Below are 60948 nucleotides of genomic sequence, written 5' to 3'. Positions count from 1 at the left end.
CCACGGCCCACGCCCTCATTGCCCCGGCTTCTCAGTCCCTCCGGAGCCGGATGTGACGCGATGGGCTCCTCCGGAGTCTAGCAGTGATAAGCTGGCCTTGACGTCAGTCACTATCGTCCAGCCAATAGACACCCCCGCCTCCCGCCTCTCTGGGCAGCCACAGGACGTACCCTAGTAGGCGGGGCCCACAGCCCAATTCGGGCAGCGATAGGCTCTCGAAGACGCCAGTCTCCGCCAGCCCCTGCCATCCCGTCCCTGGACGCGGAATCTGCGGAGTCGGAATTCGGGGCCGCTGTTGGTGCCAGCGGGGCTCCGCAGAGGCAGGGGCGGCTCTGGAGGACACCAGGACTGCGGGTGTCGCCGGGTAAGCCCCCTTTCCTCACTCCCGGTATTGGGATTCTGGCCATTGCTCGGACGGGGAACGGTGAGGCTGGGCGAGGCTCGTGGCGGAGGAGTGAGCTTAGCCAGGACTAATCCATTTTGCTTTGTTGGAGAAACCGAGTCTGGATGCACAATCATATTCATCCATCCGTTCCTCCCACCCTGAACCTGATCCTTTCCTGCTCACCCTTCCGTTCAGCCCCTCCACTCCCTGGATCACCCACGTTCACCTACCCACTACTTAGTTAAACCAGCATTTTCCGAGGCCGCCGGTTTGCCCGGCCCCGCGCCGGGCGACGGGGGTAACCGGGATAACTCAGGCCTGGGCCCTGCCCTCAAGCAGCCCCGGGTCAGATGTACAGTCACACCCGGACCTTGAAGGGCAGGGGTGTGCAGGGGCGGGGAGCCCGGGGGAGAGTCTTTTTGGGGTTTAGTGTGGTCAGGGTTTCCAGGGGAGGAGGCTTGAGAGCCAGATTTTGAAGCAGGAAGTGCCAACCAAAGGCGAGGAGAGGGTGTGGGGAGGGTGTTCCAGCAAGAGGGAAGGCAAAGAGGCGTGAAGGACTACTGTGTGTGTGTGTGTGTAGGTGCTCCAGCCAAAGGCCAGGCGCATCCATGATGCCAGCGGGAGGAAATATAAGACTGGAGGAGGATGGATGGGTGGGTGGCATTGGCTAGGGGTGGCAGGAGCCATTGGAGAGTTTAGAGCAAGGGAGGGCAGGGTCTGAGCTGGGGCCAGCTCTGGAAGAATGAGACTGGAAACTGGGTCCCAGGAGGTGGCTGGGGCAGGGACCCAGGCAGGAGAGGATGGTGCCTGGATCAGGGCAGAAACTGCGATGATGATGAGGCGATTCACGAAGAACAGAACATGGGGGCTGATGGGCTATGGGGCAGGGGCCACCTAGGACAAGGCCCAGAGCTCTGGCCTGGGGGACAGGAAGATTGAGGGGTGGTGACTGTTGCGGCAGAGATAAACAAGGTCCCTGTGGGCTGGATAGGGGACCTGTAACTCAGGCTTGTGGGGCTGGGCCTTTGGAGTTTTGGCCCCTTCCCCATCACTGACCCTGACTCCAAATGAGTAAATGAGGGCCTCTGAGGCGAAGATCCCTTTTTCCCATCCCCTCAGGAAACTGCCTCTTTGTGCTTCTGCAGTCTTTGATCTCTCCCTTCCCTTCCTGGCAGCATTGAAATAAGTTCCATCATATCTCAGTCTCTCTCTCACATACACTGAGTCAAGCTCCCTTGAATTCTTTTTCCCTTTACAAAGACTCATGGTACTCACTGGCTCCATTCTTCCCCTCCCACTCCATCCTCAACCCATCAGGGTCTAGCTGTCCCCCCTCCCCCCATGGTCCTCCAAAGGCTCTGGCCACGGTCACTGAGGATGCACTTGCTCATTGCAATCCTCATCCAACAGTGGCTTGAACCCCCTGCCCCTTATGCATTCTTTTTTGGTTAGTTTTCTCCTCTGGCTGCTCCTCAGAACGCTCCAGAACTCCTTTTCACTGCCCACTGCTTTACTGGGGGCCGTGGTCTCCAGGGCTCTCTCTGCTCTGGCCCTGTATCTCCTACCTGTTCGCTCTTCCCAGGAGGGTTCCAGCCCCTCAGCTCCAGCAAGGGCATACCCAGACCATGCTTGTGCTTTTGGGTGCCCCCCTGGGTTGTCTCTTAAAGATCTTTCCCTCTCACCATATCCCAGACATCAGCACCTTGCCACCCCCACTTGGGCCTCTTCTCTGTGAAGACAGCCCACTGTCCACCTTGATTCCTTGGCTAGACGTAGGTGTCATCTTCGTCCCCTTGCTCTCCTGTAACTCCTTCCTCATCCTTAGTAAGTTCCATTTTCAACCCCATACATGGCTCTGGGATCTGCCTCATTCCCACTCCGTGTGCCATGGTAGCAAGGTCTTCTCTTGCTCCAGCCGCCTCCTTTGCCTCCAGGGCTCGTCTTGACCCACCAGGCTTTTTTCATGCCCTGGATGGACCCTGTCCCTCCCCTGCTTAAAGGCCTTCTGTGGCTCCCTGCTGCCTGCCCTCTAGATCACAGTCCAGATTGTGCTTCAGCAGCTTTCCGGGTCTGCTCTGACCCTCCAGGGCCCTCAGCTGTTTCCCACTTTATACCTGACCTTCTGGCCAGGCAGAGGCCTTGATCCCAGCCTGTGGCTCTCATACCTTTACATGTTTCCTCTGTCTAGCCAGCTTGTGCTCATCTCAAGGTCAAACCCACATCAGCTCCTCTAGGAAGCCCTCCTTGACTACCACGTGTAGCCCCTGTGACAGCTTGTGCCTGGGTCTGTCTCTCCGCTTGTCCCCAACCCCAAGCCCAGGATGGGAAGTCCCTTTGAGGGCAGGCCATGGGCATAAGTCACCTTTACACAGGCAGGGCCTGCACAGGGCAAAGCCTTTGAGTGTTGGGTGAGGGGCTGAGGGACTGTCAGAGCTAGGCAGAGCTTGTACTTGTAGTACTTTGGTTTTTTTAAGATTTATTTATTTATACCCCCCCTTCCTCTCCTCCCGCCCTGCTGTTTTTGCTGTGTTGTCTTCTCTTCTAATTTCCTCTCCTCTAGGATTCACCAGGATTCAATCCTGGAGACTACTGATGTGGAGAGAGGTTCCCTGTCAATTGTGCCACTTCAGTTCCTGGTTTCTGCTGCATTTCACCTTGACTCTCCCCTTGTCTCTCTTGCATTATCTTGCTGCGTGACTCACTTGCCCGGGCACTCGCGCTCACCAGCTTGCTGCACGGGCAGGCTTTCTCTTCTTATTTATCAGGAGGCTCCAGGATTCGAACCAGGTCCTCCCATATGGGAGGCGGATGCTTTTATCACTTGAGACACATCCGCTTCCCTGTACTTATAGTACTTTGGGCAACCGGTTTGTTTCTGGTTTTCTGCTACCTTTGGTCCAGTTCTGAGGAGAGCCTTTGGGACCCCCAAGAGATGGGTTTTCTTTTCCTGGTGGGTGCTGGGGCTGGGTTATAAAAGGGAGGGGCCTCCCACCAGGACTAGGAAGATACAGTCTTCCTGAGGGGAGCTAGGATGCCAGTCCTCTGGCTCTCTAGCTGGCTTAAGCCAGAGGCCGAGGTGTGTCTGCATTTGTAGGGGAGCCCCCTCCTTCTGCACCCAGGAATCCAGGCCCACAGACCCTTCCTCCCTTGGGCCGCAGAAGTTGGGGCGCCCAGCCTTTTACTCAAGCTTTCTCAGTTCCCAGCAGCTTGAGTGCAATGCTGCCCCCTAGTGGGTGAGCACTCTGTCCTACTTGAGAGTGGTTTAAACTAGTTAAATATTTTTTATTTACAACAAATAAACAGACCAACCTGTAGTCTGCCAGCAGGGCCAGGCCATCCCCGCGGAGCTCCCAGCAGCACAGCAGAAGGCAGTGGAGTGCAGATCTAGCAGTCTAGGTGACTGGTGCCAGCCCCCTCCCCTCAGCCCGGGGCCCAGCCTCCAGCCCCTCCACCAGTTCCAGTTCCCTGACTTAAGGCACAGCCTACCCCCTGCCCCTGGGCCCGAGGGAGGGGCTGGATGGGCTAGGAGCCCCTAGAGGGTTCCTGCGATCCCCTGGAGCACATTCACCACGGAGGCTGGCACAGATGGGAAAAGAGGTCTTTAGTGTCTCCCTCCCGGCCCCTCTCCGGAGCTGCGCGGCTCAGATGGGCGGCATGGCGGGCGCGGACAGGCACTCCAGGCCGCCGCAGAGCCCAGACTTGGTGGACATGGAGGAGCTGGGCGGGTTGAGCACCAGACGGATGCGCTCCACGCACAGCGCTGCCGCCTGCCGCGTCTCCCGACACAGCGGGGCCAGGCTGAGGAAGCCATGCGGCAGGTCCTCCACCACGCGCAGTGTCACCATCTGGTCCAGGGAGCGCAGCCGCCGCGCGAACATGACTGAGTCGTCCAGCATGGGGTCCAGTGCACATGCCTGTGGGGGGGGGGGATGGGGAGAGGATGGGGGAGACGGGGGAGGCACACGCCACATGGGGGTGGGCAGAGGCGGGAGACACAGGAAAGGAGGGGAGTTGGGGAGAGAGCACAGGGAAGCGAGGTGTGTGGAGAAGAAGAACGGGCCCCTGGCCTTTGCCTTCCCCTTCCCGCCTGGCCAAGCCTAGTGGCTGCCCCATAAAACCTGCTGCTTGGCCCTCAACGAGTGAAAAAAAAAAAAAGGCAGCCCAGACTCCCATCCTCCCTTCTGGCCCCTCTCACCTCACAAGCACCGTCCCTCCCGGTGGCACACCTCTCCCTTGGGGGCCAGGCTAGCTGCCAGATGCACTGTGGTCCTGGCCCCCTCGGCTCACCACAATGTGCACTTGCGGCAGGCTCTGCAGCATGCTGTCTGGTGCCAGCAAGGGCGACATGAAGGGGTTCTTGACGATGGGTGCTGAGTAGAGGGGTATCCGTGTTGCGCCCTGGTTCGAGAGCCGTGGGTGGAAGTCCTCGGGGAAGGCACTGCTGGCGCAGTGGCCGAGGCCTAGTCTGCCCGCCTGGGCTCTGGCCTCATCTTCCACAGCATCCTCAGGCCGCAGGAGGAAGTTGACATCTGAGGGCTTGGAAGGGCCTAGCGTCTCAGCTGACAAGGACAGCGTGGGGGGTTCGGATGTCTCGGAACTGCCCGTTGGGCTCAGCACTTGCAGTGGCATGCTCTTGAACAAGTTTGTGCCCACTGTGTCGTCGGGCTGGGCCAGCGCTGCCTCCGATACACTGCGCCGCATCGGCTCTGAGAGAGGGACAGGGTCAGGGTGCTGCAGGCAGCCAGACTTCAGCCTGGGGCCTCCTTAGCTGGGTATGTGGGTGGCTGGCATGGAAGGTCATAGGAAGGAAGGGCTGCTGGAGGGGCTGTGTCCTAGGGCTGCCAAGTCCCAGGGCAGAGCCCCTTCACTCTCCTGGGGGGTGAGCTAGGGGGTTCTAGGTGCCCTGGCTACAACCTGAGGGGTGAGACTCAAAGGTGGTCTCCCCAGCCTCTTGGAGGCAGAGCTATGTCCTAGAGGGTCTTTTTGCACCATAGGTGGTGGCCCTGTATGTGTGGAGGTGATATTCGTCATGTTGGCCACTTCAAGAACTGACCCAGGCCTTGTGGGGCAGCTTGGCCTGGACAGGGCACGGCCCCTTTGGCACACCCCTCCAGAGGGCACAGTGCTCCTGCCTGGATGACAAGGGCTCCCCCTCCAGGCTCCCAGTTGCCTGAGGGGCATGCACCCCTCCAAGGCTTGGAGCCTCCACTGCCCGTGGCCTGTCAGCGTCTGCTGGTCTGCCTACCAGGCTAGTGCCTGGTGGGATATTAACCCGTGCTTGCTTCTCTGTTAAAAGTCTGTGGAAAGACTCGAGGAGGACTGGATCCCTGCCCAAGAGCCCAAGGAACTCTGGTCATTTCTCAGAACTGAAAATCAAGACTTGCATCGGGCCTTTTGGGATATGCTGTTTGGAAAGCTAAATCCTACGATTCCTGTGACTCTGAGATGACCCTGGAATTTCCAGGATGTGGACTGTGGAGGAAAATAAAGGCTTTGTGGCATGTTAGTGTGCCAAGCTGTCCCTCCAGACCACCTTGGGAAAGTGTATCGGGGGAAGACACTACTCACCGGCCCCGGGCACTGGGGTCTTGCGGGACTTTTGCCCACTCAGCTCCAGAAAGGAGTTGAGCCACGAGGAGGCGCCCAGGCAGAGGTCTCGGAAGAGCACGGCTGTGTCCCTCTGCACCAGCCCCATCATGCCCAGCGCCTTCTGGTCTGGGTTGGAGGGGTTCTCTGTCTCTTCACCTGAGGAGTGTGTGTATGCGGCCGAGTTGGTTTCCTCTTTCTCGGCCCAGTCTCAACATTCAGAATTCAGGCATCTATGCCTCCAGGGACCCAATGAGAAATGTGATTGCTTCCACAGGAACAAGGAGCCTCTGAATCTTTTCTCTAGTGCCTCCTCCCGCACCTCAGACCCAGGATTCCCGGCCTGGAGTCCCTTCCTTCCTCAGACCCGGGAGTATGGGCCCCCAGCCCCTCTCTCTGCAAAATCCAGATATCCAAGCAGCTCTGGTCCCTGCCCTGGGTGTGGGCCTTACCAGCATAGGCGCTGACGCACTTGGAGAGCACACTGAGGGGCAGCAGGGGGTCCATGAGGCTCATGAGGCGGGAGGGCGAGGCAGTGGGCTGCAGCATGGTGGCTGGGTAGGCTGCCATGATGCCATCTGGCACCCGCACGCCATAGGCTGCTGCCCGGAAGGACACGGTAAAGCAGAGGTTCCCGCCTGCACTGTCCCCCGCAAGGCATATCCGCTCCCCTGTTGAGCCTGGTGGGTGGGGCGACTTGTCACTGCCTGGCAGGGGCAGGGAGGAACCCAAGCCCCGGCTAGGGGAACTGGGCTCTCAGAGAGGAGGTGTAGAGTTCCCAAGCCCCAAGAGTGGATAAACCCAGGCAAAGATTTGAACCATTTGTTACACAGTAGTCAGAGGATGAGAGATGAGAAAGCTTGGGAGGCTGGAGTTCAGGATCAAGAAGGGATGAAAGTGTGAAAGGGAAGGCAGGGAAGGGAGATGAAAGGTCAGGACTCAGGCTGCCAGCACAGAAGGGCTGGGCCAGTTTCCTCTCCAGGACCTTGTCTGTGAAGCATAGGTCAGAGGAGCTCGAAGAGTGGGCTGGAGAATTGACCAGGAGGCTGGCAGTGCAGGAGGAGAAAGAAAGGTCAGAAGAGATGAGAGGGTGGGCAGGGAATGGACTGAGAAGAGGAGGGGGAGATGAGATGGCGTGGTGGGGCAGCACTGGGGAGAGCAGGAGGCAGGAGGATGACGTAGGTGAGATGGCAGGTCCTGTGAGGAGTAGGGAGCTGCAGGCAGAGCAGATTGGGGCAGAGCAGGTGTCAGAGGGCTGGGGTGGCAGAAGATGGAAGGTGGGGTGCGGGAAGGGGAAGGTGCAGGAAGGGGACGGCAGAAGGTGCATGTCTGAGTGAGGTTTGAGGATGAGTTTCCGCCCCTGCAGGGGGTGGTGGAGAAGCAGGCTGGGGCAGGAATGGGGAAGAGGCAGCAGTGGGGGCTGGGGCTCACCCAGGAGGGCGCAGTGCTTGACGGCCCAGCAGTAGGCGTAGAAGCACTCCTCCAGGGCACGGGGGAAGGGGGCCTCGGGCGCCAGGGAGTAGTCGATGGAGAGGATGGGTGCGCCCAGCTCCTGGGCCCAGCTCTTGAGGTAGGGCTCGTGGGATTTGGAGGTCTGGGCCACGAAGCCACCGCCGTGGATGTGCACGACCAGGCTCCGTGAGCGGGGCACCTGGTGGCGTGGCCACAGCTCCAGGCCCCGGGGGCCCTCGGACTTCACCAGCTTGATGAGCTCCTCACTGTCCTGGGGGTGAGGAGGACTGAGGTTGGTGAGCTGGGGTAGGCCTGGGCCTCGCCCCTCCAAGGGGGATGCTCAGAGAGGATGGGGCGGGGCACTGGGGGCGGGTGTGGGCTGTGGTGAGGGTGTCGGGGGGGGCTGCCTGTGCCCCGTTGGGTCTGTACCTGTTTCTGGCTGAGGCCAGGGCCCTACCTGTCCTTCACGCAGGTCGTAGGAGATAAGCCTGGCAAGGATGGGTCCAGGGCCCGTGTGGGCCACAGGGGGTGAGATGGTGACCTTGAGCTTGGGGTCAGCAGTCAGCGGCATCTCCAGGGGCTCAGGAGGCAGGCTGAGCAGGCGGCTTACCCTCACAGTGGTCGACGCCATGTTGGCCAGAGACTGGTGGGCAGGAACAGTGAGGGTGCTGGGTGAGGGGTGCCCCTCACACCCCTCTGGCCCCCCTCTTTTTCCTAAGTGCTCTTAGGGTCTGGAGCCCTGTAGCGCCCTGCTGCGGCTTTGGGATGTGCCAGGGCCTTGGTCTCCCCATCTGTAACCTGCTTGGACCTGCGCTGGGCCTCATACTCACCGACAGCACCTCAATCTCGGTGATGTTCCAGAAGGCTTTCCAGAAGTGCACGTCTAGGTTCTGCGTGATCCGTTCAAACTCGGCCCCGCGCAGCTCTGGGTCAATGGCGAAGCGGCCACTGGTGAAAAGGGAGCTGGCGGTCACACCTGGGGGTTGGGAAAAGGTGTCAGGGAGCCTTTGGCAGGGGCAGGGCTGGGGCTGGAAGGGGAGGTGAGGCTGTGGCAAGGCCTCGGTGGGACTTACTGAGGCCTGTCTCATTGCGTCTGTAGTGCTCCCCAAAGGATACCAGCCCAACGGAGATGGTCTGCAGGAACGGCCGGATGGCAGGTGTGAACTGTCGATAGAGGTGGCTGTGTCACCTCCAGCCCAGGAGAGGGACAGGGGCAAGGGTGAGGGGCAGAGGCTGGAGGAGGCACATTCAATCAGCAGACATTTAGTGAGCTCCTACTGTGTGCCAGGCATTGTTCTAGGTGCCTTCCTGGAGCTGATGGTCTCAAAGGGGAGAAAGATGATGGGCAAATAAAGACATGGAATATGATGTCAAATGCAGTTCGGGGTGGAGGGATGCGTGAGGGTCAGGCTGCTTGGATGGGTCTTCTCTGCAGGGGGCAGAGAGAGCCCAGAGGCTATCAGGTGGGCCTGTGCTTGGCCTAAGAACAGCAAAGGGCCAGCCTGGCTGGAGCAGAGTGAGCCAGGGAGGGACATGGTAGAGGAGGCCAGAGAAACAAAGGGGGCTCAGCCCAAATAGTGCCTTGGCCCCATTCCATGTGGGATGGAGCCATTGGAGGGGAGTGAGCTGACAGCAGAAAGCTGCTGGGAGTCAGGACACAGCTGGGGTCAGGCAGGCAGTGGGGGCAGGAAAGACAGAAACTGGGAGATGGTTGGAGACAGACAAGGAGACTGAGGCCCAGGGAAGGGGCCAAACAGTCACTGAGAGCCCACGACATGGGGCAACAGGAAAGGGCAGATGCAGAGACGGAGAGGGGAGGGGAAGTTGGGGGAAGATAACTGGGAGGTAAAATCAGAGATAAAAAGCCACAGGAAGCTGGGGAGGGGAACAGGGAACAGAGTTAAGGAAGTAGCCCCAAGTAAGGGGCCAGCAGGGTTCTTGCATGCATTCATCAAACTCTGGGCAAGGTCCTCCTGTGTGCTGAAGTGGCTCTGGCAGGAGATGGGACAGCAGGAATGGAGAAATTGGAGGCCTCTGTCCTCCTAGGGCCTGGCATTTAGAGGGGGTGGAGGACTACATAAAAGTGGGGGGGTTGGCACTGTCCTGCAACACAGCAGGGCTGGGTCCTTAGGGAGCAGCTGCCAGGCACGGCTGGGAGCCTAGTGGGCCACAGAGCAGCAGGGGTGTCTGGCTAGCAGGGCTAGGATGTTGGCCCCAGATCTCTTTCCCGTGTGTCCAAGGTTGCTGCCAGGAAGCAGGGAGGGGCTGGCTGGCTCCAGTGGGCCAGAGAGCACAGCTGGCCCCAAAGGGAAGCGTTGGGGTGGCGTGGGAGGCTAAGAGATTGTCAAAAGCTCAGCTCTCCTTGGGGGGTGGGGGGAAGGGAAGAGGCTGAGGCTCAGAGGGTGGGCTGGGAGGAGCTCCTCCTGGTCACCCAGTTCCAGGTGCTCCTGCTGGGGTTCCCTGCTGCAGCTGTGGGCTGGGAAGGGGTGGGGGCTGGCACTGACCCCTGCCAGAGGCAAGCTGGTCCTCTGCTCTGAGCCTGAAGCCCCAAGGGCCCACCAATTCTCTGACTCCCTGAATCCCTATTCATAAGAGGGCCTGAAGGTCTTCGAGCTGTTTCACTTGCCCTGCCAAAATGAGCTGTGTCTCTGAGGGAGAAGGCCTGCCTGCTCCTGCATGACCTACCGCTGGGGTCAGGACATTCTGTTCAGGGAAGACAAAGGCTGCGACCAGGTCTTCCTCACTGTCACCAATTCCAATGGGCTCCAAATAAGTTCCTCCTCCCCAGCCTGAAAACCACTGGATTCTGCCGCTCCTCAGTGGACTAGAAGGCCCGAGCAGGCTGGGTCGCAGCCCCCACTGTGGGCCCCGCTAAATGAGGTGCGTCTTAGAACCTTGAACTATCCTCTGAGGGGTCGCAAACTCAGCTGGGTTCAGGGGCCGGGCAGGTAACGTAAAAGAGTGAATTTCCTGAGTAGAGGACAACAGAAAGTAGTGGGGATGCTGGAGAAAAAAACTGTGCAAGGTAAAAATTTCTTCCCACAAGGTAGATCTGGCTAGGGTCTCCAGCTCTTTCTGTTCTTTGAATCCAATAATCCTGACCCCTGGGTCATTCTACTGTCTACGTGGCCCTCCTCAGCCAGGTTAGGGGCCACCAGGTACCTTCCCTTGGGTCCACAGGGGCTGGGGGCTCACCTGGAAGCCCAGGCAGCGGCCATAGAAGCAGCCCTTGTGCAGTGTGACGTACTCGCTCAGGAATTCGGCAGTGATTCTCTCGTCGCCCTCGAAGAACAGCCCTCCAGGCTGGTTGGTGGTCAGCAGGCGCTGGGCATAGTAGGCCAGAGCCCGGAGCTGGGTGAGGGCAGCCAGGTAGGCCTCGAGTTCAGCCAGGTTGTGGCTGGTGCGGAAGAAGATGCTGCGCCGGTTGGCGGCCACGTAGCGGCATTTGTGCAGTAAGTGCGCCAAGCAGCAGCGGGCCGTGTGTACCAGGCTCCGGTACCCATTGGCCGGTGTCTCTGCATCCAAGTCGAAGAGGTGTGCCACGCCCAGCAGGCGGCCGAGGGCTGGCTCCAGCCCCAGTGCCTGTTCCTGCACACCCGCAAAGACTCTGACCAGCTTCCGAGCTGTCTCCCCAGGGCCCTGGCTTGAGAAGAAGGCCATGTTGTCCTCTGCCAGAGCCACCAGCAAATGTGTGACTGTGTGCAGGTCCATGCCCTGTATGAGCTGCGAGGCTGTGGGCAGGGGAAGCCTGTTAGGCAGGCCGGGACACGGTGAGGGCCCTGGGCCCAGGAACCATGTCCCTGTGCGCCCACTACCCTCAGCCCTGGGACTCCAGGCCCCAGGAGTTGCCGTCCCTGGCTTTCTCCCCTCTTCTGGACCTGTGAGTCTAGGTACTCTCCTCAGCCCACAAGAACCTGGTTTCCTGGCTCCAGCATCTTTCCTGTGTCTGGGGACTCGGAAGAGGTCACCATCTGTCCCATTCATGGTCCTGGAGACAGGAATCCGGACTCCTGTCTCTAGGCTGAGAACTCTGGCTCCCCAGCCGATCCCCCTCTCAGGACCTAGGAGGCCAAGCCCCCCAAACCATTTCTCCCTCTCAAGTCCCAGGTGTCATCCACAGGCCCTTTCCCTCCACAGTGTTTCGCAGAGGTCAGCCCCCAGTCCACCCATTCCCATTCTCCTGCTGGAGGCCCAGGACCCTGTTCCCCAAGCCCGATGATTCCCTTCCTGCACCTGAGTGCATAATTTTAGCCCTTGCCTCTCATTTAAAACTCGAGTAATTTCAAAGAAGATTCGTCCCTCGAGTCTGGCTGTTGAACCCCCTCCAAACTCTGGTCCTTCCCTGTTTACCTACAGGTCTCAGAAACTCCTCCCCCAGCTGGGTCCCTGGCCCTCAGAGCTGTCTATCTGTCTTAGATTGCACAGAGTCTGGAACAGCAGCACTCCTGGCTGCCACTGACCTTGAACTTACTCTGGACCAGAGCCTGTGCTAAGAGTGGTCTGAGCATTTGCTCAGTTAGTCCTCATTAGCCCTATGGGACCCAGACTGCTTAGGTTCAATCCCAGTTGTTGCTAGCATCTCACTTTACAGGGGAGGAAACAGGCGTGGAGGTGTTAGAGAAGGGCCGAAGGCTGCACCAAAAGTGGCAAAGCCAAATTCAAACTCCCAACTCTGGGTCCAGAGCTGTTACTTAGGCCAGTCTCCCTCTGGGACTCTGGAGGCTGGGCCTCTAGCTCTGGCCCTGAAGAGCTCACCCTGGACGATGCCTGACACCCCACACTCCAAGGGTCCCCAGTGAACTCCCCGCTGAGAGCCCATTCTTCCCAGGTACTCAGGCCACCCTGTTTCTTAGATGGCCTGGGTCCTTGACCCTCTACCCTTGCCCCCCTTGAAGCCTGGTGCCTTGCCCACCTCCTGGGTTTAGGGTCCCTGTTCCCCCAGAAATTGATGTCTCTTCTCCCTCCAGGCCCCGGGAGTCTGGGGTTGCCAGTGGCCATTCCTGTCTCTCAGCCGGCTATGCACTCACCACTCCCAGGTCTCTGCTGAGCTTCCAGGGGCTGGGAGCTTCCAGGCGCTGGGGCAGCTGGATTTTGCCTAGTGTCAGTGGCAGCCAGGGGCAATAAACCAACTGCGAGGGCCCCGCCTGCCAGGGTGTGGCCACCCACACCACCTCCCCCCCCCCCAGAAAGGACAGCGGCACCATGTGGTGTAAACAGCACAGAGCCCAGCTTCCTGCCCCCTCTGTTGGCTCCCAGCCCCACCTTAACTAGGAGTCCATGTCCCAGGCTCTCCTGCCTTAGAATTTCGGAGTCCAGTCCCCAGCCCCCTCCTCCCTCAGCCCCAGGAATCCCAGCCCCCAGCCCTGCACAGACTGTCCCCTCTCACCCAGCCAGGCTGCCCTCCCTCTCCCAGAGTGGATTCAGGGAGCCAAAGGCCCAGTGATCTCAGCTCCCGCCCCCAAGGCTGGCCCTGGCACAGCCGGCCCCAGCTGTTGGGAGGAGAGTGGGTACCCAGCCCTGCTTGTCCCTCCAGGGAAGACAAAAGCTGATTACAGGCAGTGCCAAGCTCCCACCAGGTACCCTGTCCCTGCCACTTACGCTTCATTCACAGCCTGCCCTGCTGGGACTATCACCCCCACCTCACAAGTAGGGAAACTGAGGGTGGTTGTGACATTTCCACATGCTCCTTGCCTGGAGGCTCTTTCTTACCCTTTAGGCCTCAGCTTGTTGGTACCTGCTCAAAGAGGCATTGCCAAACGCCTCCTCTCCAGCTAAGATACACCGGCCCACCACCAGTATTTTCTGCCATAATCTTAGTTCTTCTTCTTCCTAGCATTTTGCCATTATACACTTATTTGTTTGCTTACATGTTTGGTATCTGCCTCCCTCTAGGTTTTATGGAGTCCTGATGCTTATATAGTATGGGAGTGGGGCTCTTTTAAGAAAAAGAAATATAAAATTATAAATAAAAAATAGGTACATGGCCTGGAAGGGACCTGTGCCAATGAGAGGCCCTGAAGCCTCAGCGTATTTGCTTGGCTGTAGGCAGCTCCCCCTCCGTCTCCTTGAATGTCATCCCATGAAGGCAGGAGGTAGCCGAGGGCCCACTGTAGGTCTAGCACATAGTAGGTGTTCAGCAAAGACTTGATGAAGGAAGGGAAGCATGAAGAGTTAGAATGGGGGCAGACAGGGTGGGTGGGGAGCCTGGGAGAGGACTACCCCTCCCCAGGGCAGACCAACAGATACAAAGATAGACAGACAGAGCCCTGGGAGGCAGTTCCAAGCTTAGCAGTTATGACAGTCGGGCACCTGGCCTGAGCCACTTGCCAGGAGATCCTGGGAAGGTCTGGTTTCCCAGGTCTCATCTGGAAACTTTGACTGGCAGTCATGCTGCATGGTGCTCACTTGGCCTCCTTGACTAACATACTATATAACTGACCATTTATGCTGCTTGCTCTCTGTCTCCCTTACTCAACTCTAGGCTCCCTGAGGGCAGGGACTTTTGTCTGTTCTATTCACTGCCGTACTTCCAGTCCCATGCAGCACCTGGTACATAGCTGGTGCCTGGCAAGTATTTACTGCACTTTATAAACCCATCTGTGTGGTAGGAATTGTCATTAAAGATGAAGAGAGAGGAGCCAGCTCAGACAGAGCAAGAGATTTGCCCAAAACATGACCCCCCTTTGCCCTAATCCAGGAGGCTCCCTGGGGTGCTGGGCTGGGTAGAGCTGGGAGGAAGGGATGCTGAGGTTGCCAGAAACTTGCCAGAAATCTCAGGCAGAGGGCACTGGGGTAGGGGCAGGCCTACGAGTGCCATGGTTGAGAACTGGGGCAGAGGTAGGGCTGAGGGCTGAGCAGAGGGCACTAGGCTGGGGGACGCCCTGCAGAGCCACTGGACAGTGGGGCCCAACCTGGACTCTGGCCCCCGGGGACTGGGCAGCGGTGAGATGACTGGTAGATAAGGAAGTGGGGGAGCATGGAGGAAGGGCCCGGTCTGGGGCCTGAGAAGGGGGCAAGGGCTCCTGAAGGGGAAGTCTGGAGATAGATGCAGGTGGGGAGGGGCGGCCATGAAACCCTCGTGTGTCTGCACGAAAGCAAAGACAATGGTGCCTGGCACGCAGCAGGAGAGGGCTTCATGGGAACTCGTTTCGTTCTCCCTGCAGCCCATGTGGCTGGGGCCATTGGTATCCCCTTTTGGCAGATGAGGAAACATGCAGAGAGGTGACATGACTGCCCAGGGTCACAGCGCCAGCAAGGGGCAGGGCCAGGAGGGCCCTGCTTGCCTCAGCTTGTGTTTGAGTGTATCGGTGCATTCCTCCTTCTCTCTGGATGGCTTAATTGTGTGCTTTTTGAGTGGTCACACGTGCGTGTGTCCCTGGGATGTGTGGCTGGATGCAGGTTTGCGCCTTGGCCAGTGTGCACCTGGCCTGGGTCTGTGGGTGGGTGTGCTGACAGTTTTTCCTCTATGGGTTTATTTCTCTATCTGTCTGTATGCAAGTATCATGACTGATGTGTGTCTCAGCTTGTGTTTGTGTGTGTCGATGTGTTTTCTCAGTATCTGTGTGTCTGCCTGTGAGTTTATGTGGACACGTGCCTGTATGTATGCTTGTATATACACATTTGTGCAAGTCCTGGCACCTGTGTGTGTGTATGTGCATGCAGCATGCACCTCTCCCCAGCTGCTCAAGCCAGAACCCAGGGCAGCATCCGAGCCACCATACCCCAGCCCCCACATCCAATCCTGTCCACTCTGCCTAGAAACCTCTGGACTCTGGCCCTTCTCACCTCCACTGCCCCCTCCCTAGTCAGGCCCATGTCCTCATCTGGATGACTGCAACAGCTCTTTAGGTGTCTCTGGGCCTCTGATTTTGCCCCTTCCATCTGTTCTCCATAGTAGCCATGGGATATTTCTAAAACATAACTCTGGTCATACATGCCCAACCCTTTGTCAGTGCCCTGCTGTTGCTCCCAGAATAAAGCCCTAAATCCTGGACATGGCATCCCAAACTCTAGATTCTACTGCCGGCCCCAGCCTCCCCTCTTAGACTCCCTCTCCCCACTTCCTGAGCTGCACTGAAATGTGCTCCCTCCCCCAGTCTCAGGGCCCTTCTTTGCCCATGCTGTCTTCTCTGCCCTCGCTGCCCCCTTGCCCAGCAGATCCTACCTGCCCATCCTTGGGGCCAAGGTCACCTCCTTGGGAAGGCTTCCTCTTGCATTTTCTCAGGGGTTTTCCTGTTGTTTATAATTACAGCCTTATTGATGGGATTATTTGATGACTATCTGTGTTCCCAGCACAACTGTGGGTATGTCCTGCTCAGGACCCAAAGCCTGTAGGTGTTCAGGGAATGTCTGCTGAATCAAACTGTGTGGCTGGATATTCTGGGCTCAGAATCAAGGCTGGGACACAAAGCAGTTGTGAGCTCACGCACTGGCCTGAGGAGGCTAGGGTTGGCCATCTCTCTGCCCTCCATGGTCAGGTAAGGAAGCCCAGGAGGCTCCAGGCCATCAGAACCTCAGGGTCATTATCTTGGAAATGGGGTGATGGTAATGACACCTATCTCATCCAGTTACTGGCAGGGTTAACTGACAAGGTCAAACAGATGCCAGCACTGCTGGGTCAGCCTTAATGTCCTTGGGGCAAGGGGCAGGGTCTGAGTCACCCAGCTGAGGCCTAGCACCAGGTCAGGCCTCAGGAAATGACAGGTGAGTTTGCGGAAATGAGCCTCCTGAGTGGGCGGGTCCATGTGTCTGCGAGGAGTACTGGCTTGGCCCTCTGCTGGGAACCTACCTAAGAGGGATTCTGAATCCTCCTGACCAGCCTAAGGGCAGTGCAATCATTATTAGCCCCATGTTACAGTTCATGCAATCCCTCATTTATCAATTCCACAAACACGTGAGTGCCCATGGGCTAGGCCTGCCAGGCACCGGAAGCACACTATAATCAAGGCCGACACAGCCCTCTCCTTGGCAGCTCCTGATCTGGTGGGGACTAAAAAGTAATCGCCACTTCTCCTGAAGGCTTGTCATTTCCCAAAGCCAAATGCTTTACACTCATTAAAACCTCACCTTGGCCCTACATGTCAGGAACTCCTCTCATTATGGCCATTTTATAGCTCAGAACGTTGAGGCAGGGAAAGTGGGAGCCTGTGTTCTAGACTGCCACACTCACAACCTGAGGAACCAGGTCTCCAAGGCCAGGTTCTTAGCCAGGGTTTGTCCTGCCTACAGGCACATCACCCAGCCTGTGTGACAACAAGTGCCCTTGGGCCCCAGTCTGAGCCTCTAACCTGACTGAGCCCGTGTGTGTGCATCTGGCGCCAACTCCAGCTCTACCCGTGGCTAATAATGCAGCCTTAGGCAGGGGAACAATGGGTGTGGGTTCCTGGGACTGGGGAGCCAAGTCATCGTCCTCCACCTGTTTCCTTCCTGCACAGGAACTTCTCCCGGGTCCTTACTCAGACTCATAAATATTCATAACTGAGCTAGGACCAAATGCCTGCATCTACCTGAGGCCAGCAGCATCTCCGTGGGTTGGTCAGTTCTTTAGCCTGCTGAGATCTGTAAATAATGGGATGCCTTAGGGAGCCCTGGCAACCGCCCTCCCTTCCTTTCTCCTCTCCCCCAGGGTGGGTGTGGAAATCGGAAGCCAATACAGGACCCCTTGTTCTAGGAGGGGTGAGGGTCAAGAAGCAAGGCCCCAGTGGAGCTGGGCTGAAGCAGGTGGACTGAGGATGGATGTACAGATGGATTGACTGACGGATGGGAAGACGGGACTGTGATTAGGTGTACAGGCCCGTCTGCATTCCCCACTACCTTCCCCTGACTCACCCCTAAACTTCCTCTTTGGCCAACAGCTGCTAAATCCTATTCCCATTATCCATTCGAGAGTGCCGGAGGTCTGAAAATCCGCGCTTAGAGATCACGGAACCATTTTCCGGGTGGGAAACACTGAGGGCAGGAGCTGCCCACGGTCACACGGCGAGGACGGAGCCGGGGAGGGAGCCCTGGTCCAGGAGACTCGCATTGCGGCCTCTTCCCGAGACGGTACTGGGGCGTTCGGTAGTCTCTACGCCTGGGTGGGATATTCCGCTCTCCTGCCACCCCTTCTCACAATGGATTATCCCGCTCCCCCCCCGCCCGCGGGGCGGCACTGGGCCAGACTACGCGCTCTCCCCGCCTTCCCGGGACAGTGGCTCAGTCCACTCAGAGCCCAGTTACCCGCAGGACGTCCAAGGTTACCCCCCGGCCGCCGCCGGCCGCCGCGCGCTCACCTTTGGCCTTGCCTTTTCGCCACTGCCGGCGACTGCGGCTCCTGGCACCTTCCTTGGCCCTCTTCGAGGCTGGGGCCGCTGCGGCCCCGGCGGGCTCCGTTCCGCTGACTGACTCCATCAATTCCCCGCGGTCCCCGCGCGGGGACCAATTCCAGCCGCCCGCCGAGCCTCGCTACACACGACCGCCCGGCCCCCGCGCCGCCCAATCCCGGGCTTGCTCCTCGCGGGTCCCGCCCCCAACCGCAGGGCCAAGGCCGGGCCCCGCCCCCTCATTCGCATTAAAGGGCCCGTGGGCCTAGAACACTGAAAGCCTGGAGGCGGCGAAAAGCGGCCTTCAGGCAAGCTTAGTGGCCCGAGGAGTCCCGCGGGAGTCACCCGACAGAGACGCCCCGATTTTCTCAAGTGCTACCTCTCAGCCTCGTTTTCTCACTCACCTTCCCACGTTGGGATCCCCTAGAGCGCAGCCTGGCCCGCCCGCCAGAGGCGGAAAGCATGCCTCCTCCTGGGGGCGTAGGAAGTGGGGTGACAGGGAGGCGGGCCCGGTCCTAGAGTAATTCAAAGCCGAGGCGGGGCGCCAAGCCCTGGCGCGTGGCTGGGCCTGTGCACCTTGAGGGGGACGCCCGCCTACTCCCATCCCTTCTGCCTCCTGGTTCTCCTATTGCTCTCTTTCTCGGGGTTCTTTTCTCCTTCTGCTCTCTCCCTCCCTTCGAGGATGACGGGCTGTGTGGAGAGGGGCGCAGGGCTCGGCGCCTGCGCACTAGCTCCAAACCGCGGTGCGCCCTCAAAAAGGAGCGGAAGTCGAGCAACCGGCGTGTGGCGGGGTAAACGCCGGGAAAAAGGAGGCTCGAGGCTCGCGCATGCGCACACAGTCAACTGTCTGAGGCGCCTGAGAAGGGGCGGTGTTGCCTCGCAGCGCGTAGCGAGGGCATCCTTTCGTGACTGGGCTCTAGGGGCCTAGAAAAACAGTTTATTCTCAGTGCCTGAAAAAGCAGGCCTTGCTTGCCCACCTCTCACCCCCCGGCCTTCCTTCTTCGCCCTCCCAGAACATACAACCAGCCGTGGCACCGGGAGACACTAATGACCCTCTTCCCATCTTTGCAGGAGATGGCCCAGCCGGGAAGGTGCAGGCCTTTGGGCTAAGAGAACACCCCTCCTGGAACCTGCACCCCAGGACACCTTGCTTGCCTCAGAGGAGCCAAAGAAAGTGAGAGTGTGCTGGTAGGCAAGGCAGAAGTCTTGGGCCTGATGCCTCTGAGACTGTCCCCCCCAGTTTTCATCAACCCCTGACCTTGCCTGAGACTTTTGCAGACCCCACAGCCCTGCTCCCAGGCTCCTTCTCTCTGAGAACACACTCAAGGCCTTTGCCGGAATGGACTGAGACTCCCCTACGGAGGCAGCCTGCAAGGGAAGCAAGGGTCTTCCTGCCAGCAGTGGACACACCTGGGGAGCTCAACGATTAATGCCCCCGATTTCCTGCCGAGTGGGGATGCGTTCTACAGGAGGGTAAAGGCCACATTCAGCATTGTACCACTGCTGCCTGGGACAGTGTCTCCTCCAGAGCTGGTGCTCAGTAAGTTTTCGTGGATGGCTGAATGAATGCTGGGAAGAGAGCAGCCTGCCCAGTTTCTTGGTGTTTAGCTCAGAACTTTTGCCCACCTCTATTTGATTTTCCCCAGATCCTCTGTAAGGAGGCAGCTTGGTGCAGGGGGCAGATACCTGACTTCAAATCCTGGCATTGCCACTTGCTAACTGCATAGCCTTCCACGAGATCCTTTACTTTTTTATGCCTTTATAAGAATGTTGATCTTTATCTCACAGGATTGTTGAAGGATTACCCGAGCTAACCTGGCATATGGTAAGGCTTAGTATTTCTTGAATGGATGACTGTCCCTGGGAGGCTCTGTTTCCTCCAGGTTCAAACTCACCTGTGTCCTGGTGGTGGCTGTGATTCTGGCTGTTGATTGTCTTCCCATGTGGTGATGTCCCACCATATCCTGACAGCATCTCATAACCAGGTTTCCCTTTGAAGGCCAGCTTCATTCCCTGGGCCACCATTCCTCTGCTCATGGCCAAAGAATCTTTCCCAAACCGAGACCCCAAATCTAATTCTGTGGCAGAATCTGTGACCCACTCAAAAGCTTTCTTCCACTCTGGGGCTGATCGCTGGCAGGCTAGATCTTGCAGTTTTGCTAGAAATCCCCACTCAGTGAAAAGTCCCTGCTGAGATTTGGCTCCTTGGGCTGGAGATGTTTGTTGGGCTGTATGATCTGGGTCTTGCCCAGGTTTCTCTTGGGACGTAGATTCAATCTGAGCTGGAGGTGCCTTTTCAGGTCCAGGTTCGGGTTGGGCAGTAGGTATTGATTCAGCGCCCTCTTGAGCTACAGGTGGCTCTACTGGCCCAGGTCCTGTCTGGGTTACATGTCCTTCTCTCAATTCTGGTTCCTGTTGGGTTTTAGGTTCTTTTTCTGTCCCAGATCCCTGCTGTGAGGCAGCTTCCTGTTGAACAAAGGTCACTCTTTGAATGGGGGGTGATTGTTGTGGTGCATGCTTTTGTGGGGCACGAAATTCCTGCTGCAAAGCAGATTTTTGTTGGGCTCTAGGCTTCTGCTGAGATTCATATTGGGCAGGGAATTCCTGCTGGGCAAGGGGTCTTTGGTATGAAGCAGGCTCCTGTTGGGTATTGGATCCCTGCTGAGTTTTAGGTCCTGGCTGGGCCGCTGGTATCTTTTCTGGCTGAGGCTCTGGCTGGGTTATAGGTCTCTGGTTTGGCTCAGTTTCCCATTCTGGCCCAGATGTGGACTTAGAACTTGGCTTCTCTGTTGTTATTTCCCTCAGGGAAGATGATGGTCTCCCAGGCTTCATCCTTCTGCTCCCCCCCACGCCTCCCTCTTCACAGATCCCTCATTGATTCCTCATGATGGCACCTCCCTTTGGGTTCCATGCTTCATCCTGGCATCCCTGGTCTTTCTTTTTAAGGCACGTAGACTGACCACTGCTGGCCCTCACTCCTGTGCCAAGTGATGTACTTCTGTGCCTCCTACTTCGCGGTGGGGGGAGGGTTAGAACAGGAGGAGTCTGTGTGCCCAGCACTCTGCTGCCAGAGGGGAGGGGCTTGCCCTCTTGTGTCATAGATAGGGCCCTGCCCCACCCACCACTCTGTTAAAATATTTCTTCTCACAAGACAAGCATCCCAACTTAATCCTCTTTCATCTGGGATAACAGAAGTTGGGTTCTAGATGAGTGCTCCTTGTCTTTCTCCCCTTCTAATGTTTGAGGAAAGGGTGATGGGGGAGGCAGTTTTTATACTATTGTAAGAATGTCTTACCCTTTATTCATTCCTACAGATGTTTGCTGCTTAACCTTATATTATGGCTCGGATCATTTTATGTCTACGCTCTAAAAATGTGATGTTCTCCCATTCTTATAGCTTGGAGTCCTTTTGAATGGTATTTGAGATCCTGCACACTGCTTTTCTGGTCCTGAATTATGGCTCTATATATGTCTTCTCTACTAGATTAGAAACTCACAGAGTTCAGTGATCATTAATGATGATGGTGATGATATAGTAATCATAAATACTGAGGGCCTTCTATGAGCTAGGAAACTATGCCAATTTTTTGGTTTTTGTTTTTTTGCCTATATTGTCTTTAATACTATGTCTGATTCATTGCTATCCTGTGTTCTTTGGCCCACCCAGCTCCTATTTCATAAAGGTTTATTGAATGAAAGAATAAAAAGTTGGGCAGTAGAGAAAGAGTGGGGGTGGGGTGGGAAGAAGTGTGTGTAGAATCTGGATTAGGTTTAAAGTGAACAGGGTAAAGTGGGTCATCCAGAGTGAATGTGAATTGCCAGACCCCATTTGAAAGAAACGACTTTAACTTGTTATATTTTAGAAATATTTCTTGGGAAATGGATGTGGTTCAAGCAGTTGGGCTCCCGTTTACCATATAGGAAGCCCAGGGCTTGATGCCCAGGGCCTCCTGGTGAAGGCAAGCTGGCCCGCGTGGCAGGCTGGCCCATGTGGAGTGCTGGCCCACATGGGAGTGCTGCCCTGTGCGGGAATGCCACCCTGCGCAGGAGTGCCGCCCAGTGCAGGAGTGCTGGCCCACGCAGAGAGCTGGCGCAGCAAGATGACGCAACAAAAAGAGACACAGAGGAGAAATAATAAGAGACACAGCAGACCAGGGAGCTGAGGTGGCACAAGAGAATGATCGCCACTCTCCCACTCCAGAAGGTCCCAGGATCAGTTCCCGGAGCCACCTAATGAGAGTACAAGCAAACACAGAAGAACACACAGTGAATGGGCACAGAGAGCAGACAACAGGGGAGAAATAAATAAATCTTTTAAAAATATTTTTTGACCTGTTTGCTAGTTGTCTGATTGTATTTAAGATTAGGTGAGACCAACAAGGAAGTGGGTTTCCAGGTTTCTTTCTGGTAATTAAGCTCAAGCTTGGGTAAGGGGAGGGCACAGAAAAAGACTGGCAACAGAGGAAGGTCCTACAAGGGACAATAACCGAAATGATCTTGGAAAAGATGCTTTCTGAGAGCTCTAAAACACGGATTTGGAGGTGGGGGAAAGGGAGGGAGAGGATAAGGTAGAACAGAGCTCCTCATTGTCTTTTTGACTAAGAATGCTTAATTGGGACAAAGGGTTCTCAGAGCTCCTATAAAGGCAGAGATAAGCTTGCTAGCTGACATCGTTTGAGAAATTGCTGGCAGGCTCTGGAGTGCTTCTTTGGCTTCCTATGGTGCCTTTGGTGTCCTAGGATGCAAATATAGGAGAGAGACCATTTTAAAAACATTTTTATAATTTAATTTTTGTGAGTGCTTTAACATGATAAAAGACATGTCCAATTGAAAAACTAAAATTAAAAAAATCTGTCCAGTAAAAAGTAAAAGATCCCCCCATCCCAACCTCCACTCTGCATTCCCCAGAGCTTAACCACTGTGAATAGTTTGCTATATATTCTTTCATATCTTTATATATATAAATAAAACAGTTTACCTTTAAAAAAGCAAGAATGAGATTATCCTATACATACTGCTTTGCTATACACCTTTACAATTCTTTTATTATTAGAAAGTATTACACATATATAGAAGTCCTTAAGCTTTATATGTGCAATTCAATAAATAATTACAAGGCAAACATTCATGAATCTCCTACCCAGTCTAGAAACAGCATTGTCAGCATTTCTCCTCCTTTTCTGATCACCACCTTCTCTCCCTCACAGTTAATCCTGACTTTATAGTAATCATTTACTTTCTTTTCTTTATTCTTTTGTTTGTACATTTCTAAATAACTTAGTTTAATTTTGCCTGTTTTTTTAAAACTTTATGTGAAATTATTATCTTTTTTTAAAATTCAAGGTTGTGTTTGTAAGACTTATTTATGTTTTTATGTGTTTGCTTATCCTTACTGTTCTAGACATAATATACCACAGCTTATTTATTCAGTAGCTGCTGGACATTTGGACAATTTTCAGTTTGGGGCAGTTATGAGCAGTTCTACTGTGAAATTCTTGTACATCTGGTGCATATTAGTGTGCATTTCTTTTGAGTTTATACCTAAGAGCAGCGGAATTGCTTGATGACAGTACATAAAGCTTAAACTTTGGTAGATAACTGCCAGCACTTTTTCAAAGTGATTTGCTAATTACACTCCCACTAGCAGCATATGAAAGTTCCTCTGCTCTACTCCCTGCTAACAGTTTTGTCAGACTTTAAAATTTTTTGCCAATCTGATGATTATATTGTAATATCTTTTTTCTTTTTTTTTTAATGTACCTCATTTTGGTTTTAATTCACATTTTCCTGACTACTAATAAGGTTGAGTGCCACTTAATATGTTTTTTAGCTATTTGGATTTCTTCTCTGTGAAGTGCCTATTCAAGTCTTCTGCCCCTTTGTTGTGTTGCCTGCCTTTCTCTCATTGATTTGAATTCTTCGTGTATTCTGAATACTGATCATTGGTTGGTTATATATGTTGCAGGTATCATCTACTCTGTAGCTTGTTATTTTATCCTTTTGATGATCCAAATTTTTAAATTTTAGTGATGTCAAAATAATATTTTTCTTTATGGTTCATATGTTTTATGTCTTTAGAACTCCTTCCCTACTTGAAGGTCATGACTATAATCTTCTATATTCCCTTATAAATTTGTCTTTCAAATTTAGATATTTAATCCATTTGAAATTAATAAGTAGAGGTCTCTGCATCATTTTTCCACAGAAGATTGAATATCTTTCCAATCAACATGTAACGATTTACCTAATTGTTTTTAAACAACTGCAGATTTGCCCCATTTGCTTTTGATGAATGTGATGGTTAGGCTATTGTGTCAGGTAATTGTACCCAGTTGTTGGGTCAGCAAGCCCTGGGCTAATTGTAATACAAAGGCATGTATGGACTTTAGTCACCATTGATTTTCCTGCAGAGGTAAATCATAGATAGCAGGTTATAATTACATCAATCAGGGAGATTGCCATCAGCAATGACTGATGCTTAACTCAATCAGTTGAATCCCTTAAAAGGGGAAGTGATTCCAGGATTGAGAGAGAATTTCCCAGCAAGTCTTTGGACAGCCAACATCTCCCAGAAGTCATCAAGAATCTTCATTAAACTTTCATTGGAGCTCCTGGTTGCAGCCTGCCTGTGGAACCTGGACTTGTGCATCCCCACAGCTGCCTGAGAGACTCTGATAAATCTTTTACTATCAACAGATATCCCTTGTTGATTCTGTTTCCCTAGAGAATCATAATACAATGAACATTTATTATTTCCATTTATTTGTCTATACAAATAACTACAATAGTGAATTTTCTTACACATTTATCTTTGTGTATCCATCATGCTAGTATTCTATAAGGGAGATTGCTTGAAATGAGATGACTGGATCTAAGGGCACATATGTTTAAAAATTTGATAGGTATTGCACATTGTATTTCACTTCCATCAACAGTGTATGAGGGGAAGTGGACTTGGCCCAGTGGACTTGGCCCTACCACATGGGAGGTCCGCAGTCCAAACCCAGGGCCTCCTTGACCCGTGTGGAGCTGGCCCGTGCGCAGTGCTGATGAGCACAAGGAGTGCCCTGCCACACAGGGGTGTCCCCCACGTAGGGGAGCCCCATGCGCAAAGAGTGTGCCCCGGAAGGAGAGCCACCTAGCGCGAAAGAAAGTGCAGCCTGCTCAAGAATGGTGCCGCACACACGGAGAGCTGACACAGAAAAAAGAAACACAGATTCCTGGTGCCACTGATAAGGATAGAAGTGGTCACAGAAGAACACAGAGTGAATGGACACAGAGAGCAGACAACTGGGGAGGGGGATAAGGGGAGAGAAATAAATGAAAAATAAATCTTAAAAAAAAAAAGTGTGGCGGCGGACTTGGCCCAGTGGTTAGGGCGTCCGTCTACCACATGGTAGGTCCGTGGTTCAAATCCCGGGCCTCCTTGACCTGTGTGGAGCTGGCCCATGCATAGTGCTGATGCACGCAAGGAGTGCCCTGCCATGCAGGGGTGTCCCCGCATAGGGGAGCCCGACGTGCAAGGAGTGCACCCCATAAGGAGAGCCACCCAGTGTGAAAGAGGGTGCAGCCTGCTCAGGAATGGCGCCGCCCACATGGAGAGCTGACACCACAGATTCCTGTGCTGCTGACAACAACAGAAGTGGACAAAGAAGAAGATTCAGCATTTAGACACAGAGAACAGACAACCGGGGGTGGTGGGGGAGAGGGGGAGAGAAATAAGTAAGTAAGTAAATAAATAAATCTTAAAAAAAAAAAAAAGTGTATGAGGATCCTGATTCATCCCACCCTTGATAATATAGAATATCAATCAGTTTGACAATTGCCAGAATGATTTTTATGGAAATACTTAAAAATGTTTACATTAGGGAAGAACCAAATACTGTTTGACGCTGACACTGGTGTCATCTTGAGAGATCCCTGACCAGGCCCCCAACAGTCCTGTCTCCCTCCACTTGAATAAGCAGCGGGGTTCTAAAATCTAGGAATTTGGTTAAACCTTTCTGGTATCAGGAGAATTGTATTCTTCTCTTCTTGCTCTTCCTATTTCCCCATAAGTTGACACTAAGTGGAAGGGGTGAGATATGTGCTTATCCTGGTCTTCATTTCCCATCTTATCTGTCCCCAACCTCTGCTTCGTCCCTAGTGATTCCACAGACTGACTCTGGTTTAAGGAAGGTCATTCTCTTCAAACTTACTGGTTTTCTTCACATTGTCCTTGAGATGGTCACAGGGACATTGCTTCTTTGGCAGCCCCGGCACTGTCATGAGTTTTCTCTTAGGGGCTCTCAGGAGCCAATCTGAAATAACAGTGTTGGTACTTAGAGGGGAAGGTTAATATACTTGAGGGGAGGGGGTAGATCATGACTTTCCTTGCCATCATCCTTGCCTTCCATTTCCTCTTTCACACTGCAGTAGGGTGTGAAAGGGGGCAACACTGAAAAGTGGAGATATCTAGTTATCTGAGCACCAGGATTTCTGACTTTTTTGCCCTGACCTGTATGGGCAGGGACTTATTTGGTGGCAGTTTTGGAGGCGGGTAACATTGGGAAGACCAAAAGATGAGGACTAGGACCTAGAGACTGACATATCCCGGGCAAGCCATTTTGCCTTTCTGATTTCAGTCTTTCTTGTGAGTAAAAATAGGTTGAGCGAAGGATCTAGGAAGCTTTTGGAGGGCCAGGAAAAATTAAAAGCTTTTTGGAAGGCAGCCCTATGTTTTTGGGGAAAAGGGAAAGGGAAGACGGCAGCCAGAGATTCAGCTGGCCCTCCCTTGGGCCTTAGAAGAGTCCAGCTCCTGCCTGAAACTCAGGAAGAAAACGGGTTGGTGCCTTCTGGGTGAGGTCAGTTCAGGTAACATCTACGTTGTTCTCAGAGGAGCTCTAGGCATTGGGCTGGGGCGATGGTGGTGCGTAGCTGTTGTTGAGGCTGAGATTACTGACCTTTGCACTCACATTCTTGGCCGCCTTCCTGGAGCCACCTCCTGGAGGCCTGGCGTTGGTCTCTATGGCCACTGGCGACCCCTGTTGGAAGGAAACAGGTCACTTCCATGCACTGGCAAGGGAAAAGGAGAATAGAAATGGTCCTCTCAGCATTGTGCCACCTAGGTTAGCCCAGTTCCCATTTCTCCTCCTTTTTTTACTTAGGAATCTAGCTTTCTCATCAGAGAAGCATTTTGAATGGATAAATAATTGCAGTTTAAAATCTTGCCCTAGAGAAAAGCATGGCTAGGTAGAGAAAGAATGGTTTCTGGATGAAGAGAGGACAAAGGGTAGAGGTTAAACAAGACTTATCTCTTCCCTCTTTCTTTACCTGCTCCTGTGGTCATTAAAATCCTTATTATGGCTTAAAGAATGGGAGCAAGGAGCAATTTATTTTATAAACCAGGATTGTCACCTGATCTCTAAATTGCTGTATTTGAATCCACAGTTCAACTATAAGAGGATAGTATTTTCCTTTGTTCCTCTGAAACAAACCCATTCCTCTTTTGGCCTCTATTCAAGTCTGTCTATACCTGGTGCTGTCTTATCCTCATTTTGTGAAACCTAAAATATTTTTATGAAAATCAAAGATGATAGTTTATAGACTTAAGATTCCACAGCTAGAACTGGGCTTAGATGACACTTCCTCTGTATAGTAGTTTCTGATATTTTCTATCAGTTAATTATGCCATTATATGATTCCCATCATATTAAGATGTAGCTCTATTATTGCACAGTTATGGTTTGTTTGAAATCTTTTCCCCTCAGTAGACTCTGAGCCAATGGCTCAGTAGTCGTTAGCAGCTACATAATCTCTGGCACCTGGTAGGCACTTGGTAAATGTTTGTTCACTGAATGAACAGACAAGTTGTCTGGAGAGGGCTCTTAGAGATTATCTGGTTCAATACAGAGCTCCCATTTCCCAGACTCGTGCCCTTTTTGCCACATAGTTGGAGGGTGTTGCATAATTTCCCGAATGCTGTTTTTCAAATGTTCTCATATTCTAATTTGAGGGCTGTTAAAGTAGTTTAATCAGGCATAGCCCCTGTCATCTAAAAATTTCTAACATTTTCCTCCTTCCTGACCTCTACTCCTAGTTCCAGAGAAAAGCCACAGAATATTGGAGATTATTTTGTTGAATCCCTTCATTGAGAACTATATTGGAGAAAATTTGGAAAGTACAAATGAAGAAATCTCTGCTTTTACCAATTGTTGGTATTTTGTTATATTTGTTTCCTGCATATGGTTTTCTTTACATAGTGATAACCATATTATGTAAACAAATTTCTTTTTCACTTCATAAGCATGTTGCTATGTAGTCTTCATAATAGACATTTTAAATAACTGCATAATACTTTTTATAAGTATGCATGCTCCAAATTATTGAACTGTTCTCCTATTGCTGAATATCTGTATTGTCTTAGTTTTGGATGTTGATAAATTTCTCTGTGCTTGTACTTGTTTTCCAAATTTTAGGTTATTTTCTTGGGAGAAAATTTTCAAAGTAGAGTTGCTGAATCAAAAGTTAAGAATTTTTTTTTTAAGATTTATTATATTTATTTATTTCTCTCCACCCCTTCATTGTTTGCACTTGCTGTGTGCTGTGTCTTTAGGAGGCACTGGGAACTGAACCCAGGACCTCCGATGTGGGAGGGAGGTGCCTAATCATTGGAGCCACTTCTGTTCCTTGCTTTGTTTTGTCTCTCATTATGTTTTTCTTCTTGTGTCTCTTGTTGTGTTGTCTTGTTGCGTCAGTTTGCTACGCCTGCCCATCAGGCCAGCTTGCTGTTTTCTTTAGGAAGCACTGGGAACCTAACCATGGACCTCCCGTGTGGTAGGTGGGAGCTCAGTTGCCTGAGCCACATCTGCTTCCCAAAAGTTAAGAATAATTTTATGTTTCTCGATATCATTATCAAATTGCTCTCAAAAGTATACACTAGTGAATTAAATCATTATCTCTTTTTTTTTTTCAGATGAGGAAACTGAGGCCCAGAGAGAGTAGAGGAAATGGCCAAGTATGCATAGGTAATGGTTACACATCTACAGCTAAAACCCAGGCCCAAGATTCTTATTCTGTTGTTCTTTCTGCAGCACTACATCATATTCCTAATTTCATGAGTGTAACTGAAAATGAGACAGCATAGTACTGTAGTGTCTTGTCTTTCAAACACTGTTGAATCATCTTTATGATGTTTGCTATAGTCTTGTACCACCTGTACTTTGTTAGATTTCTGCTTAAATAAATTCATTTTTACAAAACTAAGCCTCATCCTGTGTAACATTATTTGTGAAATTATGGATTTGATGTGTGCTTATATTTTTTCAAACTTGTATTAAAATAAATATATCTAACTATTAAAGTAAAAAAAAGCTCATTCATGTCCCACCTAAAATCATTTTTGGAAGGCACTGATATGGTGGAATAAGTATGAACCTTAGATCCTGACAGACCTGGGTTCAATTACTGGTTGTGTCACTTAACTGTGTAGTTTTGGGAAAATCAGATAGTTTATTTGATCCTTGCTTCCTTGATTAGTAAAATGAGTATTGTACTACCTACTGTGTAGAGTTTTTGAGAATAAATGAGCTAGTGTAGGTGCCCAGTGCCCAGACAGGAATTCAGTACATGGTGATTTTTAGTGTTGTTGTTATTGCGGATTTCTCTTTTACGAAGAGAGTGTCTATGCTGAATGTTAGACTTGTTGCTTTCTGCTGATTTGTATGTATAAAGAAGTTAATTCCACTTGTAAAAACTTATGATGCATCTATCATTATTTTGATTTCCCATTTCCAGTGCAAGCTAGCTCTGTGATTTGGGGCAAGCTGCTTAACTTTTCTGTGCCTTATTTACCTAATATGTAAAATGGAGTTAATAGTAGTATATTAATGTGTATGTATACATACATATATTTCTATCTCTGTTTGCAGAGGGCCTAGAAACAGTGGTATCTAGGAGCAAGGAGCACACCTAGTATCCCTGGTCTGTAAATACCATTCTCTGATAAAAGGAACCCAGGCATTTTGGTGAAATGACTGATTCCAGGGCTGGGGCAGGGAACATGCAAGATGTGCCTGGAACTTCTTGTGTCACGGGAACTGCTAAAAAAAAATGATGGTGTCATGTCAAAAGGACACAAGTCAACTTGAAGGAACTCCCAAATGCCAAATTTGGGACAATGTGAACAACATAATAAATAATGACAATAATGGATCGTAACCTATGTGTATCCATTAGTCTATACTGATATAAATAAATAATTGAATAAATAAATAAATGTGGGAGAAGGAATAGTTCTTCCTCCTAGCAGAATTCCAATTAATAAATGTAGAATGAATGATGGAAATAGAAAAAAAATCACCATTTGGCTAATACCACAGTAATAATTGTTAGAGGTAAGAATATCAATGGATGATGTATATTGAGAAAATCATAATGAGAAACAGACTATTTGCATAGTCTCAAAGTACCTCCCCACAAGAGACTTACTAATTAAAATGAGAAAAAAATAGTAACTTTCCAGGAGAGAAACCTGGCAGACACTGGCTTATCCAAGTGCTTAAAGTTAACATCAGCAGGAATGAGAAATACAACCTCACGGCCTTCTGCTGTGAGGCACTGAGAAGGTAAAGCATCACTTCTGTGATATTCTTGTCAAAATGCATAACCTCAGTTTAATAACAGGGACACATTAGCTAAGCCCAAAATGAAAGACAGTCTACAAGACTGATCAGTCCCCTATATTTTCAATGTAACATACATATAAAGGAAAAAATAGTTTAAAATCTAAAAAAAAAATTGAACATCGAAAAAAAAAAAAAAAGAACAGTACTCTTCAAAAGTGTTAAGGTCAATGAAACAGAAAAACTGAGAAACAACCCTCAATGGAGACCAAGGAGACATGGCAACTTCATTCAGTATGAAATCCTGGATTGGATTCTGAACCAGAAAAGGGACATTAGTGGGAAGATAAGCAGAATTTTAATATTTGAATATTTTTAGAATAGTTAATAATATTCTATCAATCCTAATTTCCTGGTTTTGATCATATATTATTAAGTAAGATGTTATTTGAAGAAAGTGGTTGAAGAACATACCAGAACTCTTGAGTATTTAGCAACATTTTTGAAAGTTAAGTATTATGAAAATGAAAAGTTAAAAATTAAAAAACAATAGTATAAAAAACCAACACAGGGAAGCGGTTGTGGCTCAAGTGATAGAGCATCCGCCTACCACATGGGAGGTTCAGGGTTCAATATCCAGGGCTTCCTTGACTTGTGTGGAGCTGGCCCACGCGCAATGCTGGTGTGCTCAAGGAGCGCCATGCCACACAGTAGTGTCCCTCACATAGGGATGCCCCATGCACAAGGAGTGCGTCCCACAAGGAGAGCCACCCCATGCGAAAAAAGTGCAGCCTGCCCAGGAGTGGTGCTACATGCACGGAGAGCTGACGCAGCAAGATGATGTAACAACAAAAAAATGACAGTTTCCTGGTACAGTATGACAAGAATGCAACCGGACACAGAAGAACACACAGTGAATGGACACAAAGAGCAGACAACGGGGGGAAGGGGAAAGAAATAAATAAAATAAATCTTAAAAAAAAAAAAACCAACACAGGGGAGCGGGTGTAACTCAGTGGTTGAGTGCCTGCTTCTCACTTATGAGGTCCCAGGTTCAATCCCTGGTACCTCCTCAAACAAAAACGAAAACAAAAACAAAAAACACAAATTGTGAAACCTAATGTAAATCAGTTGTAACAAATGTACCACACTAATGCAAACTATTAAAATAGGGAAAACTGTGTGTATGTGTGTAGGGGGATTATATGGGAACTCTGTACTTTGTGCATGATTTTTGTAAACCTACAACTTCTATAATAAAAACAAAACACAGTAATAATTTCTGTGAGGGCACAATGAAATTATGTGTGAAATGCTTAGAACAATGCCTGCCACACAGGATGCTTAATTTTTTAGCTATTATTATAAGTAATTTTATAAGTAATAGTATAATAAGTAATCTGTTATTATAAGTAATTTATTTCCTAACTCTCATTTCTTCTCACATATTTTTTCCCTCATCCCTGTGAAAAGCATATTACGCATGTATATAATTATTTTAAAAAATAAGATCAGATTTTATTTTGAAATTGTTTTGGCTGGTCATTTTCTCTAACCACAAATTAGCTTAGATTTAGGTTCTTATTGCACAACTGTACTTGGCTGGGAAACAAGGCTTGAGCCAAGCCACTGGGATCTCATGTGGTTTGTGATATTGCTGTTGTGAACTCTGTACAGTTCATCACCTTTCTGCTTTTAGGAGCTACTTTGAACCCTTGCTAGGTGCACATTATAACTCATTTAATCTTCTCAACAGTTTCTATGTCCTAAGTGGTATTTTATTCATTTTACGGTGATAAAACAGAGTCTATTAGTCAGCTAAAGGGCTGCTGATGCAAAATATCAGAAATCTGTTGCCTTTTATAAAAGGGTATTTATTTGGGGTAGAAGCTTACAGTTACCAGGCCATAAAGTGTAAGTTACTTCCCTCACCAAAGCCTGCTGCCATGTGTTGGAGCAAGATAGCTGCCAGCATCAGCAAGGGTTCAGGCTTCCTCTTCCTCTCAAGGCTTCATGGTCCCAGCTTCTTCCCGTGTTAGCTGGGCTAAGTCTCATCTCTCTCCCAGGCTGGTTTCTCTCTGGGCTGGTTTTTCTCCAGGCTCAGCTGCTCTGCTCTCTCCACAAGGCCAGCTGTAGACTATCAGGCGAAGGGCTCGTCTCCTTCCCAGGCCCTCTGCTGTGTCTAATGAAGCCTTCTCTCTTTCCTCACATATCTGCTTCTCTGTTTATTTACTTTCTGGGGCTTCAGGATCAAAACTCAAGCATGACAACTCTAACTTTCTCTTCTGTTTTGTCATTTTCCCTGTGAGTCCCCACCCACCAGGGGCCACATCCTACTGATGTGGCCCAGTCAAAACCTTAATCATAATTTAATTAAATAAAAGTAAAACCTCTGAATCCAATACAGTATAATATGCCCAGGGGAACAGACCAATTTATAAACATAATCCAATATCTATTTTTAGAATTCATAAACAATACCAAACTGCTACACAGAGGCTCAAAAAATTAAGCAACTTGTCCAGGGTTGCAAAGTGGGTGGCAGAACCAGGATTTGAACCTAGGTCCTCCTGACTTCAAGGCTGTACTTTTTCTTTTTTTTCTTTTTTTAAAATTTATCCCCCCTGCCCCCGCATTGTCTGCTCTCTGTGTTCACTTGTATTCCTGTCAGCAGCACTGGGAATCTGTGTCTCTCTTTGCAGCATCATTTTGCTGCGTCAGCTCTCCGTGTGTGCGGAGCCGCTCCTGAGCAGGCTACGCTTTTTTTGCACGGGGCAGCTCTCCTCACAGGGCGCACTCTTTGCATGTGGGGCTCCCCTACGCACCACTGTGTGGCAAGACACTCCTTGCATGCATCTGCACTGGGAATGGGCCAGCTCCACACGGGTCAGAGAGGCCCGGGGTTTGAACCTGGACCTCCCATATGGTAGATGGACGCTCTATCAGTTGAGCCAAATCCTGTACTTTTTCTATGATACCCCCAACCAACAAAGCAGCAAGGTGGAAGTGTGTGAGGCAGTGAATGAGAAGATGTGGTGTGTCTGGTCCTAATATTCACCTAACTTACTGTACGACAGTGGCCATGGGACTAAGCATCTCTGTATCTTAGTGTCCTTACCTGCTAAAGGATCAGATGAGATAATGAAGGTAAAAGCTCTTTGGAAATTCAATGAGGAACCAAAAGGATGGATTTAATATTAAAATTATTTTTTATGGGTTTTGTTACTATTAATTTCATGTGTGTAAAATCTCATTATAACTGAAATCTCTTGTAAAAACAATTTTGAAGCCCAGGAGTCACCCACTCAATTTAAATAATATTCTGTGAAAAAAATTCCAGTACCACAAAAGTAATTTATGAAATTTGCTTCTGAATTTCTGCACTGTTGATTTCTACAACTGTGATTTGATCTTTAATCAGAGATGGCCACAAAAAGGTAGTCTTTAGACTCGTTATGCTACAACTAATTGAACTTAAGCTTTGATCTTTGCTTAAAGCTATGAAACACTTGAAGTATGTGATTGAGAAGTTTGTTTTTGAATTAGTCTTTGTTATGGAGTCAGAATATTAGGATTTGTAGTTTGTATTTTCTTTCTTTTTTTAAAAAATGGAACACATCTACTTAAAAGTAGTCAGTGTTCTCAACATGTATTTCCTAAGTGCTCATAGCAGGCACTGAGCCACGTTTTGGTGATGTCCTTTCAGATCTTAGAGTTTAAGGCAGTGGTTTCAATTCTGGCTACACATTTGAATGACCTGGGGAGCCTTTAAAAAATAACTGATGCCCAGATCCCTCCCCAGTTCTATTAAATCATAAGTTTTAAAAATGTGTCCCAGGTATGTATAAATGTGTAGCCAGATTTGAGGACTATTGGTGTGAAGTAGTGGTTCCCTATTGGCAGTTTTTCACCGCAGGGGACATTTGGCAATGTCTGGAATCATTTTTGGCTATCACAAGTGTGCATGGCGTCTAGTGGATAGAGCCACGATTGCTGCTGAACAAAGCAAAGAATAGCCCCCGGCAACCAAGAATTACCCAGCCCTGATTGTCAATAGAGCTGCTATCAGACTCTGATGTAGAATCTTACAAGAACAGTATTTTGATCTTAGAAACCTGAAGGTTTATTCTTTCCCTTAGCAAATATTTACTAAGGACTGTGAGAGTGTGAGCGATGTGGACATAGTATACCAGATTGTGCCACCAAAGAGGTTACCGTCTAGAAGGTCAGGGGTTAGAAGTAGGACAGGCACAGCAACACCTACAGTATACGGAAGGATGTGATAAGTGCCGAGAGTGCCAGGTGAGGCTGGGCATGCTCACAGGAGGGAGAGCTCACAGCGGATTACAGGAGAACAGAGGGAAGCTGTGAGGAGAAGGTGGTTTTTGAGCTGGCTGTATGACCACATTTGAGCTGGTGGGAAAGCACAGTTCCTGTTCAGGGAACAACAAACAATCCAGTTTGGGTGGAGCGTAGAGTATTTGTTAGTGAGCGAAGGGGATGGATTGCAAAGGCAGGGTGGGGCTAGAGCTTTGAATCCAGGCTAAGGAATCTATCTTTGGTGGCTGTTACAGTGATGGAAAATCCCCTTCCAAAATGTGGTCTAGGCCTCGGGGAAGGGGCACAGCAGGTCCATAGAGTTCCCTCTACCAGTGAGGGGAAATTTGAAATTTGGGTAGAGTAGGGTGAATTTCTCCTGACTGTAGGACCAAGTTGATGCTGAGAATGTGAAAAAGTTCTTTTCCCCCAAAGTAGTCCTTGGGGAGATTGTCCTCTCAAGTAAAAACATATGAGAACGTGCTCTTTTTTTGCATGGGTTTTGTCAAGGGCTGGCCACTTTGGCTGTATTGAAAATTGGAGCAGATTTAGAGTCTCCAATCAAATGTCTGCCTCCCAAAAGCTAAGCTGTTAAAATAGGGCTTGTATGAATAAACCTTCAAATCACTACCTGGTGATAGGATTTTTCTAGATTATTATCTTGTCATTAAATGGCATTAAGAATTGTTAGTGGCATGTCTGCTGCACTATAAAGATTTTAAGCGAGGACTTATCTTCTACCAATGTCCAGTTGCCTTTCTTACTACCACCACTTAGATTGGCCCTGGGGAAATTCATTAATCTTCTGGAAGAGGGTTGGGGGAAGAGGATAAGGCAGTAAATCTTTGCTAAATCACCTGTTATAATGAGAGTTAATTGTTAATTGAGTTAATTGAGAATTAATTGTTACTGTTTGGTTGTAAATAGTTTTCTCCTTTTTTGTAAATGAGGGAACTGGCACTCAAAAAAGGCTAACCTGCCTCCTCAAAAAGAGCTATAGCAGCATTCTATTTTTGTTAAAAAAATTTTTTTTTTGAGTTTGGATCACACCATTTGAATGGTGAAATAACATCTAAATAGTCCCCTGGATTTTTAACCAGCAACAGGAGTTCATTCTAACCACAGAGTGGTGATGATTTTGAATTTATTGCTACCTACTTTTCTCTTGACTTTATTCCCTTTAAACTGTGACTCTATGTTAAGAAAGTAAATTAGGTAACTGTTGGCTGTCTCCAAAATGAACTTAGATTCTTAGCAGAATAGTTTCTGCTTGAGATAGCTCCTTTCCCCAGGTTTCCAATAAGAATTGGAGTATGGTTGGAGTTAACTCAGTAGATAAAAACAATAATTATGTTGAGCAAAGCAAGACAGACACAAAGGACAAATACTGTATGATTGTGTTACTATGAACCAAATATATTGTATAACATATGATATGATTAAAAAATTTATATGTATCTAGTACATTTAAATGAGAAATGTGTTTTTATTCAACTGTTTTCTCTTTAGTTTTTAATTGTTTATATTTTCAATTATTAAATATACAAAATAAAGTTGAAAAAAAAAGCCACATTAAGAAGTAAAGGACAATAATTCATTTCCTTTATTAGGCTAGTTACTTTTCTTCTCTTTTCATAGTTACAGGTTTGAACTCAGCTCTGACTTCTTGGCTCACAATTTGTGCCTTTTGAATACTGGGGGCGGGGGAGCAACAATTAACTTAGATATGTCACTATTACCAGGAAAACAACTCATAATATATGTTCTGCTGAGGCATGTAGCCTTCATCTTCGCATGCGAAGAATGCCTTAGTGCATGTGTGCTATTTTGAACAAGTTCTGGGTATACCATTTATAAATTCATAAAAAACAAGCTATGGTGCTTAAATAGCTTACATTTTTAATTTTTGTTTTTTTAAGTTTGTGGTGTGTATGTGTGTATATAATGTATAAAATATTAAAGCACAGGAGACTGCAGTAAACAGTCATCTTTCTAAGTAGGTCTTTTCTGGGCCTTAGTCCTGACTCTGGCAGAATTTTTTTTCTTTTTCTTTTAGGAGGTACTAGGGGTTGAACCCTGGACCTTGTACATGGGAAACAGGTGCTCAACCACTTGAGCTACGTCTGCTTCCTCTGCAGCAGAATTTTAATGTATGACACTATGATTTTTTCTGTTTCACCACAGTCCTTCCCCCTTCTTTCCCTTCATAGAAAATTAATCTTATTTACCTGGATTTGGGTTGCTGTCGACCACGGACATCAGCATTAATGGCAGCAACAGAAGAAGGGAAGCGATTAGAACTTTCATTGCGACTGTTGGTGCTGCTGTAAGTGGCTTGAAGACTGGGTCGAGGAGTGTGCGGAGGGTTCCTAGTTGGAAAAGCTTCCAGCTTCTTGGGATGGCTCAGGCTGGGTCCTTGGCTTGCCGTTCTGAGCTTTAACCTCACGCCGGCGTTCCCATTAGAAGGTGAGAACAGCTAAGGTGCTGTTGGCCTTGTTTTGAGGTAACAGATTGGACCCTGTGCTTTACGGGAACCTGGAAGGTAAACCTGGTCAAACAAAAGAAATGAAGCATGCTTAAGAACATAAGAAGGTGACTGATAACTTGCCAGCAATACTGGTTGCCTTCCCTCCCCCTTCCTGCCTCTCCTTGGTTATTTCTTCCCGAAATCTTTTCTCTCACTTGAAATTTCCTTATCCCTTTCAGTGATTCTAGCTTGCCATGTGGCAGGAAAGGGGGCACTAAGAGTTGGCAGAAGAGAGGATGACATGGTCTGTTTCCTCTCACACTCCCACCCAGTAGCCTTTGACAAAATTAAGGCAAAATTTAGTGCTGTTTCCTGGAGAGTTGCCCTGTCCTCACTCTTTTAGTTTCCCCCAGTTTCATAGCCATGTAAGGTGGGAAGCATATAGGATCAAGGAGAAGGGGCAATTCTCCCTTGCCTAAAACACTGCCCATGGAGCAGGGGGTAAAACCAGGTCTTCTTGTTTTCAGGAAGGTGGTTGTAGCTTAGTTGCTCCAGCTGGAGTGAGAAGAAACTGGGCTGGTGAAAGACCCCCAAGGGCTTAAGGCCCAAGAGGGTTTGAGAAACAGGAACCACAGGATGGAAGGAGCTCTTGAAGTGGGCTTGCCCAGGCTGCCCGGTTCCTGGCTCCAGATCTGGGTTGGAAACAGCCCATGGCAAAAGAAAAGAGGTAATACTTAGAGTAGACCTTAAGGGTTACTCAACTCCTATACCAGAGACTTTAGAAAACGTGCTCCAAGAAGAGGCGCCGTGCCCACATGCTGGGTTATATGCATTTGGGCTGAGAGAAGGTTAACAAGGAATTCTTCCCTAGAAGACTCCAGGCGGGGTTGAGAAAGGTGGTATCACTTTGCTTTACCTAAGAGGAGAGAATAGGCAAGTCAAACCCTTTTTGATTTTTGTGTAATCATTCCTGCTCTGACAGTTTTCAAATGACCCCTGCCTATTGACACATTAGAGTTGATTGGAGAATTTTGCTACAGCAGTTTATAAAGCACCTGCAGGGGCTAGGTGCTGTGCTGTATGATACACACAGCATCTCCTGCCTGACTGAGGTTGGCCTCCCCCCTGCCCCTCCACTCAGACCCCTCCCTGTGGCTCGCTGGGAGCATGGGAGCTTTGGCTGCTGTAACCGTGAATGCTGTAGTAGTGTAGTAGTGTAAACACTATCCTGATCTGGGGGATCCCACCCTTCCATAAATGATTTCACCCATGTATTAACATTTAATTATGTGCCAGGCCTCTCAATGAGACCCCATAGAAAGGCTTGAGGGATAATTGGTTGTTATGCGATAATAGAGGGATTATAAAGGATTATTGTGGGAAAAGAGCACATACCCAGAGCAGATACCCTGACATTTAGCCACCTTTATTCCCTAGCCATATACAATCTGTGGAGTGGTTGCCATAGGTGGATAAATATTTCTTAAAAAAAAAAGAATAAAAAGTATACACCTACAGAGGTATGGGATGACTGAGCAGCAGCATAAGTAGGAAAAACCAAGTATCCCCAAATCAGCTAATATGGTATTTGGCTTTATAAATACAGGTGGACTACTCAGGACCGGGAACAGACAGGCCTGAGGCTCTGCCCTGCCGACTGGAATGCCCATTAGAAAGGGACAGGGAACTGTGGGGGCTTCAGGTTACAACACTGGGAAGTGTCTTAGGGAAGATTTGGGGAAAGGGGCATGGTGATAGTTTAAAAATAAGGTCTGTTGTCTGAAAATGTATTAGACTTATTTCTCTGCCTGCAGAGAGAACTAGGATAGGTGAGTATACATCAGACACATTTTGGGTCAGGATGAGAAAAAACTGTCACAGAGTAAAGTTAAGTTTCCTTGGAAAATTTCAAGTTTCCTGGTGGAGTTCAGGCGGGAGCTGGATGTCACAGTGACTTTAAAGGTTACTGGGGCAGACCTTGGCTTGGAACCCAGGTTTTCTGCTAGTATCACATTATTAGGTATTATAAAAACTGCCCTTTGACTGAATTGTGACAATTGCTCCATGATTCAGGCTGAGCTCTCTCTGACAGTTACTTGTAGTCATTGTGGATGGGTATGATTCTCTTATCCAAGCTATGACTTGATAGTTTATTCTCTGCCTACTTCCTGCCCTCCCCATTACTAGTAAGAACTGAGAATTAAGAACATTTACAAATTCTGGCCACAAGGTGGCAGCACAAGATCGTTGTTTCCTAAGAACTCGACCCAGATGTGGGCGCGTCTCAGAGTAACTTTTAGGATCAGGAAATGAGGTGAATAGGTAAACAGTGTTTCTCATTGTTAAACTACATTTTAAAAAATATTCCTGTGAAGTGACAGAGTTGAGATGAATGTGATTAACCTGAGAATCTCGTTAAAATATAGATTCTGATTCTTCTCATGGAGTCAGATTCTGCTTTCAGATCAGCTTTGTGGTGATCCCATTGCTTCTGGTGGGTGGCCCACTCTTTGGTAGCACCTTACAGGCCATTTAGAGATTAATTCTCCTTATTTCACCCAGTTTATGGAAGAAGGGAAACTGAAGTCCAGAGAGTGCATGCGGTTTCCCTAACATAATTATGACTGGCACAGAGCTAGCCTTTAAACCCAGAGCTTCTGACTCTCAGTCTAGTGCTCACTCCACTATATTCTGTGACCCCTTTGCTGTTGTTAGAGGTATCTGTTTATCTTAGAAACCCAGAACTTCTGTTTTCACCATCCCCTTTGCTCTTTGCTCAGGACGTTGCTTTGATACCTTCCCTACTCAAAACCACCAGTGGCTTTTCTCTAAAATGTCCCTGTCTAGTTTTCATGGCCCTACACCACATGGCTCCACTTCAGTAAGCTCATCTAACTTCCCTGTTCCTTTTCTGAATCTTTCCAGTGTAGCTAACCCTGCTTCTTGCTGTTCCCTCAACTGTGTTCAGTTCCCTCTCTCCCAGTGGTAGTGGTAATGGCACGGGCTTTGAAGTTAGAGAGGCCTTGTTTCTAATCCGAGATCCACCATCAAGCCTGGAACATACCTCACCTTTCTGAAGAATATAGAGAGAATGCTGCCTATCCCATACAATGGTTGAGGGGAATAGATAAAAAACATACGCAAACCCATGCTCAATCCTGAAAATCCTCTCAAAACTAGCACCTACAGTGGTGCCTGATATCTAGTTGCCTTTATGTTGCTTCTTGTCTCTCTTTCCCCAAGGCTTAACCACTGAAAAGCCTCACCTGAACCCTGCTTCTTCTGTGAAACCTTTCCCAGCTATTCCTGATCCCGGGGATCCCACCCTTCCATAAATGATTTCACTCATATATTAGCATTTAATTATGTGCCAGGCCTCAGTGAGACCCCATAGAAAGGCTGGAGGGATAATTGGTTGTTATGTGATTATAGAGGGGTAATTGAGTTAATTATTTTTTTTAGTACTGTCCTAGAAATTTTGCCCAGCAAAAGTTCCTCCTGCACCCGCAGCACCAGACCCTGGTAATCATGTGAATACCTTACAAATAGCACTTTGTGCCTCTGGATTGTGGTTAAATTGCTGTTTCCTTTTGCATGTTATTGGATGGCCCCTCCAACCGTAAGGAAGTTGAGTACAGTATCTTATTGCTTCAACAGCATGGTGACAGGAGATGTGTACACTTTCCTATTTCATGAAATTTACGATAGGGTCCTTACTCTCTTATTTCAGAAGAGGTTGACAGAAAGTCAAGTGGGGAGGGCAGGGTTGTGTAGACCCGGTAAAAGGTAGAATCAAGATTCAAACGCACATATTTCTGAATCTGAAATGTGAAATGTGGGTTCAGCTCTTACTATGTAGATCAAGGGAGTAGACTGGGCCGCGCTGTGGAGGCTCTGAATGGCAGCCTAAGGAATTTCACCTTTATCCTATACATGACGGGAGTCACTGGAAAGCTTTTTTATGAGGTCACCTATCTCTGGCATAGATTCTATGGTTCATTTAATTGTGCCCGGAAGCATGTATCTTTGCATGTGTGGTCATTTATTTGTACCATGTCATCCATAATTCAGTGGCAATTAGGAGTCGATGTCAGGCTCATGATAGTAAAATTATATGGTGTGTGCTCTCACTTCAGCAAAGGCGTCTCTGAGTTCTGGAGGGAAAATGGGCCGGGAGGGCTGGACACTTGAACGTCCTGCCTTCTCTTTTGTTGGACGGCAGTCTATTCACCTATCACTTTTCCAATCAGGGGATTTTGGCCTTCCCTTTGGCTTTTATGCCAAAGTCCAGATATATTTGTGGGTGAACCTGGCTGTTCTTTTAAAAAGAGGAGCCTAAGGAATAGTTTCCTTGATGATTTCCATGATTCCAGTCCTCCCGTCTAAGGTGGCGGTTTTCAACCCTGGACGCTGGTTAGACTCACCCGCAGAGCATCTAAACCGCACCCGTGCCTGCGCCTGACCCCCAGGCTGATTTAAGTGGCTGGTGTGGCCCAGGCACTGATAGTTTAAAAATGCTTCCAAATAAAATACTAATTTTACAGTGGAGAAATTTTAACCAAGTGCTCAAAGTTAGCATCACCAGTAATGGAGATGTCAGCCTCGTGGGCCTCCTGATAAGCTGAACCGAGAAGGCACAGGGTCATTCCATGGTTCTTGCCAAAAACGCATAACCTGAATTTAATCGTGAGGAAATACCACATAAACCCAAACTGAGGGTCATTCTACAAAATAAGTGGCTGGAATTCTTCAAGAATGTCCAGGTCAGGAAGGTAAAAGCAATTCTGAAGAGTTTTTCTTAATTGAAGGAGATTTAAAGACAGAACAACTAAATACAATGTGTCGTTCTAGATTGGATCCTGGTCTAGAGAAAGGACATCGGGGATGATTGACAAAATTTGAATAGGTCTGTACATTAGTTAATTGTATAATATCTGTGATAGCTTGTTGACTATACTGTGGTTACATAAGATGTTAATATTTGGGAAAGGTAAATAAAGAGTATAAGGGAATTCTAGTTTTTTTTAAAAACAATTTTATTGGTACATATTAGTAAAGCATACAATTCATCCAAAGTTTACAATCAGTGGTATTTGGTATAATCACATAGTTGTGCATTTAACACTTTAGTCATTATTAGAGCATTTTTATTATTTCAATAATAATAATAATAAACAAAAAACAGACAAGAAAATTCCTTACCTCTCAATCTCTCTATGTAGAACCTTTATGAAAGTCTGAAATTATTTCTAAATGAAAAATTAAAAAGAAAAGAAAGTTTCATATATTATATTTCTAGTGAATGGCCAGGGTTGAGAACCACTTCCCAAAGTCATCTTATCTAATATTATCAGAGTAATATGCCCGTCGAATATGTTTCTGACTTTTGCAAAGCTTTCCAGTGACTCCTGTCATGTATAGGATAAAGTTGAAATTTTCAAAGCCTCATAGCATGGCCCCATCCTACTCCCTTGATCTATGTAGCAAGAGCTGAACCCACATTTTACTTTCTCATGTCTTTATTTGTTCTAATTATTTTTCTTCTTCTTGTAATACCCTTGCCTTCCAGCTTGTCTCTGAGTTATTCTTCATTCTAAGGCCCAGTTCAGATCCTGCCTCTTCACTGACGCATTATATCATTTCTGTCTAGAAGCCATCATCTGTCCTTGTTTTGAATACTGATTGGTAGAATGATGTAGAATGAAAAAATGAGCTTTAGATTCAGAAATATGTGAGTTTGAATCTTGATTCTACCTTTTACCAGTTCTGAGATAAGGGACCCATTAACTGACGTCTTGGAGTTCCAGCCTCTTCTTTTTCAAATTAGGGACCTGTAGGACCTACTTCAAGGGGTCATAGTGAGGATTAGGGGAGGTGTGAACATGAATGTCCCTGGCACAGGGTGGATTCCTTCTTTTTTGTAGCTTTCAGTGGTGCTCAAAGGGGGTGTGGGTGGTACAAAGGCTTTTATCAGAATTTCCTGCAGGGCCTTTTAAAAGTATTTGAGTCTGGTCAATATACGATGACAGGCACTGTTGAATTGTCTTGAGGGCTTGGGGCGTCAAGGAATTCAATTAAGATTTTTACCCCCCTGAAACCCAACTCAGTAAATAAGTGACCTATGGGTGGAGGAATGTGACCCAACATTGGGAGAAGGGAGGGACAATGGGCTTCTAAACGGGAGAGAGCCGGGATGCCTTCCACACCCGCCTCTTTGCTCTCAGTCAGACAGTGTGGAGGAAATACAACTCCTTAGCAAAACTCATTTTGTCATGAATCCTGTTTAGCCACCCTTTGCTAATCCTTTTCCTGCTCAGGCCTATGTCCACAGGTGAGTCAGGTCACCTGTGAGTCAAGCCCTCTCCTCCCTTTTCTGTTTCCTCCATCCCTCCCCAAACCTGCACCCCACCCCACAGCTCCCAGACCTCTCTGTGTTGGTCTAAAGCAAGGCTTACTGTGGGTCGGGGGAGAAGGAAGTCAGATGCCAGCAGGCACGGAAAGAGACAGGTGGGGCTGCCATTGTTCAAAGGCCACAGACTCTGGGTGGGTTTTATGACTGCTTCTGGGTGTGGAATCTCCTCCCTTTTGTCATCATTCCAGGGACTTTCCCTCTTCCTACTTCCTTTTCCTTACACTTTCTTTCCCTAGTGCACCCTTTTTATGGCTGGTGAATAGCTATGAAAATAGTTGAAAAGCCAAAAAATGAGTTTTCATGAGGGCTGGGAACCTGGCCCTGTTTCTTTCTGAAAGAGACTGAGGTTATAAAACAGAGCTGAAGGGCTCTGCAATTGTGAGTGTGGTATTAGGGAACAGGTGCATAAGTGGAGAGTAAGAAAACAAAATGCTGGCTCTTTATAGAATCCTGCTGGTGGAAGGGGCAAAAGTAACTCTGGAAGGTGAATTTCATTCAAAAGACCTCAGAAATCTTAGGGAGTCCCCTGCCTAAATTAAATGATTAAAGTTTATTTGGGTGGGGAAGAGGTTAACTTATGTAATTGTGTGACCGGTGGGGATGAGGACAGTCACAGATGTGAGGACTAGCTCCTGGGAGCCCTTAGGGTAGTGCCTGGCAGTGGAGAGTGCCGAGGATGGGGAGCCACTGCAGTTGTGGGTATCGGCAGAGGGGCCACCCTGGTGATCCAGGGCCAGGGTCCTGGCCGGACAACTGGAGATGAAAATGGTAGAGGGAGGCTTAGCTTCCAGGGGTGGGAAGATTGAGGAGCAGTAACTCAGGAAGAAAATTCTGTGAAAATACCTTAACACAAGGGCAAGAATACCTCGAGGGTGTGTAGCTTCTGCCTGGGAGTCTGGGAATGTGTTCCAGAGTTAATTGTTTTAGCTGAAAGCTAAACCTAGAAATAGGCTTTAGGGGTGTCTTGTAAACAGCATTCATCTTGCTTGTAAAGGATTTCCCTATTGCGGCCGGGCAAGGCATTATTTTTGTCTCTCTACTATCCTTACTTATAAGGCATATAGAGGAAGACTGAAGTAGGATGGAAAGAACATATACATTTACAGAGCAGAGTTGGGACTGACATATATAAGAGGAAGTATATATAAGTAATTATATATATGAACATAGATTGACTTTTTTTTCTCTCTTTATTATTTTTTTTAATGTTATATTCAAATATATAAGAGGTCCCCATATACCCCCACCCCCCTCACCCCACTCCTCCCACATCAACAACCTCTTTCATCACCATGGGACATTCATTGCATTTGGTGAATACATTTTGGAGCACTGCTGCACCACACGGACAATGGTTTACACTGTAATTTGCAGTCTCCCCCAGTCCACCTAGTGGGCCATGGCAGGACATACAATGTCCAGCACAAAGACTGAATTAAAAAAAAACACAGACCTTGCCGTACAAATACAGTGGGCTGCCGTGAGTAGGTAGCAGGCTCCATCAAAAGAAGTGTTCAGCAGATGTCACAAGAGGTAGATAGTATAGCCCTCTTTGCTAACTGGTGGGTTAGATTCAATGACTAAGTAAATCACTGAAGAGAAAGGAGATGAAGGAGAAAATGGGCAAGGGTAAGAGAAAAATGGGATAACAAAGGAAAGAATTGAAAGCAACAGTTACGGGGGGCCCATCATATGCCCAGATACTGTCTTTAATGCCTTTCATATCTGAACTAAAATTTCATGATCATTTCCTAATAAGGTAAGAATTATCCTCATGTGATGGTGGAGATAAGAGGCTGAGGAGGTGAAGGGACCATCTAGGGTCAACCAGTCAGTTTAAGGCAGAGCTTGTGTGTTTTACCTGAAAGCTTATGCTCTTGCCTCTGCATCAGACAGAAAAGTGAAAGATAGGGAAGGAAGGCAAAGCAAATTTTTGTTATGGGTGTAATTGATAAAAGACTCCCGTGGTAGGCAGAGTAACTCTCCCTCCCACTAAAGATATCTGCACTATTCCCTCAAACTTGTGACTGTGTTCCCTTGGGCAAAAGGGAATTTGAAGATGTTTTTTGAGAAGAGATTATTTTGGATTATCTGGGTGAATCCTAATAAGTGAAAAAGGGAGGCAGGAGAGTCAGAGAGAGAGAGAGAGAGATGGAAGCAGAGGTCGAGCAAAACGATTGCTGGCTTTGAAGATGGAGGGGAGCCACCAGCCAAGGAAAGCAGATGACCTTTAGAAGCTGGAAAGGGCAAGAAAACAGACTTCTATAGCCTCCAAAAAGAATGCAACCCTGCCAATATCTTGATTTTAGATCAGCTAGACCCATTTTGGAATTCTGACGTCCAGAACTCTAAGATGATAAATTTGTATTGTTTTAAACTATTCAGATTGTGTTAATTTGTTACAGTAGCAATAGGAATTGAATGCATTACCCCCACCAAAATGTTAAACTATGATTAAACCTAGGTTATAGGGAGAATATGGAATGTGGGTATAGTTAGTTATTTTGGCTGCAAAAGCTTTGTTGTTTATATTTTCTTATAGAAAAATTAATGATGATTATATTGTAATGTTATAAATAGAGGTATATTCAATGCACTGTGGTAGCACAGAGAAGAGAATCACTCATTTGACTGTGGAAGCCTCTTGATTTCTGAGAAAGCAAGTCATTTGAGATTAAAAAAAAAATCTTTTTATTGTAGTAAAATATATATAATATAAAATTACCACTTTATCATATTCAAGTGTATAATTTGTGGCATTGAGTACATTTGTTATGTTATACAACCGTCACCACTATTTCCAGCACTTTTTCATCACCCTTTACAGGCCATTCGAGTTTAGGGATGAGTTTGCTGAGGGCAGGGGAAGGATGTTACAGGTAGAGTAATAGCTTGTGCACAGGCAGGAAAGAGGAACCAAAGACTTTGTTCTGAGGGTAAAGCTGAGACTTGGTCCTTCCACCTAAATGATCTATCATGTCAGTGGATCAAACCCAAATGAATGAATATCTAAGCACCAAGGAACTTGGACTTGGGGGCTACAAGGAACGTAGTTGTAAAACCTTTGGGGTTTAAGGCTGAACCTTTTCTGCTGTTTTGTAGTACTGAGGTGGGTAGGGCTCTGGTCCCGGAACAAGTCCCCTGTCTTTTGCTGGAGGGTTTGTTTCCTTTATTGAGGGATCTGTGAGTAGCTTTGAGGTTTTTTCCCCCACCAGCAATTAGGAACAAAACAACACTGGTAGAGGGGCTCCTTTCTCTACTAACTCCCTCATAATAGAGCCTTTGAAATCTTTTCTTGTCTCTTCTACTCTTCAAGGAGGCACACCTCCCTCCTCCTCCTAGATCCTGGGGACATAGAAGGCCACATAGAGGACTACATGAGAAAAAACCCAAAACAAAACAAAACAAAACAAAACAACCTAGGGATAGGTAACAACTCTTGTAATTGCCTCTATTAAAGTTTGTGTTGTTTCTCTCCTCCCTCTTCCCCACCTTAATATTTTAGGGCCAAGTCCTGATCTCTGGGCACAAAGAAACTTGATTCCTAGCTCCTGCTATAGTTTGGTTCCACCCACCAAGACAATGGCCCTATTTTTTCTGTAGTCAAAGGCCCTGTGTTTGGCCCCAGGAGTTACACCCTGAACTGGTGCCAAAGCTCTGGCCTTCCTGTTGTGTTCTTTCCAGGTCATCTCAGAATCTGCAGGCTTGTGGGGTGAGATAGGGAGTCCTGAGCTGAGCCCAGGGAAAGGAATGAGAAGGTCTTAGGCATCCCAGACAGTTGTGCTTGAAAGAGTTTTCCAGGCCTGTCAGCAGAAGAAGCAGCATGGTAGGTCAGGGCACCCAGATTCCGGTGCTGGTGATAGAGCTCTGACCTTGAATAGGCCAATTTGCCTCCTGAGGCCTTAGCTTTGCCTTCTGCAAAATAAGATTTGTCTCAATGATCTCAAGTCCTACCACTTGAACACTCTGGCCATACTTTTTTTTTTTTTAAAGATTTATTTATTTATTTAATTTCCCCCCCTCCCCTGGTTGTCTGTTCTCTGTGTCTATTTGCTGCGTCTTGTTTCTTTGTCCGCTTCTGTTGTCGTCAGCGGCACGGGAAGTGTGGGCGGCGCCGTTCCTGGGCAGGCTGCACTTTCTTCTCACGCTGGGCGGCTTTCCTCACGGGCGCACTCCTTGTGCGTGGGGCTCCCCCACGCGGGGGACACCCTCGCGTGGCACGGCACTCCTTGCGCACATCAGCGCTGCGCATGGCCAGCTCCACACGGGTCAAGGACGCCCGGGGTTTGAACCGCGGACCTCCCATATGGTAGACGGACGCCCTAACCACTGGGCCAAAGTCCGTTTCCCATGGCCATACTTTTGTTTTAATACTCCCCCCTCCCCCACCTCCTGCCCATTTAAATTAGAATCATGCCTCCAGGGCCAAAGGATCTACTATCAGAAACAAATCATTTTGGCTTTTGTCCACATGATACTTTCAAGTATCACTGTACCCCTTTGAGGACAATATTCTCAGTTGACCAGCCTTTTAGGCTAGAGTGGAGTAGGTGAATATTTTTGTCCTGGTTTTATTTTGGGCTTCTTTCTATAGCAGGAGGGGTAGACTCCTGCCAGAATATCAAAGTCTTGACTACCAGCCTCAGGAGTTTGGACTCTAGTGAGTGGGGAGATACCAAAGGCTTTTCAGCAGGAAGTGACCTCATCAGATCTGTTTTAGGACATACTCTGGCAGCTGGTTTGCTGGGAGAACTATGGCTGTGGATAGCCCAGATGAGACACTGAGATCTGAACTTCAGTTGTGCAAGTCATGGGAGAACAGGGGACAGGGGAGGGCCACCGAGGAAGAGTTGCAGGTCTTGGTGAGTGGCCAGAGATGAGGCCAATGTGAGGAGGAGGCCTGAGATGACCCAGCATTGGACCTAGTTTGGGCTCTTGGATGGATCAGATGCCATTAGTCCTAATTCAAGGATGAGGGATAGTTTGGGTAGAGACTGAGATGCTAAATTCAGTTTTGGATGTATCTAGATCTGGTGCAGTGGGAAGTAAACAGCTGAAGCTCTAGAATGAGGGCTGGGGCTGGAGGGAGAGAGTGGTGGAAGCCAAGTGGAGGACAGTGAGCCAGCTGCCTCTGTCTGTGTGCATAGCCCATTCTCCCCCACCAGATGGCACAGGGCTCTGTTCTATTCTTTATCAATCTTTTTTTTCTGTTGATCAGAGTGAGTTTTCAGGGTTTTGGCCAGATATTCTTTTTTTTTTTTTAGATTTATTTTTTATTTATTTCTCTCCCTTTCCCCATTCCCCCCAGTTGTCTGCTCTCTGTGTCCATTTGCTGTGTGTTCTTCTGTGTCTGCTTGTATTCTTATCAGCGGCACCTGGAATCTGTCTCTCTTTTTGTTGCATCATCTTGCTGCTTCAGCTCTCCGTGTGTACGGCACCACTCCTGGGCAGGCTGCACTTTTTTCACAATGGGCGGCTCTCCTTACGGGGTGCACTCCTGGCATGTGGGGCTCCCCTATGTGGCGGACACCCCTGCGTGGCAGGGCACTCCCTGCGTGCATCAGCACTGTGCATGGGCCAGCTCCACACGGGCCAAGGAAGCCCTGGGTTTGAACCTTGGACCTCCCATGTGGTAGGCGGACGCTCTATCTGTTGGGCCAAATCTGCTTCCCCAGATAGATATTCTTAGTTTGGGAGGTCTCATATTAACTGCCTGTAGACTTTTGGAGAGTGCGTGTGTGTGTGTGGGGTAGGGGGTTGTGAATTGATGAGGCAAGAGGTGGAAAGAGAAGAGGTGAGAAAAGGAAGGACTTTTGGAGAAAAGTAAAAGGGAACGGCAAGCAGATCAAAGCACAACACTAGGGAAGTGAACTTGGCCCAGTGGTTAGGTGTCCCCATGTAGGGGAGTCCCACGCGCAAGAAGTGCGCCCCATAAGGAGAGCCGCCCAGCGCGAAAGAAAGTGCAGCCTGCCCAGGAATGGCACTGGACACACGGAGAGCAGACACAACAAGATGATGCAACAAAAAGAAACACAGATTCCCGTGCTGCTAACAGCAACAGAAGTGGACAAAGAAGACGACGCAGCAAAAAGACACAGAGAACAGACAACCGGGGTGGGGGTGGGGAAGGGGAGAGAAATAAATAAATAAATAAATCTTTAAAAATAAAAAAAGCACAAGACTATAAAAACATTGGTTTTAAACCATAAAAACCCAATGCAAATATGAAGTTCTGCTGAGAACACCATGTCCAGAGATCAGATGGGCTAAAAGTGAGACTAGGAGGGCAGAGGGAAAGAAATAACTTAGAAGGATTAACCTAAATATTAGGCTACCGTGTCCAGAAATCTTCCTGGAAGTTTCTCTACAACTTAAAAAAATCACTTGGCCTGTTCAGTCTCTTGGGAGTAATGAATTCCACAGGTACATTATTGCAATATGGAAATACTAGTACAATTAATAGCCATGAGTTATTGTGTGCTAACTATGTGCCAGGCTGTGCACTGAGCTCCTCAGTTGGATGGCCTCATTTGATCCTCATAACAGCACAGGATGTGGGTACTTTCATTAGCAACATTTTACAGATGAAGGAACTGCAGTGCAGTCACTTGTCTTGCCGCTTGTGTTCTAGAGCTGTGGTTTGAAGCCAGGGGACCTGGGGACCTCAGAGCATGTGCTGTTACCCACTCAGCATCAGGCAGTTCAGTACGTTTTTTTTTTTTTGCCTTAAAATAAGACATAGATAAGATGCAGTTTCAGATATGGAAAGTGTATTGGGAGGACTTCCAGGATGGTGGTAGGAAGGCTGGGGGAAGAGATGAGTAGGGTTTCTCCTGGACCATCTACATTAATTATCTGGGCTGTTTGTTAAAAATTGAGATCTACAGGCCTTACCTCAGACCAATGGAAAGCAGAATTTCTAGTACACTGATGTTTGAGATCCACTGAGTTGGAGCTGGCTGTTGGTTTCTCCAGTCACTTGCAGTTTGGGGCTTGTCTTTCAGAAGTCCACGATGTAATCTATGTACTCTTTCTTTTTCTGGGCTATTTGGGGGTGGGGTGGGGTGGAGGGCCTGAGAACAGATGAAAGCATGCTGGCATTTGGGCTAGAGGAGGCATTTTGGGTAGCATCTCTTATTCATACTTTCCTTTCACCCTTCATTTGTTTCCCTCCCCTCATACACCCTCTCCCCACCCATTCCCCCTCAGGGATGTGCCACTTCCACTTTTCTGCCCATCCCCTGGGGTTACCACCTGGGCGAGGACAGAGGGGAGGGGAGCTCCTGTGTGGTTTGGTGCTCAGTGGGGCCTGAGCGCTGGGAGGAGGGCAACGTGGTTGCTCTCAGGCCCTGCAGTTCTTTTCCTGCTGTACTCTGAAGTGGAGGGAGAGATTTACATGAAGTTTGGCTGCTTTGCCTAGGACTGTTCAAGAGCGGGGCATGCTGAGGTCAGTGGCGTTGCAGCTAGGATGGTAGGTGGAAATCCCACCAGCCACGGCAGTGGTCTGCAGGCACGTGTCCTCATGTTCCTGAAGTGGAGTGTTATCTCCCCAAGGGCCCTCAGCCAGGCAGTGCAGATCAACGGGAAACAATATGGCTCTTTCTCCCTCCTGCTCATCCACTAGTAAGTTCTGAGAGTCGATCCAATTACTCTCCCTACTTCGAGTGAGGACAACAGATGAGAGAAATTGTACACAATGAACTTTTTGGGGTGTTCACACGCTCTGGCTTCAGGGAGATCCATAGGCAGGGCCAGTGGAGGGGGAGTCTGGGCTAGAGTGAAGAGACCTGGTTCTGTGTCAGATAAGCTACCAGCTTTCTTTGTCACCGTGAGAAAGTCCCTTGCCCACTCTGACCTTGAGTTTTCTTATCTGTAAATGGCTGGAATTGGGTGAGATAATCTGGTTTTCCGTCTTGTTCTCCAGTTCCTAGCCTGTGCTCAGTAGCAGGGAGGCAGGGGCAGACTGGGCAGAGCCCCGAGTGCTCCTTTTGAGGTCACATGTGCCCACCTCCCACCAAATGAGCAGTGTGAGCTCTGCCTGGGCTCTCAAACAGCTCTGTGTTGCAGTGCCTGAAAACGCCCACTGTGTGTGTGGCGAGGCGTCTCGGGAGCCGGGAGCCCCCCTTGGCCCGTATTGGTGGGCTCCCTGCCATCACATGGACTTCTCCTGTTTTGGTGTTGACACAGCTTCCTCTTCTCCTGCTTCCTCTCCAACCTACCCCCAAGCATCAAGTTCAGTTTCCGGAGTGGGCTATGGTTAATTAGACAACTTTCCTGCCTGTTTCCTGCCTGTGTTGGCCCCTGAAAAACAGCAGGAAATCCTCTTCATAGCCATGAAGGTCTCTGCCTCTCGCTTTTCCTGTAGAGCCTGAGGGAGCGCCCAGGGCACGGAGAGCACGTGTGCCTGCACTAGCTCCCAGCAGGCCCGCGTGGCGGGCCGTGGGGTTTCCTGCCTGTGGTTGAGTAATACCGTCTGGGGAGCCCGCATACCGCGTGTGAACCTGTGTGGTGGCCTTACGTCTTGGGTGTCACTGCCCCTTAAGGACTCGGGGTGGGTGCTGTGAAGGTACGGGAGACTGTTCCAGGTGCTTGGGCGTGTGCACATGTGTGCACTGGGGTCAGTGGCAGTTTAGTGCTGAGAGGAAGTGTTTCAGAAGCTGGTTGCTATCTTTCTGTTTCTGGGGTTTTGCGCAATGTGTTTGGTAACTTGGGTTGTCAGAGGGCTGAATAAATAAGATATTAAAAATGTCCCTGATTCAGCTTGAAATCCACCTTGTTTTATTCTTGGAAGGGTGTATAATGAGCAAGGTGAGTGAGGAGGTGGGGATGAAACACACAGAGCTTCCGGAACAGTCTGAGGTCAGTTCTCAGAAATCAAGTGTTACTAGCTATCACCACCCTTGGATTTATTAATACAAGTAGGTCCCAGAGGATTTGAGAGTTTCTATGGCAGAGACCTCATCCTGTTCTAGCAAGATAAGAGACCAGCTGTCAAGCAGAAAACTGGCCAGATTTATGGCTTGTTTCTAACCAATATTTAGGCATTCTGACCTTTAAAAACATTTCAATTTCTCTGATATTTGTTAAATGCCTACCAAGTGCCAGGTGCTAAGCTTTCAAAGATAAATGAAATCCAATCCCTATCCTTAGGAGCTAGTAGTTATTTTTTCTTGAACAAGATATTCTGGGCCTAAATCTCTCAGTGCCCAACTTTGTCAGTCACAGCGGCTGGCAGAAGAGAATCCATCTCCTTGCCGCTTTCCAACTCTGCCTTTCAGGAGCATAGTCTCCGTGGGACGCAGGAAACTGGGCTTCTTAGGAAACGCTGCAGTAGGTAATATGATGGGGAGGCAACTCTGATTGTTCTCGGCCCCTTGAGAGCCTAGAGCATGCACTCAGGCGCTCCAGAGATGGAGAATGGGCATATGCTCCCTGGAGGACTGGAAGTGGAATTTGGTAGCTATTCTTAAGAACACGGGCAGCAGGATGGCAGGGCAGTTTAAGGCCTTGCAAAGTTGTCTCTATGGAATTAAAATTACTTTACCCTGTTCAGTCCAGGATGCTGGGCAGTGACTAAGAGTGTGTTAAGAAGAAAGATGTGCAAGAAAATGCTGAGACCACTGGTGCCAAAATGATTTTTTGCAGCTTACATAACTAAGTTTGTATCTCCTCTACCACATCAAGGCAACAAGGCAGCAAGGCAGCAAGGCACTGTGGGGGTAACTGCCTCTCCTCATTTTCACCCATTCTGCTCCGGCTTCATGATGACCTTTTTTCCCCTTTCAGACTAAGCTTGATATTCATTTTAGCCTGATGTCACTCGTGTAAAATCATAGGGAGCAGGGCTCTGGGTCCTGTATATTTCTACTTCTCCAGGATGACCCTGGAACTGAACTCTAACCTGTATTCTATTGTAGTTCTTTGACCAGGCCACTGCTCCCTAAATAACAGTTTAGCCATAAAAAGAGGAAGAGAGTAAGAGAGTAAGAGACAAGTCTGCATGCACTGCGGTGTATCAGGCTTCTATGTGCCTTTGGAGTTAGGTAGACCAGACCTGCATTTAAATCCCTGGGCATGTGACTTAAGCTCTCTAAGACTCAGTTGCTTCATCTGTAAAATGGAGATGATAATCATTATAATAATAGCAAACATGTATTAGAGCATTTTACATTTATTAATTCACTTAATAAATATATATCTCTAGGAATTAGGTACTATTGAAGTTGTCATTTTTTTCATGTGGAAATTGAGGCACAGAGAAGTTAAGTGGTATGCCCAAGTTAGCAGAAGTTGTGAGTGGTGGAGCTGGGAACCTGAATTTGGACAGTCTGACCCCTGAGCCTTTAACTACTGCACTATTGTGCAGTTCTCAGAATGTTAACAGGGATTAATTGAGATAAAACATTTAATGCACTGGCTGTAGTGCTTGGCACACTACAATAAGTGCATTCAATAAATGGCTGTAGCTATTATGACCAGCATGGAGAAACCAGCTTTCCAAGGCCGGCTTCCCCATGGGCACGTGGGAGAATTGGCCGTGGATCAAGATGAGGCAGGAGAAACATGCCCTCCTGTGGACCTGAGGTTTCACCGTGTCAGGGCTTCTTCCAACTCAGCTCTGTCAGGCAAAACAAACTTTGGCAAAAGTCTTGCCCCTGCCTTCCCAAAGTTGCCTGACAGGTCCCGAAAGGAAAACACAGGAGCTGACACTGGATGGCTAAAGGGAGGGACTCCCTCCCGGTAAGCCCCTGGCTCAGGAATCGCTTTTCTGACTCGGCTTCAGAGGAATTTGGCTCTCCATTTCCTGATGTCTTACTCACTTGCTCAGGGCTCCCAGATAAGCTACCTGTGAAACAGCGGGGCTGCTGCCTAAATTGGCACAGGGTGAAGGGTTAATGCCAGGCACAGGGACTCGGGGGGAACCCTGGTGTGGGCTTCAGAGGAAGGGAGCGAGGCGTTTGCTCTGTGTCCCGAAGTGTGTACCTTGGCTCCGGGCCTGGCCCGGGTGCGGTGGGTCAGCTGCCTCTTGTTAGGCACCTGGCTGGGTTAAACGCTGCGCTGTTGGTGGAAGAGGCTTTTGGAGGCTGAGGGACCAGCGTTCCCATCATGACTCTGCCACTTTTTAGGCGTGTGACCTAGAGCAGTTTATAATTTTCTCTGAGCCTCAGTGTTCCCATTGGTGGGGATATTGTGAGGGTCAAATGAAATAACATGTTCACAAAACACCTACAACAGCAACTCACATACCCTAGGCTTCAGTAAACATTCGCAGTCACCGTCAGGTGCAGCTGGGGGTGTGGAGAAACATAAAATTCGGTCCCTTGCCTTAAAGGAGGTTACACGGTCTGGGTGGGGTGAGAGATAATAAGACAGGTGAATATCTAAGTCATAATGTAGGGACTGCGTGTAACATAACAGCCAAACTAGGGTCATGGACAGAGAGTGTGAGAAGTAGGGGATTTGAGAAGTAGGGAAGCTGCTCATTGGGCTAAGTTGGTACGGAAAGGTTTCCTGTGAACTGTGCAAAAGTTCCTTTTGTGGGAAGGTTGGAGAGGAAGGTACAGGGGCCCTGCAGGAAAACATTCAGAGATGAGGCCAAGTAGCCCGAGTTCAGGGGGTAGAGGAGGGTTTGTGTTGTGCCTAGGGGGAGATGAAATTGAATAACTAGTTTGGGGCTGGAGTGTGACAGGCTTTGAATGCCATACTAAGGAGTTTGGAATTTACCTAATTTTTTTTTTCTTATTAAAGATTTGTAGGTTTACAGAAAAATCATGCATAAAATACAGTGTTCTCATATACTACCCTATTATTAATACCTTGCATTAATGTGATACATTTGCTGTAATTGATGAAAGAACATTTTTTTAAAGAAATGTTACTGATTGTTTGCACATTTCTCTTCTTTTTTTAAATTTATTTATTTATTTCTCTCCCCTTCCTCCCCCCGCCCCTCCCCCCAGTTGTCTGCTCTCTGTGTCCATTCACTGTGTGTTCTTCTGTAACCGCTTCTATCCTTATCTGCGGCACGGGAAATCCGTGTTTCTTTTTGTTGCCCTCATTTTGCTGCGTCAGCTCTCCGTGTGCGTGGTGCCATTCCTGGGCAGGCTGCACTTTCGTTCGCACTGGGTGGCTCTCCTTACGGGCTCACTCCCTGTGCGTGGGGTCCCCTACCCGGGAGACACCCCTGCATGGCAGGGCACTCCTTGCACGCATCAGCACTGCGCATGGGCCAGCTCCACACGGGTCAAGGAGGCCCGGGGTTTGAACCGCAGACCTCCCATGTTCTCAGGGAAGTGGACTTAACTTCCCTGAGAACATTTTTGTAAATGTTCTATTAACTATAGTCCATGGTTTTCTCTAGAATTCACTGTTTGTATTGTATAGTCTTATGGATATTTATTTTATTTAAAAAATTTTTATTCTAGTTATATATTTCCAACCTAAGTTTCCCTTTTTAATTACACTCAAATTTTTATTTCAGTGCTGTTAATTATATTCACAATGTTGTGCTACCATCACCGCCCTCCATTACCAAAACTTTTCCATCATCTCTTTGTAATTCAAACATTAACTCTTTATTCCCTACTCCCACCTTGGCCCCTAATAATCTATATTCTACCTTCTGAATCTGAATTTGCATATTCTAATTATTTCATATTAGTGAGATCAAACAATATTTGTCCTTTTGTGTCTGGCTTATTTCACTCAATATAATATCTTCAAGGTTCATCCACAGTGTTGCATGTTATTGGATTTTATTCCTTTTTGTGGTAGGATAATATTCCATTGCATATATATAATACATTTTATTTATCCATTCATCAGTCGATGGACACTTGGGATGCTTGCATCTTTTGACAATTGTGAAATATGCTGCTGTTAGCATTAGTGTGTAAATATCTGTGTGAGTCCCTGATTTCAATTTTTTTTGGGTATATACCTAGAAGAAGAATTATTGAATCATATGGTAATTCTATATTTAACTTTCTGAGAAACTATCAAATTGTCTTCCTTGATGGCTGCAGAGTTTTTTTTCCTTTAGGTTCTGGGGCCAAGAATTGAACTGGGACCTCGTATTTGGGAAGCTGGTGTTCAACCCCTGAGCCACATCAACTCACCTAAGTTGGTTTCTTTGTTTGTTTGCTTGTTTTTTAAAATTTTTATTTATTTTTTATTTTTAGGAAGCACTGGGGACTGAATCTAGGATCTCCCATGTGGGAAACGTGCTCAATTGCTCGAGCCACATCTCTTCCTGGTGGCTACACAGTTTTACGTTCCCACCAACTATGAAAAAGTGTTCCCTATTTTCCCACATCCTCTCCAACACTTATAGTTTTCCGTTTTTTAAATAGTAACCATTCTAGTGGGTATGAAATGGTATCTCACTGTGGTTTTGATTTGTGTTTCCCTAATAACTAATAATGTTGAACATCTTTTCATGTGCTTTTTGGCCATTTGTTTATCTTCTTTGGAGAAATGTTATTCAAGTTTTTTGCTCACTTTTTAATTGGGTTGTTTGGGTTGACTGCCTTTTCCACTGCTGCAAAGAAGGCTGTTGGAATTTTGATTGGGATTGCACTGAATCTGTAAATCATTTTAGATAGAATTGACATCTTAACAATATTTGGTTTTCTAATCCATGAATCATAGAATGTCCTTCTATTTATATAGGACTTCTTTGATTTCTTTCAGCAATGTGTTACAGTTATCTGTGTACAAGTCCTTTACATTCTTGAATAGATTTATCCTAGATATTTGATTGTTTTAGTTGCTATTGTAAACAAATTTTTTTCTTGATTTCTTCTTTAGGTTGTTTGTTACCAATGTATAGAAACACTACTCAATTTTGGATGTTGATTTGGTACCCCACCACTTTGCTGAATTCATTTATTAGCTCTCGTAGCTTAATTGTGGATTTTCAGGATTTTCTTTGTATAAAATCATATCATTTGTAAAATGGAAAGTTTTGCTTCTTCCTTTCAAGTTTGGATGCCTTTTATTTATTTTTCTTGCGTAATTGCTCTAGTTAGAACTTCCAGTTCAATGTTGAATAACAGTGGTATTAGTGGGCATCTTTATCTTGTTCCTGATCTTAGAGGGAAAGCTTACAGCCTTTCACTGCTAAGTATGATGTTAGCTGTGGATATTTCATCTATGCCCTTTATCATCTTGAAGATGTTTCTATTCCTAGTTTTCTAAGTTTTTTTTTTTTTAATCAAGAAGTGGTGCTGGATTTTGTCAAGGCTTTCCTGCATCAATTAAGAAGATCATGTGGTTTTTTCACCCCTCATTTTATTAATGTGGTATATTAAATTGATTGATTTTATGTTCAATCACCCTTGCATGCCTAGGATAAATTTCACCTGATCATGGTGTGTAATTCTTTTTATGTACTGTTGGATTCAATTTGCTAGTATTTTGTTGAGGATTTTTGTATCTATTTCATAAGAGATATTGGTCGGGGGGGATGAATAAGTAAATCTTAAAAAAAAAAAGACAATATAGCTTTACTGTGTTTGCTGGAACACTTGCTTCTGGAGCCCTAAATTGTCATGTAAGAAGTCCTACTACTCTGAGGCTACCATAATGTGAATAAGCCCGAATTACATGGAGAAGCCACTTGGCAGATGCTCAGTCCTAATCCTTGAGTCCTCCTAAACTAGGTGCTAGACATGTGAGTAAACATTCCAGAGCATCCAGACCCCAATTGTGGAATCAACTCCCAGCTTCAAGCCTTCCTAGTTGAACCACAGACACTGTGGAACAGAGATAAGCCCTTGCTTCTATGCCCTCATAAAATTTCTGACCCACAGAATCCATGAGCGTAATTATTTTTTTAAACAGCTAAATTATGTGGTAGTTATGCAGCAATAGTAACTGAAGTAATAGGACATTTGTGTTCATCTACCCTCTATTATCATTCCCATATTATGTGAAAGAAAAAGTGTCCTGTATTTTTAAAAATATTCTGATTTATAGATATTGTCTTTAAAATTTAAGAACTTTGGGTTCAAAAATTATTAACAAATCATTTAAAAATTAAAAATAAAAAAAGAGATATTGGCCAGTAATTTTCTTTTCTTGTGGTATCTTTGTCTGGCTTTGGTATGAGTGTAATGTTGGATTCATAGAATGAATTAGGGAGTGTTCCCTTCTCTTTAATTTTTTGGAAGAGTTTGAGCAGGATTGGTGGTAATTCTTGGAATGTTTGATAAAATTTCCCTGTGAACCATCCAGTCCTGGGATTTTCTTTGCTGGGAGTTTTTTAAAAAAATAGATTTTTTATTTATTTTTAAAAGATACTTAGATTACATAAAATGTTACATTAAAAAATATAAGGCATTCCCATATGCCCCACTCCTCACACCTCCCATTTTCCCCCACATTAACAACTTCTTTTATTAGTGTGGTACATTCATTGCAATTGATGAACACATTTTTGAACATTGCCACTACAAATGAATTATATAGATTACATTGTAGTTTACATTCTCTCCCACTCAATTCTGTAGGTTATGGCCATATATATAATGGCCCATATCTGCCATTGCAATGTTAGGACAACTCCAAGTCCTGAAAATGCCCCTATATTACACCTCTTTGTCTCTCTCCCTGACTTTAGCACCTCTGGTGGCTATCATCTCCACATCAATGATATAATTTCTTCTGTTGCTAGAATCACAATAAGTCTATAGTAGAATGCCAGTAAGTCCACTGTAGTCCATATTTTATTCTCCAGTTGAGAACTCTGGGATGGTGATGCCCGCTCCACCTCTAATTGAGAGGGGGCTTTGACCCCATATGGCTGATGGATGAGACTCTCTTGCTTGCAGTTGTAGTCTCGGTTCCTTGGTATGGTGGTTGTCCATCCTCACCTCCTTGTTAGTTGTCCTGACTGAGTCAATGAACTGGAGAGTAGGTGTTGCGACTCTGCTGAGGCTCAGGGCCCAGCTGGCACATAGACAGCCTAGAGATTCAAGTCTCTTGGATGTATACCTACCAACTCCAGCACCAACTATTGGTTCAAATAAAAGGGGCAGAAGAGGCATATATAGAGAAGTCATATCTGAGTCCAACTGTCACACTTGAGAGCACAAACTCCAAAGTAGGGCTCACTGGTGAGGCACCAACCTCTGGAGCTATCTACCATGACCATAGGACTGAGGTCTCCAGAGCCCTCAGGAGCCCCACTGTTTGATGTAATATCTACTTTGGCAGTCTATGAGATCCTGCTGAGATGTGCATAAGCATTACCTTTGGGAAGACCTGCCCCCTCACTTTGAAGTCTTACTCATATAAACTCATTTGCTTTACCTTTCTCCCCTTTTATTCACGGTATTTTTCCAGTGGCGTTGCTTGTTAGTGTTTGGTAATAATCCCTCCGTGCCAGGGAGGCTTACCCCTGGGAGTCACGTGCCACATTGTGGGGTGAAGGTAATACATTTATATGCTGAGTTTGGCTCAGAGAGAGGCCACATTTGAGCAACATGGAGGCTCTTAGGAGGTAACCCTTAGGTACCCTACAATACTAGGCTATGTTGCAACTTCAGGAACTAAGGCTCACAAGGATAGTTGTAAATATCTAGTGCCTATTAATGGACACCAGTCATTGCCCCTGTACTTGGGTGATTGTTACTGTTCCCTTAGAGAATGTGGCAGAGCTTCCCAGGATGGGAATTCAATATTCTTTCAGGTGTTGTGTGAATCTCTACCCACATGAACGCTTGAACACATTTATATACCTTATATGTATTCCCAGGTGAACTTCCTCCCATGTATCCCCCATCACTGACACCCCACACTAATGATCCTCCCCTGCCATAGTTGTAACCCTTCTGTGATCTAAAACTTACTCAAAAAGGAAGCCAAGAATATCACCAAATGTAATTATTAGGAAAATGAAATAATAATGATAGGTTCAAACATAAGAAATAAAATACATAATAATTTAGAAAAACTGAAACTAAAATAAAGTAAAAAAATGCGATATTAGAAAAACAATGAAAAATATTAAAAAAATATTTTGATGTTTTGCCTTTCATCACTGTAATATCTGTTGTCCTGTACGTACAGTGGCATTTTCTTCCATTTCTTCCCCATTATCTTACTTTTTTTTCATTTTGTCTTCAAAGAAGTTTTAGGTTACAGCAAAGTCACATATGGAATATAGGGGACTCCCATACACCCAACATCCTCTTCCCTTTCCCCCCTCCTGTATCAATAACCTTTTTACATGTGGATGGTACATTTGCCACAACTGGTGTACAAATATTGAAACATAGCTACCAACCGTGGTCAATGGTTTACATTATGGTTTGCATTTTAGACCATACACTTTTGTAACTTTTTGTTGAAATTTAGCATGGCCTGTATCCATCATTGCAAGATCATGCAGAACCCTTCCATTGCCCTCTAAATACCCCCTC

General features: G+C 47.6%; 1 protein-coding gene and 1 long non-coding RNA gene across 6 annotated transcripts; one reads left to right on the top strand and one right to left on the bottom strand.

Annotated features, from left to right (window-relative positions):
* The first annotated feature begins 209 nt into the window (after positions 1–209).
* On the top strand, positions 210–31605 carry LOC105747197 (uncharacterized). The gene is made up of 3 exons (XR_001119306.4): positions 210–364; positions 18796–19264; positions 28679–31605. It is a non-coding gene; the product is annotated as an uncharacterized lncRNA (long non-coding RNA).
* Positions 2845–20870, bottom strand: LIPE (lipase E, hormone sensitive type). Of its 5 annotated transcripts, none has more exons than XM_058280314.2 (11): positions 19620–19683; positions 17695–18648; positions 10619–11154; positions 8497–8587; positions 8254–8399; positions 7881–8066; positions 7403–7694; positions 6424–6651; positions 5954–6130; positions 4673–5091; positions 2845–4299 (listed from the first exon to the last, which is right to left on the bottom strand). In XM_058280314.2, the coding sequence occupies exons 2-11, from the start codon at positions 17810–17812 to the stop codon at positions 4027–4029; spliced, it is 2466 nt and encodes an 821-aa protein (XP_058136297.1). In that variant the 5' UTR covers positions 17813–18648; positions 19620–19683; the 3' UTR covers positions 2845–4026. The 5 variants fall into 5 exon arrangements, with proteins under 5 accessions (XP_058136297.1, XP_058136299.1, XP_058136296.1 ...); XM_058280316.2 differs by having other exon boundaries at positions 18129–18648; positions 19620–19682; XM_058280313.2 differs by lacking the exon at positions 17695–18648 and having other exon boundaries at positions 19620–20870.
* Positions 31606–60948: the final 29343 nt, after the last annotated feature.

This window comes from Dasypus novemcinctus, chromosome 18, assembly GCF_030445035.2.
Source record: "Dasypus novemcinctus isolate mDasNov1 chromosome 18, mDasNov1.1.hap2, whole genome shotgun sequence".
NCBI lineage: Eukaryota > Metazoa > Chordata > Mammalia > Cingulata > Dasypodidae > Dasypus > Dasypus novemcinctus.
Note: the sequence above shows the minus strand (reverse complement) of the source record. Positions and strands in the feature narration are given on the sequence as shown.

What these genes read in the sequence shown, in the direction of transcription:
- LIPE (XM_058280313.2), bottom strand. Translation starts at nt 20,556, where the DNA reads ATGAAGCCTGGGAGACCATCATCTTCCCTGAGGGAAATAACAACAGAG. An exon ending in GCCGCTGCCTGGGCTTCCAG is followed by an intron (nt 8,588 to 10,618) that starts GTGAGCCCCCAG and finishes CTCTATCGACAG; the next exon opens with TTCACACCTGCCATCCGGCC. An exon ending in ACGCAATGAGACAGGCCTCA is followed by an intron (nt 8,400 to 8,496) that starts GTAAGTCCCACC and finishes CCCAACCCCCAG; the next exon opens with GTGTGACCGCCAGCTCCCTT.